General features: G+C 45.4%; 2 protein-coding genes and 1 long non-coding RNA gene across 6 annotated transcripts in view; 1 reads left to right on the plus strand and 2 right to left on the minus strand.

Annotated features, from left to right (window-relative positions):
• LOC142501117 (shieldin complex subunit 2-like) overlaps positions 1 to 2,475 on the minus strand; it is a 60,270-nt gene extending 57,795 nt beyond the window's left edge. For 2 of the 4 annotated variants that reach the window (XM_075610501.1, XM_075610500.1), the window contains exon 1: positions 2,272 to 2,474. The gene's annotated coding sequence lies outside the window, so the exon portion shown is untranslated. Of the gene's footprint in view, positions 1 to 77; positions 129 to 2,271 lie in introns of those variants that run through there. The other 2 variants (XM_075610504.1, XM_075610502.1) reach the window with 2 other exon arrangements.
• Positions 2,476 to 3,706: 1,231 nt separating this feature from the next.
• LOC142501119 (glutamate dehydrogenase, mitochondrial) lies at positions 3,707 to 23,447 on the plus strand. Its single transcript, XM_075610505.1, has 13 exons — positions 3,707 to 4,193; positions 7,885 to 7,965; positions 8,102 to 8,157; positions 9,656 to 9,719; positions 11,292 to 11,386; positions 17,605 to 17,784; positions 18,075 to 18,212; positions 19,159 to 19,296; positions 19,392 to 19,472; positions 19,723 to 19,846; positions 19,933 to 20,024; positions 21,608 to 21,670; positions 21,860 to 23,447. Exons 1-13 carry the CDS (start codon positions 3,809 to 3,811, stop codon positions 21,977 to 21,979), a joined length of 1,617 nt encoding a protein of 538 aa, XP_075466620.1. The 5' UTR covers positions 3,707 to 3,808; the 3' UTR covers positions 21,980 to 23,447.
• Positions 23,448 to 47,035: 23,588 nt separating this feature from the next.
• Positions 47,036 to 51,760, minus strand: LOC142501120 (uncharacterized). Its single transcript, XR_012803414.1, has 3 exons — positions 51,596 to 51,760; positions 47,838 to 47,900; positions 47,036 to 47,237 (listed from the first exon to the last, which is right to left on the minus strand). It is a non-coding gene; the product is annotated as an uncharacterized LOC142501120 (long non-coding RNA).
• Positions 51,761 to 72,089: the final 20,329 nt, after the last annotated feature.

Here is a 72,089-nt window from a genome sequence, read left to right on the forward strand (position 1 = left end):
AAGAAGGGTGGGGGAGCCGTGTTGGTCCTTTCTTCCATGTAGTAACAATGGAGGGAGAGGGAGTGGGGGTATGATACCTTTTACTGGACCAACACGATATGTTACAAGCTTTCCAACCTCTCAGGGTCCTTCATCGGGTGTGGCAGGAATACAGTAACAACATATTATATGCAGTGAAAAGAATCCTAGGATGCAGCGGTGCACAGCAAGTAGAGTAGGGGACCAGCAGTGTAAGGGTTAAAAGTATTTTATCGAAGTGACATGGTAACGGGGACAAACACTCTGACGCGTTTCGGACAAAGTGTCCTTTATCAAAGCTTTCCAACCTCTCAGGGTCCTTCATCGGGTGTGGCAGGAATACAGTAACAACATATTATATGCAATGTTTGTAAGAGGGATATCTGGTTGCAGTGGATGATCAGAGGAAGTGGGAAGATGAGGTAGAAACAGGAAACCTAGTGTGAAAATTAACAGTAGAGACATAAAAGGTTTTTCTATTGAAATGCAAAAGCGGCCTAGACAGTCGGGGGGGGGGGGGGGGTGAGGGGGGGAATGGAAAGTGCTAGTGTGCAGACATGTATATATCTGTGTTATGTATATGCATGTATGTTTAAACACACACACACACACACACACAGTGTATATGTGCATTATATTTATATGTATGTATATGGGGGGACTTCAGAGTCAATCGATGATACTACAGTACTCACATATTCCCAACTTTATAAAGCGCCTGGCACACGGATCACTGCCGCTATTGCTACAGATTGGGATATACGCTTTATAAAGTTGGGAGTATCTCATTAGTATCATCGATTGACCCTGAAGTCCCTTACCCTTTGTGGCAACATATTACATTATTGTGTGTCTATTTTTGTTTTCATTTTGGGTGACTAGCTGCGCTTCCCGATCTTGGGGCAGGATTTGAGCTACTGTCAACATCTCCTGTTTCACATGCTCCGTGAGGGAAAAGTAATTACTACAAATTGGATGCAATAATCCAAGCAACCATTGTGTTGCATACCATGAGGCCCACAGGTTGGATAGCCCAAGGGATATATATCTAGGGTTGCAATGGAAGCATTGCTACACGTCGCAAATTGTGCATGCAATGTCTTGTATATCATGTATACCCTGTTCACTTATGTAACTGTATTTGTAACCATTTGTCTTAACTCTGTGCCCAGGACATACTTGAAAACGAGAGGTAACTCTCAATGTATTACTTCCTGGTAAAATATTTAGAAATAAATAAATAATTGCACCATTGGATTGTGTGTCACTCCTGCCTCAACATATAAATGTGCTTAGCTTCAGTTTTGCTCTACATGCATCAATTAGTGGTTTTGGGAGTGGTTCTGAAGCACTTAGAGGAGAAGTTAGATGGAGATGTATCAAAACGTAAAATGTGGAGATGTAAAACAGAGATGTATCAAAGTTCGCATCAACATAATCGAGCAGGGTTGCATCAATTCAGCCGGCTAGATCTGTGGTGGCTAGATCTGTGGTGGCGTTAACTTTATAGATGCAAGAAGCTGAAATAACATATGGAACAGGAGTAAATTGGTGCAAATGTTTGCTTTGTGAAGATGGAGTAAATTACTCTACTTAAAGCAACAGAACATGGTTTTTTTTTTAATAGATGTGAAGCAGGGGGTCTCCAGAGCTGAACCACGGTAATGTCAGCTCCGCGAACCCCCTGCTTCCCGGGAAATACCTCTGCAGAAGGTGCCAGTAGCAGCTCCGTAGGTTTATAGGCCCTGGTCACGCGGACCAATAGGAAGCCGCAAAGGATGACATCACAGCTTCCTATTGGCTCGTGTGACATTTAAGCTGCCATTGTGTTTACCACACAAAGCCCTGCGGAGGTATCTCAGGAAGCAAGGGGTCCCGGGAGCTGAAATTAACACAGTTCAGCTTCAGAGACCCCCTGCTTCAAAGCTATCAGAAGAAAAAAAAACTAAAGCACGACTGGTGCTATAATACATAACCCCCTCAGTATTGATATCGTGAAAGCAGCAATTAAATTCTTAAGGATACGCCAACGGATTGCTAAATTCGCGGATGGGAATCTACAAATCAGTCCCTGGGTTGCGGAATCAGCAGAGTGTATTTGCAATAATAATAAAAAAAATCCGCAAAGAACGAATCGCCGTATTTGACCTTGATCAGCCGAAATCCGCGGGCCAAAGGAACCAGCGACCCGCTGTGGATCCAAATTCGCCAACAGAATTTGGCTGAGTTCCTGATGGCTTGAAGCGCGCTTACCTCTTCAAGTCTTTAGCTTGAAGTCCCCGCTCACGCGGCACATACGCCCTCCCAAGCTTGGTTCTTGGGGAGACAAGGGAGTTTAACTTTTGAGCTCAGAGCAGAGTCACATGACCCTGCTTTGACCAATGGGGAGAGAGAGGCAGTGTAGGCTGAGCGGAGAGAGGTGGAAGGGGGGAGCGGAGAGAGGTGGAAGGGGGGAGCGGAGAGAGGTGGAAGGGGGGGAGCGGAGAAATGTGGAAGGGGGGGAGCGGAGAGATGTGGAAGGGGGGGGGGGAGCGGAGAGATGTGGAAGGGGGGGGGAGCGGAGAGATGTGGAAGGGGGGGGGAGCGGAGAGATGTGGAAGGGGGGGGGAGCGGAGAGATGTGGAAGGGGGGGGGGGAGCGGAGAGATGTGGAAGGGGGGGGAGCGGAGAGATGTGGAAGGGGGGGGGAGCGGAGAGATGTGGAAGGGGGGGGAGCGGAGAGATATGGAAGGGGGGGGGGGAGCGGAGATAGGTGGAAGGGGGGGAAGTGGAGAGAGGTGGAAGGGGGGGAAGCGGAGAGAGGTGGAAGGGGGGGAAGCGGAGAGAGGGGGAAGCGGAGAGAGGTGGAAGCGGGGGAAGCGGAGAGAGGTGGAACGGGGGGAAGCGGAGAGAGGTGGAAGGGGGGGGAGCGGAGAGAGGTGGAAGGGGAGGGGAGTGGAGAGAGGTGGAACGGGGGAAGCGGAGAGAGGTGGAAGGGGGGGGAGCGGAGAGAGGTGGAAGGGGAGGGGAGAGAGGTGGAAGGGAGGGGGAGCGGAGAGAGGTGGAAGGGGAGCAGAGAGAGGGGTGCGGGGGGGGGAGAGAATGGAGAAAGGAGAGAATGGAGAAAGGAGAGAAAGGGGGGAAGGAGAGAAGGGGGGAATGAGAGGAAGGAGAGAAGGGGGGGAATGAGAGAGGGGTGCAGGGGGAAGGAGAGAAAGGGGGGAGAGGGAATGGAGGGACACACACAGCCCCGATCCAGCCAATGATATGCACCCTCCTTTTTTTGCCACGCCCCCGCTTCTGCACTCAAATTATTACAGGACAGCCTGCACTCATGCTTGGAGAGTTGGTGACGTCACCGCTCCCAATCATGAGCGCGCTCAGCGGCAGCCTATCTTTACCGCACTGGCGTCAGCGTCAGCGTCAGCGTCAGCCTGCCCCCCCCCCCCCCCCCCGGGAGGGGGTGCGCTGCAGGATGTTCGCATTGCATCTCACAGAGAGGGAGGACAGTCATAACCCCCCCTCCCCTCCCAGCCTCGCGCAGGAAGCTCGAAGCAGCGGGGCAGGGCCAGCCAGGCGCGAGGTGTCACGTGGTTATCTGTGGTGCTGCCGTTGCCTCCCGCATTGGCTCGCGCCCCCCCCCTCCCTTTCCCCATCTCCAGTTGCGCGCGCTGGGTCTCGCGCTCACCATATAAAAAGGGGTATCGTCTCGCGCGCTCCTGTCCTTGCTGTAAGTGCAGGAGCGGTAAGGAGTCTCTCCTCCTCACACACTCGCACCTCCTCCCCTCACACCGTATCCCGCGCACCCAGCCATGTACCGTTACCTCGGGGAGCTGCTGTGCCGGGGCGCCCAGGCCTCCTGCGCCGCGGACTCGGCCCTGCCCGCCGCCGCCGCCCCTTTCCTCCGCCGTTACAGCCACGCCGCAGACCGGGAGGACGACCCCAACTTCTTCAAGATGGTGGAAGGTTTCTTCGACCGCGGCGCCGGCATCGTGGAGGACAAGCTGGTGGAGGACCTGCGCACCCGGGAGACGGAGGAGCAGAAGCGGCACCGGGTGAGGGGCATCCTGCGCATCATCAAGCCCTGCAACCACGTGCTGAGCGTCTGCTTCCCCATCAAGCGCGACAACGGCGAGTGGGAGGTGATCGAGGGCTACCGGGCCCAGCACAGCCAGCACCGCACCCCGTGCAAAGGAGGTGAGACCCGGAGCCGCCTCCCCCGGAAACAGCGGGGGGGGGGGAGCTCCCCTGGCAAGCAGGGGTGTCGGTGGTGTGGGGGTGTGTTCGTCCATGTGGTGTTTGTGTATTAGTGGTGTAGTTCAGGGGTACTCCAGTCCTCAAGACACCCACCCCAAAGGTCATGTTTTAACGACATCCCAGCTTCAGCACAAATGGCTCAAAGACTGAGTTTCTGATTGAATCAGCTGTGCTGAAGCGGGGGACTGGTGGAGCCAGCTGTGCTGAAGCTGGGATATCCTGAACCTGTGGAGGGGGTGGATTTTGAGGACTGGAGTTGGCACTCTTGGAGTAGATGTCATAGTGGGTGTGTATGGGGATGCTTTCCTGTCTCGTGTGTGGACGTGTGACTGTCAGTGGTTGGGTGTGTCAGTTGATGTACATGAGAATAGAAGTATCCGCTGGCAGATTTATGTGCGGAGAAATGTACTTTATTGGGTAAATGTGGTGCAGCTTTAAGGTCTCCGAAAGTGTTCAATGTGAAATCACCAACACAATTTAGTGACAGAGCAGCAGGGCTCTTCTACTGGTCCTCCAAAGGGGCCGGATTAGGGAACATTAAGGCTAGAAGGGCCACGGGCTTAATATCATTTTTTTGGATATATTTAAAAAAAACATGTAATATTTTGATATTTTCCAAGCATGTGTAGCATCTGCACCATGTATGTTATTTACTAGTGATTTTTAGTGGGAAATTACTTTGCTCCTGCTAATTTCATAATAGTTGCTTCCGCAGCAGTCTGAGGGCCATATTTAGCCCCTGCCACCAGCTGAAGAGGATAGCAGTGCTGCAGTATGTTGGGCAAGTCTATGTTTTCACTTGGTGTAGGAGTACACAGCTGTCATATTGTAAATGGGGATATACTACTGTCACTGAGGGTCATTTAGTGTACGTGTCTGACATTGTGTAGTGTCAGGGCTTTCTATCTCACCCAAAACTAATTGTCGAACGACACTGCTCAAGAACATTACATTCTAGTCAATCAACTCCTTCCGGACTGTTTCAATTAGAGGGGAATTCTTACGATGGTATTTCTGCATTTCTAAACATGAAATTATACAAATTCCACTATGTTCAGTGGCTCTAAAGACTATACAATATTTGTTCCCTTTAATTGCTGCGTGCAATATTTTTCCTTGTCTGTGCAGTTAAGCCAATGATAGAATGATGTCCCTAATTTCCCTCATCGTTTTAGGACGAAAAGAGCATGTTATTTGACTGCATGCATTTCCAAAATCTCCACTGTTGCTGGCCTTTATCAGCACTGAGGATTAAAGTCATTTGAGACCGGGTCCTGTAAAATCTTACAATGCATTGTAGACCCCTGGTAGCAAAGGGGTTAATGTAGGAATAGTTTAGTGTTTGTCATCCAGGGCACCCACACTCCTGTCAGGCACACAGAAGGTATCTTCTCAATTAAAATCACGCTGCCTCAGGGAGGTATTTGTTCATGGTTAACACCCTTTTAGCTTCCATGTATGCCTGTCCGTGGAGGGTCACTTACAGAGGGCCGGGACAGTCACCGATTTTACGTTCTTTTTTGTTAATACCTGTGTGCTTCTTATGGTGACAGTGTAGGTGTACACGCTGCCTAATAATTCTGTTAGTCTCTTGTTTAATTAATCCAGAATGAGGTTGTTTAAAAGTTTCACATTCTTGGATACTGGGTATATAAACTGCTATTTCGCAAGCGCACGCGGGGGGGGGGGGGGGGGTTTGCAGACAAGCTGAACACGGTTCATAGACGTTTTTTGTTTTGTTTACGCAAGCGCCAAGTGTGGGTGAGCATCCGTGCCCGCGCACGAGCGAGACATCCAAATTTAAATAGCGAGCATTTACCTCGTCAAGCACTGCGCAGTCAGCGTCACAGGGGACTCAGCCTTACCTTTTGTCAATAGTGGTCAATAGATGGTGGCATATGCCATTTAAAGTACACCCAATATATTAAACACAAAAAGGCCTTCGTTTTTCTTTCTCGTGACAGAATTCTCCAATAAAGAAATTGGCCAAGGTTGATTTTAAATTAATGATAGAACTCAATCTCTTATGTTGAAGCGAGTTCTGTTGTATCCTTTGGAAAAATAGAGCACCCAGACCTCTTGTCAGGTATAGTCTATGGATAGTATTTCCTAAATTATAAACAAAATGCTTGTACAGAGCGTGGAAAATGTGAACTGTGAGTACACTACACTGTGCTTGAGTGCTGATTTTTTATTTTTTTTTCAAATTCGCGTAGACAATCCATTTTTTCTTTAAATGGTTTTTTTTTTTTTTTTTTTTTTTAAACCAAGCTTTCTCTGCAGTCCAGGATTTCTTCACATAAAATTATTTATTCATTAATCTTTTATGCACCTTTTTTATTAGGGAACCATACATGCAATTAATGGCGTGATCAGTTCAACAACTAGGGGACAACGTCTCTTCCGGGTTATAATTTGAAGTGCCTTCTTGTTCTGGGTCTGCCAGTCCTTGTGACCTTGGATCAAGTTTCCTTCTTCTATGCAACTGTTGGTTAACATAAATATTCAGAAACTGTCACCTGCCTTTATGCTGTATGGTCTCCAATTCAGATCATGGCATGTATGGGTCTGCTTATGATATTGCAGATTATCAAGTCCTGAATAGGAATGGAACGGCAGAGTTGAGAGCAATATTGAGAATAGTAACTGCAACAGGACTATATAGTCTGAAAGTCGATTCATGATGCAAAAGAAACAGTATAGCTAGTCATGTTTTCACTTATGTAAGCCATCAACGTAATTTTTTTTTTTAAAGAAATGTTTGAACATTTACTTGGTAGGATCTAGAGATTGTTTAAAAAGAAATGGAGGCAGAAATTCTAGCTTTGGCTAATTATAAAGTGATGGCTGATACTAGTTTGCTTCCTTTGGAATAGGGAGTGGTAAGAGAAAAATGCTTCAATTCAGAAAGCTTCAGCTGTTGGAATTGATCCAATGGAAACTCTTAGTGCTGAAAAACTAACAAGTAGTGAGTCATACAGTACTTCAGTACTAACCCTTTTCTGTCTTGGTATGCGTTTGCTGCAAAAATATCACAGGATTGGTGTTTTCTGTAATGTTTTTAATGGCAAGGATTTTAGCAAATGGTATTCGTTTGCATGGTTTCTCAGTTAATGCAGTAGTTATGACTCCCTTTTTTTAGAAAGTAAATTGCAAATACGCAATCAAAAGCTATAACTGGTAAAGCCTTTATAAGGACAATTCTTCTTTGAGTTTCTCATCTAGATCTAGAGCATCATGTGTTTTAATCATTTAGCTGTTTCCAAGGACAAATAGTGTTGTCCATATTGCTCAGGCAGATGAGGAATATGGACAGTACTGCGCTAAAGTTTTCATTTATAAAACCATTGTGGACAGGTGGGGCACAGGGACGTAAAGTCTTGTCTGCTATGAATGTTGTGGTGGTATGAATAGTAACAATTACCACTGTGCTGTAGTTAGGCAGGGTCTTGACAATCCCGTTATGGTAAATTACAGTTGTCTGTAAATCTCAAGACGATCTCAAAAGAAAGCAGCCGGTCTCAGGAGGGTAATAGCATAAAATAAGGGGAAACTTCTCAGATAACATGCAAGCTTTGCTGTGGCAATATCTTACTTTCTCTTTTTTTTTTTTCCTCCCTACTTTTATTAGGTATTCGTTACAGCACAGAAGTTAGCGTTGATGAAGTTAAAGCATTGGCTTCCTTAATGACCTACAAATGTGCAGTAGTTGGTAAGTAGTGCATGCTACTTTATTTAAAGTACAACAGGCAAAATACACACTAGGACGGGAATTAATTTCAAACGTTTACTCTTTGGTTCTTTCTGTATTTGTTCAGACTGACACCATAATCCTTATTCATTTTCAGATGTGCCTTTTGGTGGTGCCAAAGCTGGTGTCAAAATTAACACCAAGAATTATTCCGTAAGTATGCACTATGTTCATTGTTACTTTGTTGCATGAACTCTCAAAGTAATTAGTTGGCAGTACTAAAGTGCTAGTACTAAAAATTGAGATTCTTCATTTGCTTCAAACATTCAATCACATTTTCCTGCTTATGTAATCCTACCCCTCTGTGCCCCAATTCCAATAGTTCCTAAAATGTATTGTAGTATCCTAATAAGCAAGAGAAAGGGTTGTGACACTATTAACTGGCAAATACATACTAGCCATGATGGGAGTAAAGTGCTATTGGATTATGGCTCAATAACTAAAAGTTTTATATGGAAATGCAGTGATCTTACAGAAAAAAGTTAATTACTTTTGGGCAGTGATCTCTTTACGCAATAAGTATGTATGTCTTTATTTATATAGCACCATTAATGTATATAGCGCTTCACATTAGTAATACACGTGACAATCGTATAAATAAGAAATACAAATAACAAATCATGGGAATAAGTGCTTCAGACATAAAAGTAACATTTCGGAAGAGGAGTCCCTGCTCCGGGGAGCTTACAATCTAATTGGTGGGGAGAACGTACAGACAGTGTTCTCAAGCATCCCCAAAGTGCATGGAGAGTTGCACAAACTTTCACAGTATTTTTAGAAGGCTGTCATTTACTGAAAATGGCCAAAAATAGGAAGTTACTGTACATGCTATGACAATGTTGCATTAGAAATATTGCTATTTTAAATAATTGATTTAGAATGTAAAAGCTATGCAGGTTTCTAGAGCAGTGTTTATTTTATTTTTATTTTTTCCACGGGTGTCCCTAAAAGGTTTACTGCAATTTTCTGGTGACTTGAAAAATGTACCAAATACAGAAAAACATTTACAATGTATCTGATCTCAGACGTGCTATTTAAGGGTTGGGGTTCCTTACAATGCACTTTTACTGTGTTCACTATAATAACTCCCCTAGTTTTGTGTAATGTAAAATTAAACTAAACAATTTTAACTCACTAAAACTGTTTTTTTTATTTATTTTTTTTGCTTCTTGAGGACTAATCAAATATACTTCCTACCCAAGCTATGGCCAGCAGTATCACCAAATACCAGTGTGCAACTGTACATTTATGGACTTTCCTACGACTACTTAGCAGACTGTTATTATATAGGTGTGCTGAGTGCATTCAATTTGGGGACTCCACGGTGCCTCATACTCCCTCTGGAGACTCAGACATTTCCTTTCTCTTCCCCCCCCCCTCCCCCGTAATGCATCTGATCTCAGTCACGCTATTACAGGATTTGGGTTCTGCAGAATTTCACAATATAATTATAGGGATCCTTAACTAAACAAAGCTGTAAACTACTGGTCTAGAGTCATTCAAACTGCATAATTAATCAGTTTTTCACATCATTACTGTTTCCTATTAAATACGCTTGGTGTATGCAACATATTTTATTGAAGTTTAATTAAAAAAAAGTAGTTACCTGATAGTTGCTCATGTTTGACAACCTTTTCTGTTTTTAAATTAGGACAGTGAGCTGGAAAAGATAACCCGACGATTTACTATAGAACTTGCAAAGAAGGGCTTTATTGGTGAGTATTTGCTATAAAGGCAAAAATTCTATAGCCCCTTTAGTTTCCATGAATTTAATTATAAAGGTTTACACACTGCTTATTCTTAATGTGTTTATATTGTAATGCAGACATTTTTTATGGAGTGAATAGTTGTACCCTTTTATTTTTTTATTTTTTTTACTAACTCAAGTCGCATTTGTGTTTGCCCCAAAATCCAGATTAAATTTAATTCTTGGATAATTGCATGTACTGTACAGGGCAGTAATTGATGTAAACATTTACATTCTCCTTCCAAATTGAGGCAATAGGCATTTGAGAACATTAATATTTAATGTTGCTGTATACAACATTACACTAATGGCCAGTTATATGCTCCACATGCCAACAAAAACTGGGACCATTTTTTTCCTACAGCAATTTCAACCACCCTCTTAATGCTTTTGCCTACTGAATTGTCAACACACCATTTTTATGGGAAGGGGAATGGGATACACCCTGCCTGAGCAATAGAGCCATTCCAAAATAGATTTGAAAGGAAATCCTGAACTTTTTTGTAATGACTGTGACCTCGCAGTGCATGCAAAATGTTTGATTTTGGCATGTCATGTTTTTTCCAGAGCGGCACATCGATAAAATCTTAAATTCTTGTTGTGTAGCATAACTTTCCATCCCAATGATCCTACTTAAAGCATAGTTCTTCCTATTAGAACCGCGGTGGGCAACTCAGTCCTCAAGGGACACCAAAAGTCTGGTTTCCAGGATAGCCCTCCTTCAGCACAGGTAGCTCAGTTGAAGATTGAGCAACTGTGCTGAAGCAGGGATAGCCTTAACTTGACCTGTTAGTGGCCCTTGAGGACTACAGTTACCCACCCCTGTTCTAGAACAATATTCTGTCTTAAATGTGTAATTACTTCTGTTTGCAATTATATTAACATGGTGCATTGTCATAACATTGCATGTGGTAGTATATAGCATGCCTGTGTCTCTACCAGAAACTCACATCCACCACCAGTTTAAGTTCTTTCAAATCTAAGGCTGTCTCACATTTTAATCTGGTCTGTAACTGTTTCATTCGCCCATAATATATATTTTCTTTAACTGTGCATGCAATGTCTTGTATATAATGTATACCCTGTTAATTTATGCAACTGTATTTGTAACCATGTATTATTTGTCCCAACTCTGTGCCCAGGACATACTTGAAAACGAGAGGTAACTCTCAATGTATTACTTCCTGGTAAAATATTTTATAAATAAATAAATACATTAAATAAATGTGTTCTAAAGGATTCTCTTATTTCTTCACTTAATGCATATAATTCCCGGGTCTGTTTTGTTTGTGTGGGTTAAACAAAGGTCATCCTGTGCAGCTCTTCCCACAGGGGCAAAAACGGGTCAATGTGGAAACAAACTCTTACAGCTTGTTAGAAACCCTGAATTTTTTATTTGTCGCTAATCTATGCACTGAAGGACCAAATGAAAGGCTATAGTTTTGTATCCAATTTACCTGCATCTGCGTTCTTAAGTGACGTATACGACGACTAAGATCATGATTATTAATTTCTGTAAAATCTTTCTTGTGTTCTCAAGGGCCTGGTATAGATGTTCCTGCTCCGGACATGAGCACCGGGGAAAGGGAGATGTCCTGGATAGCAGATACTTATGCCAATACGATTGGATACACGGTAATCATATTAATGCATTAAATTCATATTTTAAAGGAGCAATCCATGCAGGCTATTTTTTTGCATAGGGTCTGAGGAGCTGAGCCACATTAATTTCAGCTTCGAGAGACCCTCTGCTTCCAGAGAAGCTTGCATCCGAATGGGGTGCCAGTATCTCCTGCAAGTTTAAAACTCCCACTTCACGTGGGCCAATAGAAAGCTGCACCGGATGCTGTCATGGCTTCCTATTGGCCCACAGGATGCAGGAGCATTGAGAAGCGGCCATTGGCTTAGCAAAGGAGATGGAGCGGCTACCAACACTCCCTACAGAAGTATCTGCAATCAGGGGGTTACCAGAACCAACATTTATGGCGTTCAGCTCTGGGAACCCCCTGCTTTATTTATTTATAAAATATTTTACCAGGAAGTAATACATTGAGAGTTACCTCTCGTTTTCAGGTATGTCCTGGGCACAGAGTAAAACAAATACATGGTTACAAGTACAGTTGCATAAATGAACAGGGCATACATTATATAAAAAAAATTGCGAGCACAGTTAAAAAAATATATATTATGGGCGAATGAAACAGTTACAGACCAGATTAAAATGTGAGACAGCCTTAGATTTGAAAGAACTTAAACTGGTGGTGGATGTGAGAGTTTCTGGTAGGTTGTTCCAGTTTGGGGTGCACGGTAAGAGAAGGAGGAGCGGCAGGATACTTTGTTGAGCCTTGGGACCATGAACAGTCTTTTGGAGTCTGATCTCAGGTGATAGGTGCTGCATGTGGTGGGGGTGAGGAGCTTGTTCAGATAGCTGGGTAGCTTGCCCATAAAGAATTTAAAGGCAAGACAGGAAAGGTGAACTTTGCGCTTAGACTCTAGTGATGACCTATCTAGTTCTTTGAGCATTTCGCAGTGATGTGTGTTATAGTTGCATTGGAGAACAAAACGACAAATTGAATTGTAGAGGGTATCAAGTTTGCTAAGGTGGGTTTGAGGAGCCGAGCCATATACTATGTCTCCATAGTCAATGTTTGGCATTAGCATCTGCTGTGCGATACGCTTTCTGACCAGGAGACTTATGAAGGATTTGTTCCTGTAAAGTACCCCTAGTTTGGCATAGGTCTTGGTTGTCAGGGTATCAATGTGCATCCCGAATGTTAAGTGGGAGTCAAACCATAAGTAATACACACAAGAAAAACCCGCACAGCTTATGCTAACCACAATGAGGTGCTGACTGGATGGAGACTGATTGTATCATATAGGAGAAAAAAGGACCCAGTCTTCCAGCACTCTATCACAACAAATGTAGAATTGTAATTTTAAAATACTTTATTAATAACCAAGAATAAAAAATAGGGTGTTAAAACGTAATTAAATGATGTATTACAACAGCACTTGACTGTATCCTTCATAACCCACCCGAGGTTAGGTGGGTAGATATAGTAATGAGATCCCTAATAGATATTTGGGATCTGGGCGCTATATGTAATAGCTTCCTAAAAGGTATAGGTAATGGGTCTATTGAGGCTCACTAAGAGGTTTGTCTCAGTATCTGTGTATCAGAGCATGTATTCCGCACTCAATTGATATACTGATAATGTAAGTGTTCTATGGCATACTAAGCAACAGGTTTGACCATATCTGCCCCTGCTTAAAATAGCGCTGCTTGCTTGATAGTCTCTCTAGCGTTAATGGTGCTAGATCTATGGTGGAATCATATTGTGCCCACAAATAAAATAAAGCGCAGGCTAATAAGCAAATAACGGATAAGGTATAATGTAGTTGGCATTAATCATGTGTGTGATTTGTTTACCAAGGACACCTATACTGCAGAAAAATGATTGATGTGAACCACCATATATACTGACGATATCGTTGGATATATGGGTGTGCTCTTAGTCCATAGAGCTAACCTATACTGTCAGTAAAGTCTGGGTGCATCAATATTGAGCTTTTTGGTGCAATGTGATTACCAGTCATATATTAACCATTCTGTTATATTCCACATTAATGCACCTAGCTCACACTCATGGTCCCTGTTCCCAAGGCTGAGTGATGCGGTGCATTGAGGAGGCGGCTAATATTAAAGCAACCTTCAGTGTGTGGTGGCTAGAGCTGGTATCAACACAGGTTGAAGACGCTGTTAAATATACACAGCAGCTGTTTAACTGCTCAAAAAGTAGTCTGCCAGTATTCGGTGAGTACACTGACAAAATGCCAACAATGTCAGCTGATAGGTAAGATGGGTGTATGGGGGGTTGCTGATGGAAGGGAGACCACTGAAAGATCACCCTAACCCCTCTACCCTTAATACCAAATGTATAACTAATGCCTGTTTGTAGAAGGGGGGGGGGGGGCGGTCTACCTGTGAGTCGCAAGGTCCCCTATATCAGCGCTGATCTTGGTTATATCAGCGCTGATATGCTCGAGGGCCTGCCTATCTAGGAGTGAGTGAATAGACCCCTTGAAATAGTAGGATCCCGCTGTGCAAAGACACTGCGATCCTAAGTACACATACACGCCGGGGGAAACCGCAAGTCTGGCAACGCGGATCAATATCCAACAGCTGTTGTGTTTGAATCCACAGGTTTCCCGCGTGTGCAGGAGAGAAAATGCCTGGGCATTTTCTCTCCTGCACACGCGGGAAACCTGTGGATTCAAACACAACAGCTGTTGGATATTGATCCGCGTTGCCAGACTTGCGGTTTCCCCCGGCGTGTATGTGTACTTAGGATCGCAGTGTCTTTGCACAGCGGGATCCTACTATTTCAAGGGGTCTATTCACTCACTCCTAGATAGGCAGGCCCTCGAGCATATCAGCGCTGATATAACCAAGATCAGCGCTGATATAGGGGACCTTGCGACTCACAGGTAGACCGCCCCCCCCCCTTCTACAAACAGGCATTAGTTATACATTTGGTATTAAGGGTAGAGGGGTTAGGGTGATCTTTTAGTGGTCTCCCTTCCATCAGCAACCCCCCATACACCCATCTTACCTATCAGCTGACATTGTTGGCATTTTGTCAGTGTACTCACCGAATACTGGCAGACTACTTTTTGAGCAGTTAAACAGCTGCTGTGTATATTTAACAGCGTCTTCAACCTGTGTTGATACCAGCTCTAGCCACCACACACTGAAGGTTGCTTTAATATTAGCCGCCTCCTCAATGCACCGCATCACTCAGCCTTGGGAACAGGGACCATGAGTGTGAGCTAGGTGCATTAATGTGGAATATATCAGAATGGTTAATATATGACTGGTAATCACATTGCACCAAAAAGCTCAATATTGATGCACCCAGACTTTACTGACAGTATAGGTTAGCTCTATGGACTAAGAGCACACCCATATATCCAACGATATCGTCAGTATATATGGTGGTTCACATCAATCATTTTTCTGCAGTATAGGTGTCCTTGGTAAACAAATCACACACATGATTAATGCCAACTATTATACCTTATCCGTTATTTGCTTATTAGCCTGCGCTTTATTTTATTTGTGGGCACAATATGATTCCACCATAGATCTAGCACCATTAACGCTAGAGAGACTATCAAGCAAGCAGCGCTATTTTAAGCAGGGGCAGATATGGTCAAACCTGTTGCTTAGTATGCCATAGAACACTTACATTATCAGTATATCAATTGAGTGCGGAATACATGCACTGATACACAGATACTGAGACAAACCTCTTAGTGAGCCTCAATAGACCCATTACCTATACCTTTTAGGGAGCTATTACATATAGCGCCCAGATCCCAAATATCTATTAGGGATCTCATTACTATATCTACCCACCTAACCTCGGGTGGGTTATGAAGGATACAGTCAAGTGCTGTTGTAATACATCATTTAATTACGTTTTAACACCCTATTTTTTATTCTTGGTTATTAATAAAGTATTTTAAAATTACAATTCTACATTTGTTGTGATAGAGTGCTGGAAGACTGGGTCCTTTTTTCTCCTATATGATACAGTCAAACCATAAGCCCAGGTATTTAAAACTAGTGACAGGGGTTAGGGTGGTGTTAGCGTTGGTTCTAATCAGGAGCTCAGTCACTGGAAGCTTTACAAATTTAGTCTTGGTCCCAAATACCATTTTTACAGTCTTGTCAGTGTTTAAAATCAGTGTTTTGGGAAATCCAGTTTTCGAGTCTCAAAAAGTCAGACTGAAGTATGTGTTGAAGGTCAGAGAATCTATGGCTGTGTGCATATAGGATTGTGTCGTCTGCATACATGTGTATTGAGGCTTCAATCCCATGTTAAAAAATAAAAAATGGCCAGCTTAGATTGCTACTAAGTTTCTGTTTAATTAGGCAAACATTCGTACGAATTGATACAAAAAAAATCAAAACAAAGACTGACAGTAAATTTGTAGTACTGTCTGACACATTTGGACTACTGATTCATATGGTGCTCATTGTGCTTGTCGGAGCCAAGGAAAAAAGCTCAGCCAGGTTTTTGTTGTCTTTGCAAATGTGTTCTGTATGCCTGTCTTGGTGAGAAATATTCAATGAAGGAGAATCTGCCTCTCAATGGACTTTTTGTTCCTTCTTAAACCATTGATTTTCCCAAGACCTCTCGGCTCCAAAACAAATTACCCTATTAATGGGGGGAAATCCTCCATCTTAATTGCTTAGAACTTCAAGCTGCTTTGCATTTACCCGGAGCATTTCTGCATTTCCTACATTACAAATATTGCTCTTACGTTGCATCTAGCGATCTTGGTTTGAAGTGTTTCTCACAAATGCAGTGAAGTTTTTGTACGGTAGCTGTATTTGTCTGGAGTAGATTCATGTTTGTGTCTGAAGTGTTTTCTAGCACAATGGGATGTGCAGTATCCCATTTTATAAAGCACTTTCAATTGCTAGATTCAGAAATGTTGGCAGACTTGCCAATTCTAGTCTGCCAACTAAAAACCAATGTGTAAGTACCAAGTAGCCAGGTAAAATGTGCTTAATTAAATAGTTAAAAAATAAACTAGTGATACCCAACCTTCTGTCTAAATTAGACCCCTTTACTTCTCTCCACCTCGCCCCCCCCCCCCAATTATATAACACATGTCCTGCCCCCATCCCCTGCTCCGAACAGACTCTTTGGCCCATAAATACTGTGCTCTGTCCTGTTCTCACGGGATTCCCTCCTGGTGAGGGTGGTTGCCCAGGCAGTCTCTTCATGGATGAAAGGGAAGATCTGAGCTCTTTTGTAGATGGTTTTGTTGCAGTGAACAAGACCTAAAATTCTTCTGGCTCTGGATGATATGCCGTCTCTGCAGCAGGTTGAGCTGGGAGACAGAGGACCTAGTGTGTAGCATTTCCTATGCATTTTAAGATTGCATTGGTTTCAGAGTTGAACAGAATTACGACATGTGAGACTTATGAAACGAAACTATTAGTTTAGACTCGCTGTAAAACAGCCTGATTAATCCCAAGTTTGTAATGTCACATGTAGACCATAGGTTTGGGTTCTTCCACTCTGCGGCAGGTAGGATATGTTCTGTGTAATAAGTAAGCAGACTCAATTGCTATAACTGGTTTTTTTCTAACTGCTTATCTTGGATATCCTTGTCATTAGGCCCTTGATATTTTTGCTTATCCAGGCTATTCCAAATGACTTGCAGGCCAGAATTTCAATCACTAGCCAGCTTAATGAGGTTTATGCATACAACTCTTTTGTTAACAATCCTATAAGAAGCTTTTGATTCTTAGACCAGTTATTTGCTGCTGTTGAGCTTCTATCATAATCTTGGCTTGATTTTGAAAATTGAGGAGCTTATATTAATGTCTGTTTTCTGGAGGGGTGTGCGGGTGGATGTGATATATTCGAAAACATTTTTTACAATAATAAACAGTAACATATTGGCTCCGATGTCTTCTGTATACAGACCTGAATGCTAGAACCTATAAAAGTTGCATTTTGAATGTTTAGGGCAAATTCTTCCACTTATAAAATATGTAGGTAGGTCTAAACCAAGGGCGGCCAACTCCAGTCCTCAAGGGCCACCATCAGGTCAGGTTTTAAGGATATCCCTGCATCAGCACCGATAATGCTGTTGAAGACTGTGCACCTGTGCTGAAGCAGGGGTATCCTTAAAACCTGACCTGTTGGTCCTTGAGAATAAGTTGGCCACCCCTTGTCTAAAGTACTTTTTTTTAATTTAAATATAAATATGTTGGGCTGCTATTGGGTTTTTCACAATTACAATAAAAACTTGCTGCTGATATATTGCAGGATATCAATGCCCACGCCTGTGTGACCGGTAAACCCATCAGTCAAGGAGGTATTCACGGACGTATATCTGCCACAGGTCGTGGTGTATTCCATGGCATTGAGAACTTTATCAATGAGGCTTCATACATGAGCCAGCTGGGAATGACGCCTGGATTTGGGGACAAGACTTTTGTAATTCAGGTAACCAATATGTTGGTGTCCTCTACATTGTGCTGCACCATCTCATTCTGTCATATATACATATGTAAATATACGCACGTATACGTATCACTAGAATTCATTCCCTACAGCAACACATGCTATTTAAATCTGTTGTAAGCAACAAGGCATCTCACAGGTTTCTTTTCAGAATTTCTCTCCCTCAAACTTAGTTTGGCTCTGGTAGTTTTAATCACATTCGTCTTTATGCACGCAGATCAGTTTTGCAAGAACCAATTTGTTTTGATATAGAGTTCTTCTCTTCCTATCAGGGGTTTGGTAATGTGGGTCTACACTCCATGCGGTATCTCCACCGTTTTGGTGCTAAATGTGTTGGCATCGGTGAAATTGATGGAACCATCTGGAACCCGGAGGGAATTGACCCTAAAGAGCTTGAAGATTACAAATTGGTAAGTGATGGACTTTTTATGTAATGCTGCCAGTTATTAAACATGAAAATGACTTGCATTTCACTAGGTAATCTAGACAAGTTGTGCCCACTCTTGTCCTCAAGAACCTCCCACCCCCACAAGGTCAGGTTTTCAAGATATCCCTGCTTCAACACAGGTGGCTCAGTCTGTGCTGAAGCAGGGATATCCTGGAAACCTTACCTGTTGGGGTGTCTTGAGGACTAGAGTTGAGCACCACTTGTCTAGACGTTTGCATGGAAATTGTAATGATATTTTTTTCATTGTTCTTGTGCCAACCACAAGGGGGCATTGTTTCCGTATGTGGCTTTACCTCTTGAGTTTTCTTTGCTGTGTTTTTTTTTTTTTTAAGTTTGAAGCGGGGTCTTGGAGCTGTGTGTTTTTTTTAGTTCAGGGGGCCCCCCGATTTCCTGAGATACTTACATTTGACGGGGATGCCGGCTGGGCACAGAATTTCTGTTTAAAGTTCCCAATGTCATCCCTTGCGGCTTATTGGTCGTGTGCTTCAGGGCCTGTAAACAAAGTGAGATAAAGGCATCTTCTGATGTAAGTATCTCGGAGCAGCAGGTGGTCCCCAGAGCTGACATTAACTTTGTTCAGATCCATTGACCCCCTGCTTCACGCACACGGAAGAAATGTTTTTAAACTCAAAGCTCCTTTAAGAATCTTGTATAGTACTGTTGATCATTTCACAACACCATCTTTACTCCAGCAGTATATACTTATTTTCTCGTAAAGTTGAAATCCTTATGTTTTTTGTGATTTTCAAACATTACTAGTTAATGTCTCAATTCTGTTTCAAAGCCGTTCAAATTGTGTTTTAAACCCAAAAAGCATTCCAAGTTGTTGTAAACATCATTAAAGAATCGGGCACATTTAATTTTGCGATGAGGGGGAAAATAATCTCTGCTCTTTGTGCACCAAATAGCAACACGGAACAATTGTTGGGTTCCCGAAGGCTCAGCCCTATGATGGGAACATCCTAGAAGCAGATTGTGACATTCTTATCCCTGCTGCCAGTGAGAAACAGCTAACCAAGTCCAATGCTCACAAGATAAAGGCAAAGGTAACTTGTTGCTGTTAACTGGGCATTGTAAGACATTGAAAGGCCCTACTGTGTTTTGCAATGGTTAGATTTATGCAACGTGTACATTGTTTCAGATTATCGCAGAAGGTGCCAACGGCCCTACAACCCCAGAGGCTGATAAAATCTTCCTTGAGCGAAACATCATGGTCATCCCAGTAAGTAAAACATCTTTTGTTTTGGTTTATTTAATGTTTTGATCCAAATTAATTCTGATACGTATACTGATACTTTTACAATTTTAAAATGCATTGAACAAAAATGGCATTTTACGTAGCTGGGTGTTTGTAGTGCCAATCCTAAAATTACCAACTATTGTGATCAATTAATCTGTCCCCATTATCCTCAGTACATTTAAATGTTTCCCTGCAGTGACGTAAAATGACATTTTCATACTGTATATTGCAGGATCTGTACCTGAATGCAGGGGGTGTAACAGTGTCTTATTTTGAGTGGCTGAAAAACCTCAATCATGTCAGCTATGGCCGCTTAGCCTTCAAATATGAACGGGACTCAAACTACCATTTACTCAGTATGTATTGGTTTACTCTTCAGCAATAGTCCCTCTATCCCGTTATTTTGTAACTTGTTTAATATAATTCCTTTTTGTCCCATTAGTGTCTGTCCAGGAAAGCTTGGAAAGAAAGTTTGGGAAACATGGCGGTGCTATTCCAGTTGTGCCAACAGCGGAGTTCCAGGCTAGAATATCTGTAAGTACAGGGGTTGCACATGGAACAGCAGGCATGGGTGGATGTGGCAAACCTTTGCATGGTAACACACCTCAGCGATCAGTAGGACCTGTTACAAAATAGATAAAAACTTGTTGGAACCAAACAGGCAGCTACAAATATTTGCACTGATCCCTTGTATACTGGAAAAGGTTATTTCCCAATAACCAGAGTTAAAATAAATGTAAGACTGAGAATGTGACCATAATGTTTAATGTACAAATTGAACTATGAATCCTAATTGAGACTTCTGCTTACTCATTACATCACAAATGACATGTAAATGTATGTGAATATGGGATGCTTGTAAATGTATGTGAATATGGGATGCTTGTATGAGGAGTTATTGCATGCAGCAGCGTAAAGTTAATTCCAAATGAAACAATCCATTTTTAGAATAGGGTAGCATTGTAACTTTTATAATAAACAAACAAATGTTATGAAATGTACTTTTACGGGATGATCCAGGCTATCCAAAGCTAATACAACTTAAAGTACAACTTGTATAAATCCGGTGGTGATACTACATTTTCGTGGATGGTAGAAAAAAAGAATAGTTGTGCATTAAATATTAAAGTAGTAGGATGTGGGACCTCGCCTGAAGAGCTTGCAGCCTGAAGTCCACGTCGTGCATACAAAACGTATGTCAATATGAGATCAACAATACACAAGCAAGTGTAAACACTGTATTTAAAAGCACATGAAAGGGTTATTGGTCAGGCACATGCAATCCTTGATTTTATTAATACAAATGCTTTGCTGGCATCAATTATGCCTCACAAGTCTTGGTGTGTCAGGAAAATGAGGCAGTTGCAGAGTTTGTAATTAAAATGTTTCTGTAACTGCACATACTGAATTGACACTTAGAATTAATTCTTTCTTTGCATCATGTTCTTTAGTATTGCTATAACCTCTGTTTTCCATGCAATCATAAAAAGTAGCCAAAAATCTGTTACACAAGGCACTCTGAATTAGAGATTGAAATACTCGGTTATTGACCAGCTAGGGAAATCCGACCCATTTCCAACAATAGATTTGTAAATCCAATCCCAAAATATCCTTGCCAAACACTGATCAAAAAACAATGTGCAGATTGAGATCTCATAAATAAACTTATGTATTGGTGTGACACGTCAATCTGATATACTAACACTTCCAAACCATTTTATTTATAAAATGTTTTACCAGGAAGTAATAACAATATGAAATATTGTTTTTCATATACCAGAGAATTGGGGGGGAGGGGGTGGGGTGGGAAATACCAAGAGACCTGAGTAATATACCTTGTTTTCCCTGCTTTAACTCTAAACATTGTCTTGTCCAAATAAACCACATGTAAGTCTTCAGAGATATTGCACATGCTCAATGTCTGTTTTTAAATGTCCGTGCCTAAATATTTTAGAATTCCTGTGTCCTATTTATAACCAAAGAATGGACTAGTTTGACAGTTAATCTCTTATGAACATTTTATACTGTATCCCCCCCTTTTACATTGTAACAGTAAGCTAGTTACTTAAATCTTGAGTTGTTTAGGATCTTGATTTAAGCTGATTTTTCTTTGGCAGGGTGCATCTGAGAAGGATATTGTCCACTCGGGCTTGGCATACACCATGGAGCGTTCTGCAAGAGTAAGAAACATTTTGCTTCTTTCTGCTAAATGTAAATGTGTAGAATGTATATTATGCAGGCTTTAAAGTACTTCATAGTTTCCCATTGATTGCCTATATCAACAATGTATTTTCATTGTAGGACATTCGTTGCTAAAGTTTTAGTCACTGAAGTTGCCTAATAATTTTTTTGTATTTTTCCCGTTCCAGCAAATTATGCGCACTGCTATGAAGCACAACTTGGGTTTGGACCTGAGAACAGCTGCCTATGTCAATGCCATAGAGAAAGTGTTCAAGGTGTACAATGAGGCTGGCTTGACATTCACATAAAGACCAGGAAATGTGGATCCTGCTGGACATCCATCTTTTGCAATCCTCTTCAGAAAATATTTCATATCATGTAACCACATGACTTATTTTTTTCCACTTTTGCCTCATCATAGAGGACACTAGTTCAAAATGCTTCCGTCCATATCAGTATAGGCCATTTTCCTGTTTTTATTTGTTGAAACTTACACTAAAAGTGTATCTAAACCAAAGTAGCCCAAGATGGGGACGTAGGAAGTATAGGATTAAATACTGATACAGTTGGCCAATAGTTTATCTATTTACACTTATATTAATTCATGGCAAATAAGTGGCTTACTTTAGCTGTCATTCTACTGACCAGAAACGGTTTTGCTATAAGGCCATTTGGGGTGTCACGTATAGTCCATTTTCCTGCCCAAATTATACAATTTCTCTTGAGAGAATGAAGGCTTCAACTATTTTTGTTACAGTTGATTATTCTTTATACATTGCTGCAGTCAGCATCCTTTAAGTTGTATGCTTCCGTTCTATTATTACGTTTGTGCATTCTGTATTTCTGATCACGATTTGGCAGATGCATTTGGCATGTAGCAAAAACTTGTGCCACAATTGTTGTACTGTAACTAGTTTTCCTCTGTTTTGTCAGTTGGATACTATATTACAAGAAATCACATACACTCAATGCACTTGTGTTTGGTACAGTGAGGGACAGGCCTTCTATAGAGTTTCAGGAGAGTCTTTCAATGACTTGTTGCACATTAACCTCTGCAGGCCACATTTTAACCTTTGCTGCCGACACCGAACTTGTTCGAATCATGTTTAACATCAACACTACCAGCTATGATTTAAAATACTGCCTCTAGATGCAATCTAAAAAAAGCTGGCAAATATGTAGATATATTTTAACCACATCATTGTATAAAACATGCTCTCTGTGCAACTTTCCAAAATTACAGTGCTGATTTTGGTTAAAACCTGCGACTAGATTACATTTGTTTCTTCACGGAGGAATAGTTTTAACATGACGTTCATTTTTATATTTTCCATGTGGCCATTCATAATACTTTAAATGTTTTCCGAAGCCATGCAGGCCTCCTGAAAGGGCTCATTCGGGTTCATTTTCTTTTCTTTTTTTTCCCTCCTATAAGTTTGCATCAATTGTTTGAGTCAGACCCCTACAGGTTTTTTGTTTTTGTCCCCCCCATTGGATTCTGAATCTTACAGCCACGTGACCAGTAAACCACTCATCTAAACGCAAAGCTAGTAATATGAAACGTAATCCTCGACATTTTTTTTAACCTCTCCAAGGCCTTGCGTAAAGTATGTTAACAAATGTTTTTTTTTATGACATTCTGCCACTAGTTCCAAATGTTATTTAAGGAACAGCTTAGGACATGTATGAAATATATACTTTACTTTTTTTTTTTTTTTTTTTTCTATGACTTGACAAAATGATCAAAACAGATATTAAAAGTCAACCTTTCCAAGACTGTTTTCCGGTTTGGTTTTTTATTAACATGGCATATTCTGCTAATGCTCTAAAGGTTCTTATTACCAAGCAAAATGTACACTATGATTCAAATAGGAGTGGAATCTAACGGTAGAGTAGGTCACAAAGGTCGCGCCTCTGGGCACCAGGTCGGTCCTGTGCCTAATCTGCAATCAAAATGATGATGAACTGCTTTGCAGACTCCTCGCCACCTGAAGGGTTTGTTTGCTGATCAGGCTCTTGATTGACCTGGAGCCCAGAAGTGTGAACGTTGACTTTCAGGTTGACATTATACGGTGTGCTTGCTTGGGTAATATTCCCCTTTTGCCCTCTTTGAATTTACTGTTAATTTTACCTGGTGGGAATGCCAACAATGGAATGGCGGATTGCACTTTTCGTTTTAAAATCTTTTACGTATGATCCATCAGAAGGTCTATAGCAGGTTTGTGGTTTGCTAACCACAAATAGAAGTCTGAAAATATAAATTTGAAGGGTAATGTCTTGTCCTATGTAACACTTACAAGAGTGTAGGGCCTGGTGGTTTTTAGTAAAACCTTTTTTTGTGTTGAGGTGCAGAGGACATCTAGAAGACTCCACTTGTAGTTATCTACCTATGGCTTGTGTGACTAATTTATGGGACAATGTTATGGTGTTAAAGCAGCAATTCCCACCATAAGCCTGAGTTTCACTCACAATGATGGTATCTTGCCATGATCATGATGTATGTAAAGTTAAATATTGCACATGATTGTCTTAATTTCTAGCTTGTGTGACCATGGTAACCTTTAAACTGCAATAGTGTCTATGGAGAGCTTAATTATAACATTCCAGACACTATCTTTAAAATGCTTATGTATAACTTTATATAGCGCCATCCAGGTACATACTGTAGCGCTTCACAGCAGTAATACACGTGACATAATATATAACACAATGGGAATAAGTGCTTCAGACAGGACTATCAATAGGAAAGGAAGTCCCTGCCCCAAAGAGCTTACAATCTGTGGTAATTAGGGAGAATTTACAGTAGGAGGGTGTTATGGTAAGTGGGTCTGTAAGGGGTCCAGGTCAGTGCATCTGAGGTGTAGTTTCAGCCAGCGGTGCTACCCATATGCTTCGTTAAAGGTGTTTCTAGATGGGTCTTAAAGGTGAAGAGTGAGGGTGCCAGTAGAATATTGAGGGGAAGGACATTTCAGAGGTGGGGCAGTGTGAGGTTTTAGACGGGAGAGGGCTTTAGATACAAAATGGTAGACAGAAGATATCCTTGAGCAGAACGCAAGTCAGGCAGGTGTATAGCGAAACTAGGGCTGAGGGGCAAAAGAGTGTATAGCCTTAAAAGTGATAGTTTAATTGGAAACCCAGAGACTAATTTCAGCAGGAGACACCAAGACATATTTAGATGGGTAAAGCATTTCTAGCAGCTGCATTTAGGATATATTGTAGTTGACAGGTGAGAAGCAGGAAGGCGGGACAATAGAAAATGACAATAGTGACAATAGCAGGTGCTTTCCCTGGCCTTGCGGTTGCTTACCGCACGCGCTGTCAGGGAGCCGTCAGGGGGCGGGGGCGTCACTGGCCGGGGGCGGGCCAGTGACGTCACAGAGCTGGTTCGCCCTCATTGGGCGAACCGCTCACGTGACCGGCCTGTCGCGCCGGCAAGCGGGGGAATTTTAAATACCCCTAAGACCTGCGCTTGCGGAAGCGCAGGTGAGCCCCTACTAAAGCCGCTCTAATTGCGGTTGTAGGGGCTCAGTGCTGAGCGGGAGCGGGCGTCGGCACGCTTCAGCAAGCAAGCGCCAAACATGGCCAAGGCCTTAGTGGTAAAAGGCAGCAGGAAAACATGGTTATAATTTGAGACTGGTAGTGTCAAGCTTGCTGTTGAGTAATGGTATAACTTGTGTGCTTGAAGGAGGCAGGATAAGGTAGCAGTGTAGAGGGAAGAGTTGAAAATGTGTAAGTGTAGGAGCAAGAGCTTTGAGGGAATGGGGTCAAGAGGGAAGGTGCTAGGAAATCAGCAGTGACAACAGAAAAAGGAATCTGAAGGCAGGAGGAGAGTTATGAAGAGCTGTAGGATGGGAGAAGGATACAGAGGTTATGAATAGAAACTACCTTTTTGTTTTGAAATGGTCAGCAACGTCCTCAGGTGAAATGCAGGAAGCATCAGATTTACAAAATCTGCTTTAGAAAGGGCAAGGTGAGATCTGCTTTTAATGCCTATTCCTTTTAAGTTGCTGCATTTAATCGTATCTTCTAAAGCACAGGAAAAAAATTGTGTTTAATGTGGTTAAGGAATTAGCCAAATTAAAACTTAATTGGCATACTGCACTTTCAGAATCTTGAGACACTTTTTTAAAGTACATTAGTGTGAGAAATAATGCAAGGTCTTGCATATTACCGCGCTCCTCCCTATAGATGTTTGCTGCTGGTAAAAAGATTGGCCTTATAGAAAAACAAAGAACGATTCCTGTGCTCCTACCAATTAGGCTAAAAAAAATAGTAATCTCCTGAATAAGGGTTATTTAGTTAAACCCTATATTGGGTTTATGGAGTTATAAGCCTGCAGCCAACATCAAGGCATAACAGAATTGCAGGTACCTACACTGAATATATGTAATTATTGTCCCATGAACTACTAGTGAGAGCCCTGAAGGGGTTAAATAAAGCATATGCTTTTGGGAGTAGTGCAATTAAGGCTGGCTATAGCCAGTATTATAGTTACCTTACTATAGAAGTAAACGGAGGGTGCACAAATTTCCTAGTGTGAAAATACTTAAAGCTGACAGAAATATATGTAAGTTTTTACATTCACCAAATCTGTTCAATAAAGATTGTTTGGACTATGGGAGGGGGAAAAGTATGAGTGTTTAATACCTGTATAATGAATGCGAATTCTGAAATCTATTAAGGCCCACAAGCAATAATAGTTAAAGTACTAGTGTTAATTCTTCAGATCCTGAAATCTCTTGGTGTGTCTGAGGATCATGGCTTATATATATGTAGCGGTCATGTAAAATGCCTACAGTCATCTCTCCTGCTGGCAGTAAGGCCTGGTAAGTGTGGGCATGCCAGCAGTAATTATGGAGGTTTCCCCTCACACCCTGGTGGGGTGCTCTGTGTATGGCTGGGACTGGTCACATGCTCTGACTCCATGGTTAGTGATGTCAGAGATGTGTCAGCCTCAGAAGCTTACATAAGGCACAGCACTGTGTTCCAAAGTTAGTTGCTGTCTAGTTCAAGTTCTGCTGAGAGGAGGAGTCCTGAGTTGCTGAAAGAGTTGAGTCAGTTATGTTGTAATAACTCCATGGGAGGCTGTGTCCAGGGACCTGGCACAGGACAGTGATTCCTGCGGGAATAGTGAATCCCTGATCTAGGTGACATACCTAATTAAAGGGAGCACTGGCGAGATGAGCGGCTGAAGATACTCCTTGTGGAGGGCAGTTGCCCTGCCGTATCAATAAAGATGAGTTCAGCCAGAAACCCTCTCGTGTATCTATCAAGAATGAGTGTACAGAGAGGAGCACCACGGAGGAGTTCCTCGCCAGGATCATCCCCATGCGGACGCAGGGACCCTGGTGAGGTGGAGGCGCTGCACTGGAACTAGGTGAGACTCAGCACACTACCTCAGCTGCCTGTCTGACGGGTCCTCCCCACACACCATCATGCGGGAGACTCAGGAGTCCTGTAGCCAGCAGGTGCACCATATGACATATCCACACTGTAATGGGGTCCGGTTAGACCACAGGGGCCAATGTGAGATTGGGTGGGTCAGGCCGGGCCAGAAATACCGTTACATATATAAAAAAAAAAACATGCCACCCATTTTATCCAGATGGGGAAAAAAACCCCAGAAGTTTCATAAAATCCCAAACGTGCCCAGAAGGGAGGCTGTTCTTTGGTAGCACGGGTGACCTGAAGCATGTGATACAGAGGCCGAATTCTGACTTTAAATCAGATTAACTTATTGAATAAGTCTCTTGCACCACGTACATTTTGTTTAGAATATTTTATTTCCGGGGGACCCTTTTACTAAATTTACTGACAGTTTGGATGGATATGGTATGTGGCCATCTTTAATTGTTTTTTTTTTTTATTTTAAAGAGCTCTAATACAAAGATCTGACAATGAGAATGATACACAAGTGTTATCCTATTCTATAAAGACTACTTCCAAAGGATACATCTCACAAATTTATTAGAGATTTAAGGGATGTAGCATATTCGGGACTGTTGAGAACCAATCCTGGCCTTACCCATTTAACATCAGAGAAGGAAGCGCTTTCATAGAAGTCTCTAGATTCAATCATTATACAAAATGTTGACATGGGTGCTTCCATAGTTATTTGTAAAGTTGACTAACCTAATGAAGCTATTAGACAATTGTCTGTGATTCATAGTGTAGATGATGAGGTAATATCAGACTTAAAGCTGCAGACCAAGCAATATCCTATAGGGTTTTTTTTATACTTTTTTTTAATGTTTTTATTAAATAAGTCAGTTCTGTACTTTGAGAAAATACTTGTAGCATTTTTTTAAACAACTCAAATTAAATTTTTAATGTATTATAATGTAACAAGCATTTTTGTTTCTATAGCAACCATTTACAGTCGCATTCCCCTCTTCTGAAACAGGCTCTGGCACACTCCTTGTTGAGACCTGCCCCCTCTCTAGCAGTGCATCAATTGTATCTAGTGACTTCCTGGTCACAGGATCTTCCCCACAGAACTTTGCATCTTTGGTCCTCTTCTGCTGTACTAACAGCCATTTAGTGAACCCCCGAGCCAAATCTTTGACGATCGATCACAGGAGAATGTATTGATCGGCAACTTGGCTAATTACTTATCATTGTGTGGATTGTATTAATGCAGATATTAAAGGGGGGAAATTCTATAAAAACAAAAACGGCAGTTTGGCCTAACTGCTGCTCTAATTGAAAATGTCCTTAGGTGTAAATCTTGGTGTTTTGAATCTTGATGAACTTCATTATTTTTGTGTAAGTTCTAGTTATACAGTTTGGGTAAATTATGAAAAATAGAGAACTGTCAACTCTGCAAAAAAAGTATTGAAATTCATCAAATGTAAAACCTATTTGGAATCGGGGAAATTCAACACAGGGATTAGCCAGAGTTGAAAACAAACTAGTTGTCCACTTTGCAACAGCAACGAGGTGCGAGATCGCAGCATTATGGAAACAAAAGGAGATTCCTTCATTATCCAAAATTAGGAACAGAATTTGGTTTGTGTGCCAGATGGAAAAATTGACAAGTCTGGTTAATGACACTGGTGGTGATAAGTTCCAGAAAGTCTGGCTACCATGGCTGGCTCAAACAGACATTCCGGGGATGAATATCACCACAGTGCTGCTATGGTTAGTATTAAATGCATTCGCCTCTGATTGGATGTAAGAGCTCTAGAAAAAGTGGGACGAGTGCTTGACTCCAAGGTTGGAGGCACGGTGAGCGCACAGGAGATAGGAAGATTGGATAGTGACGTAAGGCAATGTGAAATTACGATAACACAAAAACTGGACTCTGATGACCTTCTGTCACACCACCCCCCACCACAATACCCTTTGCGGGATATATGTTTATTATTTACTGTATTAAGAATTGTTTCTATATGCTGGCTTCTGATAAGATGTGATATAATCCGTCTATTTGTCTGAAATCAAATAAAATTAAGTTGCAAAAAAAAAAAAAAAAAAAAAAATTCAATGCAAGGGCTGTAAAAACATGTAGCAATATTCTGTTAATTGCTCATTCGAGTACCTCCGGAGACTATGGGGCGCCAAGGGGGGGGAGAAGCAACTTCGAGTCAATCATGAAAATTAGGGATAAGTTGCTTCTTCCCCTCCCCATCATTTCCCCTTCACATGAATGTTATAATACCTGTCTGCGAATGTGTAGGAGATTCGATACACTCAGAAGTGCCAGAGCCTGAAATATGGGTAGAGAGAGCACTATTTTTGTGTGTGTATCTCTCTTGAACAGTGGCACTCCTTACATGGAAAAATGCAACAAAAAAAACATGTGCACGTATAGCAATAATAGACAAAGAACATTCATTACCCAATCCAAGGTGTGGAGGAATGATACAGCACACAGTAGTTAATTGAATAAAAAGTGTATAATTAGGTAATAAAAAGAACACTAACGTTTCGGTCCTGTATAGAGGACTTCCTCAAACCGCCCTTCAAATTACTGGTGGAGCGACACCTGTGCTCAAAAAGGAGCCCACCCCCCATATTTCGGGGTCTGGGCAAATCAATTGTATACAAATTCGCAATGATGTACGGTGGCGGATGGTAGTATTGCATATACGTGTAGTTAGGCGAATGTCAGAGGCCGGCTGCGAAGAAACGCCATATTCGTAGCGAATTCGAATGTTGCCGATAGATTTATCCATCTAATCGCTACCGCAAAAAAAATTCCATGTAGAAACATAATTTGGATCATATTTTTTTTCTATCCTAACTATTTAACGGATCGCAAAGAAGGGTGGGGGGCCGTGTTGGTCTTTTCTTCCATGTAGTAACATAGGAGGGAGACGGAGTAGGGGGTATGATACCTTTTATTGGACCAACAAGTAGTTGATATGTTACAAGCTTTCCAACCTCTGGGTCCTTCATCGGGTATAGTAGACATAGAGAAACACACTATTATATACAATGTGTATGAGTGATAGCTGGTTACATGGGATGTAGACAGGAAGTGTGAAATAAGATGAGTCTGTAGAAGGCTATTCTCTTTTGAAATGCAAAAGCAGCCTAGACAGTAAGGAGACGAGGGAGAGTGTGTGGGACAAGGCAGTGAATGGGAAAAAACATCTATCAAATAAAAACCACTACAGGCGGTCCTCGGTTATCCGACGTAATGCGTTACTCAAAATGGCGTCGGATAGCGAAGCGTCGTAAAGCGAAACCCGTTTTCCCATAGGAACACTGTTTAAATCAAACGTTGCGTTCCTGAAGGCATTTTTAATGCTAAAATACACAGAAAATGTTACTTAAGCAATAAGATATGCAGCACACACATAGATTATGATGTAAACATTATATTTATTGATTCCAGAACTGTAAAATAAAACTATAAAAATAAAACTATACTGTATTTTGTACAGTAATGTACATGAGCAAAAAAAACCCATCAATTATTGGAGGAAGATGATTGGGGGGGATCTTCAACAGACAACGGACTTTTTGGAGGTGATGTAGGTGGACTTGAAGGTTTGGGTCTCTTGAAGAATTTCTTCAATGAAGTCTGGACAGATCCTTTCCTTTTCTGCGTGTAGATCTCTCTATAGCAGCTGATTTGGCTGGACACTCCACGACTGACTGTTGAACTCCGTTCAATGTTAGGGTCATTTTCCTCAAATATGGCCAGTGCGCTATCAATGTGCTTGAATGCCGCAGCCAATATTTTGGTTGACAAAGATTTACGTGGCTGTGCCACTTCAGCAGATTGGTGGGCCTCCTCTTCAGCAATGTTTTGCTCTTCTAATTGCATCAGGTCTTCATTGCTCAACTCGTTAGAATGTGAGGCGAGCAACTCTTCAATATCCTCGGTTTCCACCTCCAAGTTGAGATCTCTGACCATTTGCACAACAGTTTCTGTAACCTCTGCAACAGTCTCTGTAATGCCTTGGACATCTGACACAAAATCAGGGCACAAATTACTCCAAACTCCATTTGGATTGTTTGACCTCATTCCATGCCTCTCCGATGTTTCTTACTGCATGGAGAATGTTGTAACCCTTCCAAAATTCTTTTAAGGTTGGACCTCCTTCCACATCAGTTGCTCTGATGGCCTGGGCAAATGTTCGCCTAAGGTAGTAGGCCTTGAAAGAAGCGATAATGGGTGACGTCACCGTGAATGGAAGGGTAGGAAAAGAGCTCCCGACACCCTCCCCATAAAGATACCAGAATAGCACCCCAGACGGCGCAATTCCCCCCCAAAAAGTGCCCAGTACCCCTCCTAAAGTATCCAGGCATGACGGGGAAGCAACAAAAAAAAACGCAGAACCCCGTTTCTAAATTTTTCCAGCCGACCCAGCGCCTGATGGAGCCGGCCTCAGAATCACAAGATGGCGCCGAGGAGCACGAGCACGCCGCGGAGGCTGCGATGCTCACCCAAACAATCCCAGACTAGCAGGAGCTCAACCCAGCATTTTTTGAGGCTCTTCTCAAAATATGGAGGGGATTCGTTGAAGACCTCGAGAAGGTCCTACGGGACATAAGATCAGACCTCAGCACACTAACCGCGCGAACAGAAGCAGTGGAAGCGCAAATCTCCACGATCGCGGACACCCACTCTAACCTAGAGGACGACATGACCAGAATGGGACATGAGATTGCTGCCCTCAAGAACACTATAGAGGACCACGAGAACAAGGATCATAGGCAGAACCTGCGATTCAGGGGGATCCCTGATGCAGTCTCACCTGAATCCCTCCAGTCGTACCTCAGAAAGATGTTCCTGAAACTTGTCCCCGACCTCACCGAACACGAACTACAGCTGGATAGGGCACACAGGGCCCTCGGTCCCAAATCGCCCGACCCTAACCGCCCCAGATACGTGATAGTGAAATATCATGTCTACACGGCAAAAGAGAAAATCTCTGCGGCTGCGAGGAAAGCAGGGGATGTCAAAATGGACGACTGCACGATCCAAATATTCAGTGACTTATCCCGATCAACAGTCCTGAAGCGATTGGGGATGAAGCCTCTCACAGCCCTCCTCAGGGACCGCGGAATCTCCTACTGCTGGGGCTTCCCCTTTAAACTTATTGTCCCGAGGAACGGTCGATTTTACACCATCTCCGACCCGGAGGATATCAATGACTTCCTCAAAGCTATCGGCATCACCCCCCCAAGAGAGGAAGAAAGAGAGGAGAGTCCCCCCCGAACAGCACGACCTGAATCTGCCGAGACACGCAGAGCCTCAGAAAGACTCGCTAGCCAAAAGACACACTGAGCCGCAAGTCCTGCAATGCAGCTCCAGGCTGGCCCGGGTGCCTCGATGTTCCTGTCAAGCTCCATCCCTGCCTGACACCCACCCCACCCACACTATCTCTCCCTAACAGCACCCCCTAACCCGCTAAAACGAAGGCCCATCAGGGGTGTCCCCCCTCCCTCTCTCTCTCCCCTCCCCCCTCCCCCCCTGACCCTTTCCTCTCCCCCCCACCCCCTCTCCCCACGCTCCCCACCCCTCCCCCAACCGCCTCCTAACTCTCCCCACCCTCCTCCCACCCCTCTCCTTACCTCTCTCCTTCCGTCCCCCTCTGCATCGACACCCGTCACGAACCAGCGGACGCCCGACCTCCATCGCAGACCAGAGGTCCTTCAGGAACGACGGTTGGAAGACAGCGCCGAAGATCCCTCCATCTGCGGGACCTGTACAAGATGAGCCGAGGGCCGCCGCCTGCTACGTCGCCTCCACCGACGGTCCCGCCTCCCCGGCGAGGAGGGGGGCCTTAAAGGGCCAAAACCGCGGAGCTGTCCCAATGAGAAACGACACCCCCCCCCTCCCTCCCCGACGTCGCGACCCCCAACGAAGAGGACTCCGCAGCTCCAGGATTACTACAACGGCAGAGACACAAGCCCAACAAACTTTCCGCGGACGTTTGTCCCCCCCAGTTGCAAGACGTGGAACTCAGGTCGTATAACCACAGCTGTCCTCCCCCCTCCCTCCCCCCCTCCCCCCCTCCCCTCTTCCACACTACCCCCTTGATAGAGATGTTGAGCCCCCCCACCCCCCCGCACCCAACCCCAAACTCGCCACAAGTGGCCCATATATACTCACCACATCAACCCCAGAGATATACCCAAGGGGTCTCCAGAACATTACATACTGTCAGCATCTACTCAAGGGCCCCATCTCAGCCGCAGCAGTCCTGGCCCCCTCCCCACCCTTCCCCAGATGCCCCCTGCTGCCCCGGCCCTGAGAGGTCAACCGGAACTGTTACAAGAACCTCACAAGCCCCTCAGGGGCTTGAGACGCCGAACTATAGCACACACTGACAGGCCTGTTAATCAATGTATATGTTTAAGTTCTACCATCAATGCTCCCTCCCACTTCCCCTCCCCTACCCCCCCCCAACCCCCCTCCCCTACCCCCCCCATCCCCCCCTCCCCTATACTCCCCCCCCCCCCGCCGGGTTACATTGAAGATGTAGAATACAGACGTTGAGCAATGTTTTGAATTTGTTTGTACAAAACCACAGTTTAACATGGTGTAAACCAAAATGTCCCTCCCTCCCCCCCCCCCTTTACTCCCCCCTCCCCCCCACCCCCCTCCCTTCTAGAGTGTATGAAAGACGTGGAAAACAAATATGGACCACCACACTGAAACCCAATTTGTCTATTCACAGTCTAACATGTTGTACAATTATTCTGTAATAGCTGAAAACCGTTATGAAACCGATCCAGAAGCGCCCCCCCTCATCCCCCCCCCTCCTCCCCAGAATAACCCCTCCTCCCCCCCTCTCCACCCCCCTCCCCCCCAGGCGTCCCCCAAACTTATCGTCAACAGACGCTGTACAGCAATGAAGATGTAGCAAATGAATGTTGTTCAAAATGTTGATAGTCCATACGCAAAACAGCAGCTTAATAGGTTATTTAACTAACTGATGGGAGATAGGACCGGCAAGGTGGTTGCTGAAAGAACGCCACTCTCACACGAACGCCCCAACCCCCCCCCCCCCCCAAGTTATGCCGCAGTTGGGAATATCAGTTGCTCTCTTGAGCTCAATCCCATCCCCCCCCCAGTTAAGCTAAACAGGGAGGGTGTCGGACCTCCCAACCTGGAAGTGCCCCATGATTGGTGCCCCGGAAGGATCTCCAGGGGATCTAATCCCCATTTCCTTGACACAATGGTGCCAAAGGAAAATACAATCGGGCTCCCCGAAAGCCCACCTCTTTCTCTCCTTATGTGTGTGTTCCCCCCCCTACCCCGCCCCACCCAACTCCCTTCCACCCTACCCCTCTCTGACTCCCCACATCAGCATGGACCGTAAAGCAGATAACAAATCCATCAGCCCTACCCCTAGCAGGGAACCAGCCCCCCCCCCCCCTGTCATGGGAAAATTACGGGGCGCAGATCACCCAACCCTGGGAGAAAACCACCTCCATAATGTCGTCAATTAAAATTACCTCCCTCAATGTTAAGGGCCTCAACTCAGTCAAGAAACGTAAACTAGCGCTACAGGAACTCAAAAAAACCAAGAGCGACATTATCTGTATTCAAGAGACCCATTTCAATTCTAATGACCCCCCCAACACATTCAAACAGGCCTTCTCCCAGGCTTTCTATGCTTCCTCCCCCGTTAAGAAAAGGGGAGTCGCCATTCTGATAAAAAATAATGTCCCATTTGCCCCCACTAATATATCCCGAGACCCAGAGGGAGGCTATCTACTCATACAGGGATCCCTATCAGGAATCCCCATTTCCATAATCAATATTTACGCCCCCAACGAAAATCAGGTACAATTTATTCAGGATCTCTTGGAATCCCTGGACCAATCTATACTCGCCTCATTACTAGTAGTCGGGGACTTCAATATGGTTCTGTCGCCAGAGCAGGACAAATCTAGCTTGCCCTCCGCTCAACACACAGCCCAGACCCAGCAAAAGGCGAAAAGGTTCAGAGAGATCTTACAGAACTTTTCCCTCACGGATATTTGGAGGGCCCAGCACGTAGGCCAGAGGGACAACACGTTCTTCTCGGCCCCACATCAATCCTACTCGCGGATCGACTATTTGCTAGGCACCACAAATGTTCTCCAGGCGGCCTCCCACTCCAATATAGGCCCGATTACATGGTCTGACCACGCCCCGGTCAATTTGACCCTCTCTCTTCCTTTTGTAAATAACTCCTCCTATAATTGGAAACTAAATGACTCCCTCCTTAACGACCCACAAATTGTAAAATCAATCAAGCACAAATTAACCTCATTCTTTGAATTAAACAAAGGGTCGGTCTCCGCAGCATCAACGCTGTGGGAAGCCCACAAAGCAACAATCAGAGGCGACCTAATTTCCCTAGCATCCTATAAGAAAAAATCTAAACTAAAAGCACAAAAGGCGCTAACTGACAAAATAATTACCCTCGAACAACAACACATAAAGACCCCCTCCAAAAGGTTACTCAGAACGCTTGACAAAACAAGAACTGAGCTAAAACAATCCCAATTAGAAGAGGTAGAGAGAGCGCTTAAATGGACCAATCAGAGGTTTTATGATAGGGGCAATAAGGCCGACAACCTCCTAGCGTCAAAACTAAGAGGCATAAAAGCAAGAGCCCAAATCACAAGAATCCGCACTAAAGGCGGCCACACTACTTATGTGGAAAAAGAAATCGCCCAAGAATTTGCAAACTACTACACGGAGCTTTATAATCTCCACCCCCCCCAACCAAGACCCAGCAGATGTAGACTCTGCCTCGCAATTTCTGGCGAGATGCAATCTACCCTCTCTTACTGACGAAGAACTCAAAGTCCTGAACCATAAAATCACTCAGGAGGAACTGGCGCAAGCCATAAGCACCCTTAAGATAGCCAAAACTCCTGGCCGTGACGGCTTTTCAAACGCTTATTATAAAAAATTTAGATTGTCTCTTTCCCCCTTTCTACTTGATATGTTCAACTCCTTCCTAGAAGGAGACCCGATCCCGGGCACAATTTCCGCTGCCAACTTAGCTATTATTCATAAGGAAGGAAGGGACCCGCTGCAATGCGGTAACTACAGACCTCTACTACAAGAACTACAAACTACAGATCCTCGCAAACAGGTTAAACCCTATTCTCCCCAGACTAATTCATATAGACCAAGTGGGTTTCGTGTCAGGAAGACAGGCCTCTGACAACACCCGTAAAATTATCAATATCATCGAACACGTGCATCTCAATAAACTCCAGGCCATGATTCTTAGTCTAGCCCTACATTAATTAAAGAAGCAAAATCTAAAGTTGACTTGCTAGATAGGAAACTTTTAATTAAACCAACTGTGAATGAAACGAAAAAGACAGAGCTGGATTTTACAACAAGTTTTATGACTCAATACAACAAAGATGCACACAAAATTAAAAATGCCCTGAAAAAACATTGGCACATTTTACAAAATGATCCCATTTTGGGCAGTGCACTACCTGCAATACCAAACGTTCTATTCACTAAAGCAAGCAATTTAAAGCAGAAATTAGCACCAAGTATCCTGAAGAACAAAAAGGAACACACACATAAAAATAATTGGCTAAAACTCCCAAAAGGTTTTTTTACATGTGGTAACTGCAAGATTTGTGACTTTTGCAGCAAAGAGGCTAAAGACATTTTTAAATCTAATACCACCAATGAGGTTTTTAACATAAAACAATTCATAAATTGCAATTCAGCATTTGTCATTTATTTGCTGGAATGCAGTTGTGGTCTTCAATATGTAGGTCAAACCACCCGTGCCCTGAAAGTGAGAGCCCTGGAACACATGAGCAATATAAGACGTATGATGGACACACATAGTGTCCCAAAACACTTTACCCGTTTCCATGGATCTAACACAAAAGATCTAACTATAAGAGGGATTGAACAAGTCCCTTTAAATTGGAGAGGCGGTGACAGAACCAAAGAACTAATTAAAAGAGAGACATTCTGGATTCACCGGCTCAAGACATTAACTCCAGATGGATTGAATTCAGATATAGAAATCAGTGTTTTTATATAAATAACATGCGCTCTTATACACAGATCATATTTTAAAAAACATTTTTTAATATAAATACAATGAGTTATGAATTTTAAGATATAAATGTTATATTTGGTTGTTTTTTACAATTGGTTACTTTGGGATATTCAAAATAGCTTTAAAACATCATTTGAAGATTTATGCAAATCTGTAATTTATATTAATTTATATGTATATTTTTATATGTTTATGTATTTATATTTGATGCACTAATTTGTGTTTTTCTACTTTTGTCTCCCACACCACTATATTCAATTTAAATGCATATCATTGCTGAGTGGTATATATGCATTACAAGCACACAATGTAAGGAATAAACCCTTTGGTGAAAGAGTCAGTCAATCACACATCCCTTCATTATAGAGTTAGTTCTTCTATGTATTAGTTAGTTTTTCTATGTATTAGTCAGTTTTTTAGTTAGAGCAGCAGCTATTTATAATGTATATTAGGATTTTAAGATATTTGTATTAAATAAAACGATGTCATTTTATATGTATTTCATTTTACATGTATTTCAATGTGATATACATGGATATTAGTATGCACGGTTAGTCCCGTCCACTAGCCAATCACAGAGCACTTTTTCAGCCAATGGGAAGTGGAGAATTAACCATCCATCCAATCAGAGCCAAGTAGGGGCATATATACATGGCCCAAGAAGCTTACACTTCAGATCAGACTCCTGACGAAGCTGCCACGCCAGCGAAACGCGTTGAGTGAACCTGCAGCAGTTCAGAAGTGTGCCAGACTAGCCCCAGAACCCATGAGGATCCATTCTGTGTTCGCCGACGAAACCGGAAGTGACGCGACGTGCCGAACCGAAAGTGACGCGACGCGACCTCGGGAGTGGGGTGGATGGAGTACACCTATGCTGCGCATCAATTGTTATGTGTCTAAGCACATGTTGATCATGTAAGTGCAATACTAATTGCCTTTTCAATATATCCATAGTGAACATACAGTGTTGCACTAGAATTGTCTTTATTTCCATTTCCATTGAGGGTCCGTCCTGCTATCATCTGGGAGTGTGTACAAGCAAGACCCCCCTGCACATTGCTGAATCTACCCACTACATCTATTGCCAAATACAGGCTGTAATACCACTGGGATAATGTGAGTTCCCATTCATGATTCCTGCTCAGATTGCTGTATTCATTTAGACATATTGCCCTATTTTGATATTCTTTCCCTTACATGTTTATGGTGATACCTGCGCTCCCCACAAGTTTCTCCACACTAAACCCTATTCTCCCCAGACTAATTCATATAGACCAAGTGGGTTTCGTGTCAGGAAGACAGGCATCTGACAACACCCGTAAAATTATCAATATCATCGACCACGTGCATCTCAATAAACTCCAGGCCATGATTCTTAGTCTAGACGCCGAGAAGGCCTTTGACCGGATCAAATGGTCCTTCCTAGATCAAACAATGATCAAATTTGGTTTCTCAGGCCCGTTCCTCGAGGGTGTCCGAGCATTATACCAGAACCCCACTGCCTATCTAAAACTACCAGGAGGACAATCCAGCCCGATCCACATAAGAAACGGAACCAGGCAGGGTTGCCCCCTATCCCCACTGCTTTTCGCAATCTCAATAGAACCACTAGCAGCCCAAGTCAGAGCTGACCCAGATATCACAGGCATAAACATAGCCGACAAACACTATAAAATATCCCTTTTCGTGGACGACGTCATTCTGACCCTAGCTGATCCACATATCTCCCTCCCCAACCTGCAGAAACTGCTGCATCAATTTAGCCAGGTCTCAGATTATAAGATAAATATGGACAAATCCGAAGCACTGAATATATCCCTCCCAGAGCCCACATGGAGACTTCTCCAATCAAACTACAAATATAAGTGGAACTCCACCCACATAAAATACCTAGGGATAAAAATTACTAGAATGTACTCCTCGCTGTACAAAACTAACTACCCCCCTCTATTTAGCCAAATTAAAAGAGACCTAGAAGCTTGGAACACATACCAGATTTCCTGGTTTGGCAGGATCGTCTCCGCTAAAATGAACATCCTTCCCCGCCTGTTGTATTATTTCCAAACCCTCCCAGTTCCAATCCCCCTAGCCGAATTAAGAAATATAAAAACGCAAATTCTGTGTTTCATATGGAAACAACGAAAACCTAGAGTCCCGAGGTCAGTGCTCATGGCCGCAAAGACAAGAGGTGGACTGGGGGTGCCTGACGTGATCAGATACTACCACGCGGCCCAACTCAGGCAGGCAGTGGTTTGGAACAACCCTCCGAGCTCGGCCTGCTGGCTGGAAATAGAGGCTCGTCACGCATCCCCTGTCCCCCTCCCAGTACTACTATGGTCCCCAGAGCACAAGGAAAAACCTCCTCAGAAATTTGAGCTCAGAGCAATGAAATGCACGTGGTCTATTTGGTCCAAAAATAGAGGGAAATACGGCCTAACTTCACCCCCCTCCCAACTCACCCCCATACTTGGGAACCCTGAATTCCCTCCTGGGTGCCCCCAAGCTCAGATCGGTCTATTCCAGGACCTAGACATAGCATGGTTGCGGATCTGCTAGAGAATGACGAAGCTCTGTCCTTCCAGGAGCTCAAAAATAAATTGTCAGCCCCCCATCTCCCCATATTTGCATTTCTACAGATAAGGCATTTCCTTAGAGCTCTATCCCCGACCTCAAAATTCCCCCCCCTGACCAAATTTGAGTCCCTCTGTCAAGTAAGAGAGTATTAGAAAGGGCTAATCACAGCAATCTACAGCATAATAGAGAACTCTCTCCCCCCACTCACCCATACTTATATGCAAAAATGGTGCATAGACCTCGGCATACCACTAGATCTTGAGGACTGGGAGGACATCTGGGACACAGTCCCTAAAACTTCAATTTGCTCCGTTACAAAAGAAAATATATACAAAATACTATTTCAATGGTACCTGACCCCGAGTAGATTGAGCCAGATCTTCCCCGGTGCAATTGACCTGTGCTGGAGAGGATGTGGACAAAAGGGCGACATGGCTCACATTTGGTGGACATGTCCTGAGATCCAGCAGTTCTGGACTAGAATTCAAAGACTCCTGGATGAAACCCTGGGCCTGGAGGTTCCCCTGGACGCCCTGACATACGTGCTGGGCAAACCAATAGAGGATCTCCCAGCCCCCGCGGCCAGGCTGACTTCCGCTATACTTACGGCGGCGAGATGCTCGGTGGCGGCGGCCTGGAAGCAACTAAAAGCGCCCTCAAGGACGACTGTAGTGAATAGAATAAATACAGTAATGTCTATGGAAAAATTAACGGCCATGCTAAAACAAAAAATGCCACAATTCTATAACACATGGTAGCCCTGGATTAGCCCAGGAACCCTTCCCCCCGACTAGGTCCTAACGAATAGCCTACCAACTAAAGAGGCGGATAGAGAGGAGTGCAAACCCATTACCCCCCCTCCCCCCCTCATTTCCCCCCTCTTCTGTCGTCCCCATCTATCGCCCCGCCCTGAGTTCCCCCTTCTTTTCATACTAAAAAACACGAAAAAACGATTTATTGAGACCCCTGACTCGCCTCACAGTCAAGTTCAGCTTCCCTCATTCCTAAATGTATCATATTGATTGTAACCTCTGTCTGTAATTTTTATATGTGTCTCCAATAAAGGAAAAAAGATTTAAAAAAAAAAAAAATACAAGTATTTTATCATCGTAAAAAAAAAAAAAAAAAGAAAGAAGCGATAACCTCCTGGTCGATCGGCTGTATCAGTGAGGTGGTGTTTGGGGGCATGAACACCACCATAACGTTTGGATGATGGTCATCCAGGTACACGGGATGGCCAGGAGCATTGTCCAGGAGCAGCAATGCTTTAAAATCAAGGTTCTGGTTTATGCAATATAATTGCACAACTGGGATAAATTGATGCTGGAACCAGTCCTCAAAAAGGCTCCCTGTTACCCTTGCCATACGGTTGGACTTCCAAATCACTGGAAGTGTGCTCTTTGCATAACCCTTGAATGCCCTAGGGTTTTCTACATGATAAACAAGCAAAGGTTTTAGCTTGAAATCACCTGCAGCATTTAATCCAAGCAGAAGAGTCAGCCTGTCCTTTGCAACTTTAAAACCAGGCATAGATTTTTCCTCTTTTGCAATGTAGCTTTTACTGGGCATTTTCTTCCAGTAGAGTCCAGTCTCATCAACATTGAACACTTAACGTTCACAATAGCCACCGTCCTCTACAATTTTGGCCAATGTAACAGGGAAGGTTTTAGCTGCCGCCTCATCAGCACTAGCAGCTTCACCGGTCACTTTAATGTTATGCAAGTTTGCCCTCTCTTTAAACCGCATAAACCAGCCCTTACTTTCAGTGAACGTTTCCTCAGTGGTCCCTTCTCCATGCTGTTGCTTAATGTCCTCATACAGACTCAAAGCCTTGGCCTGAATTAAGGCTAAACTAATAGGCACATGACGCTGGGATTGATCTTCCAGCCATATGATGAGGAGTTTTTCTACCTCAGCAATATGCCCAGCACGTTGCCTTATTGTTGTACCTTGCATAGGTGCTGAGCCCTTGATCTGTTCCAAGATTCTTGCCTTATCTTTTATTATTGTCACAATAGTTGTGCGAGGTATATCCAAGGCACGTCCAATTTCTGTGTTTGCCTCTCCTTTCTCAGAGCGCTTCATTATGTTTTGTTTGGTCTCCAAAGTAATAGATTTTCTAATCCTTTTTGGAGTAACAGTACTTTGCTTTTTGCTTTTATCAGACATGGTTAGGGCCTAAAATACACCACTAAACCTTCACACAGACGGTTCAGAATGATTTCCCTAACCTGCAGCCTTCTGATTGGGCAATTGTACCAATTTTGTAAAGCGTCGTAAGAGCGTCGGATAAGCCGTTCGGGCGTCGCAAAACGGGCCATAGGGATGCATTGACTAGCGTCGGATAAGCCGTTCGTCGTAAAACGAAATGTTGTAAAACGAGGACCGCCTGTATAACGCTTTTCTGTCTGGTGATCTATATAAAGAATGTTGTCAGGGAATAGTGGATATGTGCATACATATGTTGCACAAATATACAATATATACACATGTAGCCCTTTTTCTGATGCTTCCCAAAGAGATTACTGGTCACAGTATACAACCTGCGGCCCCAGGAGATCTGAGCCTCCGCTAGCTGGGAGCCTGGGGTAACACTTATACACTTAGCGCAGCGCCTCCACTTACCCAGGATCCCCGTGATGTAAGATTCCCCTGGGCAAGAAACATACAACACCTTATGATTGTAACTGGTTTTACTATAATAATGCACGGTAGCAATAACACAACATATACACTTATACTCTAACGGTATAACCTTAGTGGCTCGCCCACTCATCAGGAGTAACGTCTCCGTCCCCTCACCGCGTGCCCCACACACCGTGTCCATGTATAGTAATATTGGTATATGCTCAGTTCTTTAGCCACTCTCTCAGTGTCCCTAAAGAGTTACGCCTAAGGCGGGATCAGCGCCTGTTGACCAGTGTTGGTGCACTTGATGTTATAGTACCTTCCGGTCACGGCGGTGACCGGCAACAACTTCGCAAAGGGTCAGACGAATCAGCGGCCTGCCTCCTGGGTCTCAATGTCCAGCCGTCTGGTCCCACACGAGTCGCCACAACCGCAACTCTGCACCTTCGTCCCTTGCTGTCTACACAGTAAGGGGTGATGCTCGCTACCATTATAGGGCATCCCTGCAGCACAGCAACCTATGGTGACTTCAGGGAATACTCCTAGGGCCAGCGGGGTAGAACTGTCCTATGCAGGCGGGTCACTGACCCCCTGCACCCACACTACCTCTCCCTTCACCTCCTGGATCCCTTCTCACTAGCTTCTCCCTAGCCTGCAGCAACCCACTGCACTCACTCGGTACCTGCAGCAAACGCACTGCACTCAACCTGGTACCTGCAGCTACACTGCACACACACACTGTGCCTTCTTGTCAGCGCTCACAGCACTGACAGCTGTGCCACTGACAAGACTGCACACTCACCCACACCTAAGGGCAGGGTCCCTAACCTAGGGGCCGTCCCTCAGTACCTACCCACTACCCTGGTGGGGCTTGGGGCCTTCCTGGGATCTGGGGATACCTTACCTGGTGTAGGAGCCATTTGCTCCCTACACCCTTCCTGCTCCCAGCTCCAACTGCCTTGCTCCAAAGCCCGCGAAATGTATCAATCTGCCTGTCTGAGAATCCTGGGCCCTCATTGGCCACTTGGGGACACCTGGGGTAGTTGGCCCTAAGCCTCATGGGAGTTGTAGTCCCGTGGAGGCTGCTTTTGGCTTGGGGCCGCGTGCACGATTCTCCTGCGCATGCGCGACTTAGTACTGGCTCCTGTGAGCCTTCTGCGCAGGCGCGAGCACTTGTAATGGCGGACCCCGCTAGCCGGGTGCGCCGCCGGGACTCCGGGGACTCGGAGCGCTCCCTGCTCCGGCCCCCACCTTTGCGCCGTGCCGGCGGGTGCGTCGCTGCCTCCGGCGGCACCCGCGATCTCTCAGCACGCTACAGAGGGGGTCTCTGGGCCCAAAAAGAGACCGGGACTACACACAGATATAGGAGTGCAGTTTGTGAGAAGTGCAAATGAAATACTTGTATTACCAATATTGAAGGACCGAATAATAAGAGGTCTTAATTAATATACACACAAAATGTAAAGTGACTAAACATACGTGAATATATATATTAAACAAACCCTCTGACGGAACTGCAGCTCTGAAGAAAGGTCGTTTTCAAACAACACAAAGAAATGCAGCAAGAAAACAAAGCACAAGACCATTAGAGCATGTGTAATGGACACAAAAATACAAAAAACAACCTGTTTTAACACTGGTTGTGTTTCAGGTATTTGTGTGTGTGTCCATTACACATGCTCTAATGGTCTTGTGCTTTGTTTTCTTGACACCCTCCCCCCCCCCAACCACCACCAACCGCAGTGAGGATGTCTTCAGCGCCCAGCAGCAGCTCGGCAAACTCACCCAGCTCAGACGGCGGCTCCGATCACAACCTCCCCACCCCCTGTGACTCTCGGTGAGACTGGAACTGCAGGAGGTGCAGAGGCAGCGCAACAAGATCACGGAAAGCAACGTATCACATGATCCAATGAATGATGCTGACAACCGTAGCGCAGCTCCCATAGTGCTGAGCATAAAGGTGTGGTCTGGTGCACATTTAATATTTTTTTCCCCAAAAAAATATTTTATTAAATCAAGGGTACATCTTAGAATCAAGGAAATATGATATATATATATATATATATATATATATATATATATATATATATATATATACAGTGTTCGACAAACCTATACATTTGCTCGCCCCGGGCGAGTGGATTTAACCCCCGGGCGAGTAAATATTGGCCCAAGCAGCACACGTTTGGTACTAGGTGGCGAGTAGATTTTTTTGTGTGGCGAGTAGATTTTTTGGTGATTTGTCAACCACATATATATATATATATATATATATATATATATATATATATATATATATATATATATATATATATACCACATACATATATACTAGGATATAGATCACAAATATACTCATTCTCATGATGCAGTTAATATTATGGGAATCTCTACCTTTAACATCTAGTTTTAGGAGCTTAAAATACTGTAGCTGTGGATAAAAAGCTACCTACGAGCTGGTCAACCTGTGACTAACAGTACATCGCTATTTCTGATTGGCCAGAAGCGAAATGCTTCCCGGGAGACACGTAGGAAGGGGGCATTGGATGGGCGTGTTTAAAACCTTGGTTCTGCACATGAGAACCTAAAGTGTTATATATTCCCCTAACCATGGCCTCCGTTCTGCCCATCACCTACACCTCTTCTCTCTCCCTCCCCTCACACATCTACAGGACTGCATTTCTTCTTATCTTGTTACCTGTTATTTATATTATTTGTTATTTATATGATTACCATGTGTATGACTACTGTGAAGCGCTATGTACATGAATGGCACTATATAAATAAAGACATACAATACAATACAATCTTGTATATCATTCTGTTCATTGCATGTCATTTCCTCATGGTGCCACCAGGCGGACTATATTGGCCCTATATAAATGGTAATAATGCTGTATTATGCTCATTTATACCCATTTCAGTTCTGAGTGACAGTAACATGAAGTTTAAAATAGTTCCCCCCATTTCTGCAATATGCTACTGTTTTTTTTATTTTGGAGGGGGGGGAGTGGTTGCTAATTGTTTTTCTAACCTAATTGTGTAACATTGTATAGCCTTTGCAGCTTAAGGCTGCGTCCACTCTGCCGCTGACCGCACTCATGCTTGAGAGCGGTGACATCACCAACTCTACAGGCATGAGCGCTCGGCTGTCCGGCATATTTTTTTTCTGAGCGGGGGGCCGGGGGCGTGCTCGAGCTGTGACTGGCGCTGATTGGTTGAGGCGGTCATGTGACCCTTCAGCATGCCTGGAAGACAAATTCATCTGTCTCGTCTAGCGCCCGCGAGCGTATGGGCACGGGCGTGAGCATGGCCGGACACATTGAGTTTCATATAACTCAACGCGCCAAGCATAGTCAGCAGCAGCAGCGTGGACGCAGCCTAAAAATACTTTGTTCTGGGCTGTGGGAATTCTTTTAAAGCAGAGGCAGGTAGCTCCAGTCCTCGAGGGCCACCAACAGGTCAGGTTTTCAGGATATCCCTGCTTCAGCACAAGTGTGCTGAAGCAAGGATAACCTGAAAACCTGTACTGTTGGTGGTCTTCGAGGACTGGTGTTGCCGACCCCTGCTTTAAAAGCATTGTACGGTACTTTGCCAGTATTAGGAGCATAAAGGTGATTCAGGTTCAAGATAACTTTACACATAGTTTCTAAAAACAGCGCTGGAATTTAACTTCAGGTGCAGTTTTGCTTTAACATGTTCTGGCCACACCTTGAAATCTTGCCAAGATGCAAGTACAGTATACAGTATACAGCCACCACCCAAATATCTGGTCTCGTACGGTTACTAGTAAATACAACATGTACTTAACAAAGTACACTCTCCAAAAGGGGGCAGGGTGCAGTTGATGAGACACACCACTTGTCTAATTGGCCACGCCAATTTATATTGAATTGCTAATTATTCTGACAGCATGCTGCAGTTTAACGTGAGATCTTTACAGTGCTAGGAATTCCAGACAGCTGATACAAAGGTCTTGTACTTTCCCATCTTTAGTGCATTCGTGAATCACTTGCAATCTTTACTACTATATATTACTTTGCCCCAATTGGTTGGAGTTCTGTCTAAATATATTTCTCCACAAACTTGGATAAATTCTACCATTCTCTTCGGACGGCCCCATAGTAATACGTTAAATAATAGTTATCCTTTTAAAGCTAAATATGAATGTTTGGTCCTATCTGCCCTCGTACAAACGAACGACTCCGGTTTAAAATATTATTGTTCAGCGGTAGTATTGAGGCACATATTTTAATGAGTTATGGTAAGCTCACCCAGTACATATAGCACATGGGTGGCCAACTCCAGTCCTCAAGGGCCACCAACAGGTCAGGTTCTAAGGATATCCCTGCTTCAGCACAGGTGGTGCATTCATTGTCCGAGCCACTGATGTCAGCCACCTGTGCTGAAGCAGGGATATCCTTAAAACGTAGCCTATTAGTGGCCCTTGAGGACTGAAGTTGGCCACCCCTGATATAATACGGTGTAGTGTTTTATCATCTTTTACTAGAGTGTCGTTGGAGTGACCAAATATGCCAAACAAAAACATCAGCGTACATTCAAGGTCGCTATGAAAACTTTCGTTCCCACACACCGGTTTGGTATTTATGCTGGATTGGGATAACAGATGCTATAAAACAAAACATGCTATGACCGAAATAAAAGGGATATTTTAGTTTATTTGCACCGCAAAAAAATTTATTTCAGGTTTTGTACGTTCTTAGATTAATTAAAATAAACGCTTTGGTGATTATTTCAGAACGTTCTGCAGCTTATTTCCATCCACCGGGAAGTTTATCCTTCACCTGCCCAGACACCTGGTCACATGTTTTCTGAGCAGTTTGGCATCCTTGGTCGATAGCTGTTAAACAACAAAAGGAAAGAGTGTCATTATTAGACTGTGCTAGGCCTTCTGTGTACAGTATGTCGGGAGTCAAAGTACAAATAGTGTGTAACATGCTGTATATTGTAATGATGCCGCCTGCAATCTATAGCTGCCAGCACCTCATTTACTTGAATCCCACTGCACAATTTAATTAACACATAGATGCACACGCATTAAGGGACTGACGCACCGTCTAAAACAGATTTGCTTATACGTGCAATGATATACACATACATTGGCACAGATGTGTGATAGCATGCTGTAAGCCAGGGGTGCTCAACTCCAGTCATCATGCCCTCCCTCCACAGGTCTGTTTTTCAGAATATCCCTGCTTCAGCACAGCTGGCTCAATCAGTCCCTGCTTCAGCGCAGGTGGCTCAATCAGAGGCTCAGTCGAAGACTGAGTCTCTGATTGAGCCACCTGTGCTGAAGCTGGGATATCCTGAAAGCCTGACCTGTTGGGGGGGCGGGGTTGAGGACTGGTTGAGCACCCCTGCTGTAAGATAGGGAAACTGTAAACCTGTGCTGTGTTGCCCATGTTTACGCTGCAACACAGATTTGCCATATCTTACTTACCCTGCTGTCCTGCATCTGTCACTTTGGTGACGCAGTCCTGGACCACCTGTTCACCTTGCTTTGCTGAAATAAGAAATACCATTATTATGTTTCTGGAACTGTTAGCATTATACAGCATAAAGTAAAACATAAGTGCGGGCAAGTAACGAGTTCTGTATATTTCAGTATTTCTGATGTATTCTCTCGGCTCCATATATTTGATGGGAAAAATATGATGTCATCTACTGAGAGATTCGGGTCATTTCCTCGTAGTACTTGGAGATGTTGCTTAAACTGAACCATTAGAAACTAGATGTGAGACAGTCACCCTGTTAGTTACTGAGTGTCCGTGAAAGCACCAGAGACAATGAGGATGATTAGGTACACACGGCTCCTCTCATATTCTTGTCTGACCGTCTCACGCCTGACAGAAGATAGCTGAACTAGGAATGCAGCACTCACATGGTCTTGTGAATTTTCAGGGAAATTTATTATTTATACGATCCGCATCTATAGGGTCACTCCTGACACACCCGTGATAATTACATTCTTAAAGGTGCACCAGCTTTTAGTGAACCTTAACTGTATACAGTGCTCACACTGATGGTGCTACTGCCTTCTGTGTCTGTAAGTTCCCCACACTTACCACTTAGATTGTAAGCTCTTGGGTGCAGGGACTCCTTTTCCTATTGTTTTATGTCTGAAGCGCGAATTCCCACTGTGTTATATTATTATGTCACGTGTATTGTAATGCGCTTTGTACCTGAATGGCGCTATATAAATAAAGATATACATAAAACTACCAGCTATATATTAAGCACTAATGTTGAGGGCTAGGGATAAATGTATTGTAACTCAAATATATTCCCAAACCTGAGGCACACCTGTTGATAATTGTGTCCCTTGCGTACTATAAAGTAGCCTGTATTTTGTTCCGTGTATATACAGTGCACCGGGCCGGACTTGGACCTTCTGAGGCTTTTGGCCGTCAATTTAAGAGACCCCGGAAATTAGAAATAGATTTATTACTCTGACTGAAGGGACCATTGAAAATATAAACCTGACACTGAAATGACTGAAGGCGTTATACTAGCGTTGTTATACACAGAGACGACGACGTACAGATAAAATCCAGTGTGTGCACATCACATTCATTTTAATATTAAAACATTTCCTTCGGGATTTTTGGAGAGCAAAGTCAGTGATGATTTCTTCAGAGGATAAGCCACGAAGTTTGTCACTTTCGATGCACGTGATGCTTACAGCCATATTTGATACGAAAGTAGTCATATTTATGGAGAATCTTCTTTTCCCCAAATCTTTATTTATCGTCTGATTTTAAAACTTGAAATTAATTCATTTTTTAATCTATTTTTGAGGACCCTCATATTGTGCGGCCCTAACTCAGGGGAGGGCAACTCCAGACCTCAAGGGCCACCAACAGTTCAGGTTTTTAGGATATCCCTGCTTCAGCACAGGTGACTCAATTAGTGATTGAGCCACCTGTGCCTACGCAGGGATATCTCTCTGCTTCAGCACATATCTCTGCTTCAGCACATATCTCTGCTTCAATCACTGATTGAGACACTTGTGCTGAAGCAGGGAATCCCAAAAACATGACCTGTTGGTGGCCCTTGAGGTTTGGAGTTGCCCTCCCCTGCCCTAAGCTGTAGCTTAGTTAGTTGATGCCTAAATCCGGCACTGCCAGTATGTACATAGTACAAAACCAGAATGTTCCCTGCCCGAATAACAATCCTGAACCAACAATATTTTTAGAAAGCCTCACCCCGACTTTGATGCTCCGTGATAAAGAGATTGCACACACCCAGAAACAACATTCGGGAGACGCATGGATTGGTTACCACTGCTCTGTTATATTGCTGCAGGGTGTTGGATGTAGAAGCTGGATATGAAATTAAATTGGCTTCACAAACCATACACACAATGCTCGGAAATGTAATATCATGAGTGCTTCTGGCCCGTGAATACATGATCAAGGTGAATCTCTTTGTCCTCTACAAAAGATAAATATTATCCGCCCAGGTGCGTCTCTGAGCAACAAAATGGAAATAGGGCATTGCTGTGATCTGATAAAAGGGATTTATTCTTCTGACATGGAAATTGAGTTGTTTTAGGTTCTCTTATGTTGTGAAAAAGATTTGAGGTCAACATATTGTAGTCTAAAGGAGGAGTGATCCACGCCTGTTCTCAAGACCCCTCCCCCCACCCCAACAGGTCAGGTTTTCAGGATGCCCAGCTTCAGCACAGGTGGCTCAATCAGTCCCTGCTTCAGCACAGTCATCGACTGAGCCTCTGATTGAGCCACCTGTGCTAAACTGGGATATCCTGAAAACCTGACCTGTTGGGGTGGGAGGATATGAGGACTGGAGTTGAGCACCCCGGCCTAAAGTGATTTTTTTAGCTATCATTATGCCCCGTGTATTGCTAGCAGGGTTGTATTGCGGTGTACAGTAATATTAGTATAGTACAGCAATGATAAAGTATACCTACCAATACATTCATTTTAAACCATAAGCCCATCATGGTGACATTGCCCAACAATAAGCCTTTTGCTATCTGCCACCTTTAATTATAGAAGGGCAGGCGAGGTGTGATATTTTAACACTTTACAAGTTACGTTGCCGTTTGGAAGTTTTTCAGGCTGCAATGTATTCTGGTTCCATACATACAGTATATGAAAGATGACAATGAAATGAGTGGGCATACCTGCCTTAATTCCTCCGTTTATTATATTGTTCCTTGAGAATGACGTACCCCACCTAATGTATTTCTTTGGATTTAGCTAACTATATTGTGAGTAAAATAAAAATGAACAGGGATCATATTGGAAGGGGAATGAGCGGTTGGTATTTTTAAAATATCTCCATAGAGTTTGAGTCTTAAAAGCTCAGGTACACTGCAGTGCATAGTTCTGTAGTTTTCTGTAGTTCTCATTCCACAACCTACAAACAATCTTTCTAAGCCAGGGGTGGCCAACTCCAGTCTTCAAGAGCCACTAACAGACCAGGTTTTAGGGATATCCCTGCTTCAGCACAGGTGGCTCAATCAGTGGCTCAGTCTGATTGAGCCACGTGTGCTGAAGCAGATATAATGAAAACCTGACCGGTTGGTTGCCCTTCAGGACTGCAGTTGGCCAGACCTGTTCTAAACCTTAACAGCTGAAGAAATACGGTTAAAATACAATGATATATAGATCATTTAAGATTTATGTAACATAAACAAAGTGCATAAAGTTCACTAAAAAGTCAAAGATATCAAATGGACGCTAGCAGTGCACTGGCACTTGATTATACAGTAGTACAGGAGTGGAAAACTCCAATTCTCAAAGGTCATCAACAGGTCAGGTTTTAACGATATCTCTGCTTCAGCACATGGCTCAGTGGCTCAGCTAACGACTGAACCACTGATTGAGACACCTGTGCTGAAGCAGGGATATCCTTAAAACCTGGCCTGTTGGTGGCCCTAGAGGACTGGAGTTGGCCACCCCTGCTGTGGCACAATATTTTTAACCCCCTTCTCTGCCACAAGGTACATCGCTATCTGGTAGCAAAGGGGTTAGGCAATTCTCTAAATTCTCTTAGAGACTTTTTTTGGTACATCATAATAACGAACAAGGGGTGATCACACGTAAAATAGGCTGCTATAAACAGAAGTCACATCTTAAGTTCGGAAATAAGAAGGTAAATATGCTCAGTACTACTAAATCGATACTACGCAGGTGTATCGATACTGTACATTGCTTGGGAAGCTCGCCTTACCTGTATCCTGTGCTTTTTGTTGAGCTTGGTGCTGGAGATCAGAGAAGCCTTTGCCAAAGCCAGACATGGTTGGTATTGTGGTATCTGGTATGGGAGATGATAGAACAGGGAATACTAGTCTATGCTATAGCTTTGCCGTTGCAACTTGCACTCCTATATAAAGCAGGAGCCCCTCCCAGTAACAGCTGGGCAAAACATTTTCCATAGCTACTGCTTATGGTGTGCGGTGCCTGGATGATATTGCTAATTACAATGTAAGGTGAAGAGTAACACTGTCATCTGTATTTTCCCCAGGGGCAAAAAACAGCAAGTCTGCAGTATTTTTCCACATCGTCCAAACGTAAAGTTTGTTGTGGTTTTGATAATAATCTGGTTAACATCTTTATTTTGGCACGTGTTAAAAACGGTTATTCACAGCTGACAATAACAATATTCCAGCCCGCGCACACCTCTTCTGTACCCTTCTAACGCTCCCTAACACAGAGAGGGAAATGTGACTAGAGATGGCGGAGCGGTCCACATACGTTCCTCAAAATTGCCATTCAAAATCCGTTCCGCGGTATAAAATCCGCCGACAGATTGTTACAGTTTCAATCCACGCGGATTAATCCAAAACCGCCATTGGATACAATCCATCTGCTGATTGTCAGTGTTAAAAATAAATAAAATCCGCACAAGGCGAATCGCCGTTTTTGAAAATGATCCGCGGAAATCCACGGCCCAAAGGAACCGTCCAATCCGAGGTGGATCCAAAACCACCAAAAAATATTCCCATCTTTAATTGTGGCTAGAAAGGTTATACATTCCCTCCCAAGTATAGGACAGAGATATAGCCAACATATAATTCCCAGAATCTCGAGTGTGCCGTTTATTCGCCATGTGACGCAGCTGTCACAGTGTGAGGTGACGAGGACGACTACTTTTTTTTTTTTTACGATCCACTGTACCATTTAAAAAAAAAATGTTTTTACACTTTTTATTGAAATAAAAATTGATTTATTTTCGGACACATCTCTCCTTTTCTGCTTTCTGTCTAAATCTTTCTAAGATTTGGTGCAAATAGCTTTTTTCCAATGTTCTGTGAAATGCCGAAGTTTTATTGTCGTCAGGCTCAGTACCACCAATTATTTTAAGCCACTTTGACCACTGGGCTGGTTATTTAGAGACGGGAATGGGCTGTAGATGAATATTGTGTCTTATCTGCTTTTAAACCCTTTTTTTAACATTTAAAAAAAAAAAACCTCACCTAACCTCTGAAAACAGAGGAAAAACAGGAGATAGCCCTAAGTCTGAACATCAGAGAGAACTTTGGTGCAGTATCTTGAATAAACGTACATGAGACTGTTTTTCCATATAAATGAAAAGTCCACATTCAATTAGGGTAACTTTGTGATCCCAAATGGTAAGTACTGTAGAACTCCTCCTGATTGAAGTGACGTGTTGTAACATTACAGTATATTCAATGTAAATGATGGGAATAAATAAGAGACAAAGTACCACACCTCCCCCGCCCCCCATGGGGAGAGACCTTCAGATAGTATGTCTCTGTCCCTCAGAGTTTTGTTTGATACAGAAGGACTTTCATCATGTTTCTATATCCGTTATGTTTCATTGTGGGCTAGGTAGTAACCTCGTCCATAAATCAAATCATATATATATATATATAGCACATAGTGTGTAGAAATAAATTCACTAATAATCTATTATGATAGACTTAACTGACTGATGGAATGCACTAGCGCACACACACACACACACACACACACACACACACACACACACACACACACACACACACACACACACACACACACACACACACACACACACACACACACACTTTTTTTGTTCTAAATGGCTAAGGGTTTTTTCCATTTTTTCAAAAGACATAGCATGTTAATTAATCTTTGTAATAATGGGTTACACACTATACATGATCTAATAAAAAGTATCCTACCACCTACTCCCTCCTTTGTTACTACACTATACATAATAGAGAATGTATTGCTCAGAGATTGTGATGCAAGACAAGTTACTCATATGTCACTTGCATTCATTTATCTAATTAGAAGACAAATACATCCACCCTTCCTACAAGTTAGTCAGTGGGGGTATTGGAGTTTGGGTGTCTATATCTTTATCTATCCACTTAGAACTCTTACTAGTGTTATATATGTAGTCAGGGACATAGCAACAAGACGCTGCGCAGTATCATCGGCCTGTGGTCTGGGACTAGACCATCCCACAGATAGAGACTCTCTTCATGGTGGGACCCTCCAGCTGGATACCACCCCACGTGGAGGCGGATGCCATCGCTGACAGCGACAGTGTGGGACAGAAGGGCCCTTTCTTTAGTCAGCGGTTCCAGGTGCTGGAGCACCTGGCAGGTATCAGCAAGTCACCAAGTGCACCAACTCTACACTCTCACGGTGGGCAGCGCTGTCTCACACACTTTGGGGTGGGTTGACTCCTGTGGACACCAGGGTGGTTAGGTGCCCAGGGCACCTCAGTAGCTTGGGGAAGACCCTACCAAGGGGTGGACAAATACGTGGAACTGTGGGGTACAGTGTGGGGCTAAGGCCGTGCGAGGCCTGTGTTGTATGCGTTATAGTAGTCTAAGTTGCCTGCAGTCAACATGTTATTATATACGTCTGTGCGTAATTATTGGGTCCTGTGAAGGTTATCTGACGCTGTCAGGATCCCTCACAGGTGGAGGCGCTGTCACCGGATGATCCTGGGGTGTACCTGGCTCCCAGCAGCGGAGGTTCAAGCCTCCTGTGAGCCACAGGTAAAGCAGCACATACACTCAGTCATTGCCACATCTTCCAGAACGTGGGGGAAATAGCGCTACATATACAAATAACTTATGTTGCCAGCAGGGTTTTTGAAATATGTGCGACCTGATTACATTGTCCTCGGTGACCAGGTTCTGTTTTAGACTGTTAGTATGCGTGTTTGCCATCAATGTGTAAACCATAAGATGTGTGATAAATTCCTGACCATGTCATCAGTGACGCCCGAGACACAGGTCATTCTGATCCCGAGGACGGGGTCCTCAGGTGCAAGAGCACGACTTAAATAACGGTAACAGCATGGAGGGTTTTACTCTTTGATAAAGCTCAAGTAGGGCGCCAAACGCGCTAGTGTTTTTTACCCTTCTGTCTTTTGCTATGTGCCAATACATTCAGTTTATAGCCCTATCAGTTATCCAGCCCATAGCGTTTCATTGTGCTGTGCCCCACCACCTCTCATCAAACTGCTGTGTTAGGCCTCGTTCAGGGTGCCAGCTGCAGGAGTGGGAGGGAGGGCGGGAGTGCGGCAGTGCAGCAGTTTGCTGGGCGATCTGTGTTTATCCCCCAGCAGACTTTTCAGCGTTGAGGAGGGGGCGGGGTTACACACGGCAGGTAAAGTATCGAGGTTGCAGTCATGAAATCATTCTCAAGAATGATTTCATTGGCTGCCTAGGTCCCTGTGATGCTGCTGCAGCTCCAAAAACCGACATTTTCGTTTCTTGAAACTGTAGCCAGCTTCAACTCCTGGCTTCGGAGACAGGGCAGTTGCTACCCTGACAACCAGTATTCAAATTGAATACTTTGTTTCTCACGGCAGCACGCACGGCAGCACGCCCTCCCTCCGAAGCCTGCACCCTGAACGAGGCCTTAACCTCTGAAAGCATTATAAAGGGGGAGGGGAGGGAATCACTGGGTTTTATGTCCTATTGGAAGTAGCCATTTAAATTACATGTGTAGGCAAAGATACATTTAGATCTTGAAGCATCGCACGGAGATGTCAGAGCTGCCCTCTACTAGACTCCTCCTTTGCTAAGGAACCCTATAGTTGTTACAAAGGAGGGAGAGGGAGTAGGGGGTGTGATACCTTTTGTTGGATCAACAAGTAGTTGATATGTTACAAGCTTTCCAACCTCTCGGGGCCTTCATGGGGTCTGGCAGAAACAGAGAATATTATATACAGTGTTTGTAAGAGGCATATCTGGCCGCAATGAATGTTGAGAGGAAGTGGGATATTAAGATAATTTGGATGCTGGCACGCGGGTGTGAAAATTAACAGTGGAGGCATAAAAGGCTAATCTCTATGGAAATGTAAAAGCAGCCTAGGGAATAAAGTAGACAAGGCGCACTCACATATCTACATGTACAGTATGCATACGCACATGACCATAAACATACACATTCTATATACATATGTACATATATACACACACGTACATACATTGTTGTATACACACACACACACACACGTTGAATACATACACACACAAGTACATACATTGTTGTACACACACACACACACACACACGTACATACATTGTTACACACACACACATGCACACACACGTACATACATTGTTACGCACACACACGTACATACATTGTTGTACACACACACGTTGTATACATACACACACACAAGTGCATACATTGTTGTACACACACACACACACACACACACATACACAAGTACATACATTGTTGTATACATACAAGTACATGCATATATACACACAAGTACATTTGCATGTCATGTCGCTCATTTGCATGTCATTTTCCAGAATCCCTTGCTGCAGTGGGAGCACTGTATGCAGGATGATAATGGTTGAAAGGCAGGGTTGCAGACCTGTCTAAGACATGTGAATGTGCTCACAAGTGATATTCTTTATTGGCTATATGCTAACAGTAGAGGTTTTTTGTTGCCTTTTTTACCCACCATAACTTAAAATGTGATATGGTAAACCTACCCAGCTTAGAAATATTTAAAAGCAAGTATAAACCAACCTTACACTGATGATACCCATCAAGGTTGAAACATATCTGTGAGTGGTCTGTACTTGCTTTGCTAGTCCCATGTTGTGCTTAAAAGCTGTGTGAACGGCGATGCATCAGCTTAAATGGGCTCCATGTGAATGGATATTCCAGGCAAAAGGTGACAAATTGTGTGCTCATTTGCATGTAATTTCCCAGAATCCCTTGCTGCAGTGGGAGCACTGTATGCTAGGTGATAATGGTTGAAAGGCAGGGTTGCAGACCTGTCTAAGGCATGTGTATGTGCGCACAAGTGATATTCTTTATTGGCCACAAGTACATACATACATATATATATATATACACACACACGTACATACATTGTTGTAAACATACACACGCACGTAGATTGTTGTATACATATATACACACACACAAGTACATACACACACACAAGTACATACAAGTACATACATTGTCACACACACCCCGTCTTGAGAAAGGATCCTTGGACAGACAATTGTTTTTTTCAAAACAGCTGAGGTTATTGCTATAATCTTTTTTTAATTCTAGCTCAGGGGTTCTCAACTGCAGTGCCCAAGCACCCCCCCCCCCCCCCCCACATGAGATCTCTGATTGAGCCACCTGTGCTCAAGCTTGAATATCCTGGAAACTTGATCTGTTGGGGAGGAAGGGGGGGGCGGGGGGGCGGGGTGTCTTGGGGACTGGAATTGAGCACCACTATATGTATAGGTACATTGTGTATATCTATATATAATAATTATATATTAAGTGTATGCATGCATTTGTGCAAAATACTGTACTAGACCTTCCAGCTCTTCTTACTTTAACCACTTCTCTGCCACAGAATTGACAGTGACAGCAGCTTGATGGCGGTGCCGTCGCACTGAGCCCTGCGGTTACAGAGGCCCCGAGCTCTTCCCCACAACAATAAAGCCGATTGCCGAGGGAGAGCGCAGGGCCTCTGTAACTGTCTCCTACCTGTCCGGTGGCATCTCCTCCCTCAGCGTCCCATTAGCATGGCACCGCGGTGAAAAATGCCATCGCATTGTCATGGCAACGTGACATCACATGGCGTCGCTTTGCCAGGACAATGTGATGTCACAGTGCCATGACGCCACGTTGTCTGAAGAGGAGACGCCACGCCGGACCAGGTAAGAGGCACCGTGAAAGCCCCGGCACCGAGCCCCTTAAAATAACAAGCTAGCCCTGACTTGTTATGTTAATATCTATCTAAAGATTCTTTTAGCTGCTGGTGTCTCTGATGAGTGGTCAGTGAAACGCGTCAGGAACAGCAGAAGTCAAACTGTCCGCAGGGTAGAAAATTTAGTAGAATCATTTTCAACCTGTCACCCATTACGGGTGTGATTACATTTCATAAAGCATTTTTCTCCCAATTGGACACACAGCACTTTACAATTATAGTGTAGAACATGCTCTGCTATACATAGAATGTAATAGACACTCCCTAACCTGGTGAGCTTACAATCTAGTGCCGGGGGCAGAGAGAGAAAGTGACTTGTCACAGGGAGCTGACACCAGGATTTGCACCAGGCTCCTTTACTCACAGAACCAATGTCTCCTTCAATCCTTTATTGTGTTACATAAATCACTATTTAGTCACATTTATACTGCGCAGGAAATTATATTTTTCTGCTATGGCAAAAATAATTTAAAAAAGAGGCTGAATTTCGTCTCGTTGATAGCTGCTTCAACAAGAAGTTTGGACTTTCTGCTGACCCCACCACACTCCTCCATATCTTTACTCATCCGCTAGCCCTTTAGATCAACATGGCTCTCCCAAGGGATATGTTTTACTGTGTGTTAATAGCTGGGTTTATAATTGGAATATGCAAATATAAATACCACATTGGTATGTCTCAGACAGGTCTGCAGCCCTGCCTTTCCCCCCTATCTCTTAGCACAGGGGTGCGCAAACTGGGGGGCGTGGGATTTTGTTGGGGGGGGGGGGCGCGGCGGTTGCCGTGGCCCCGCACTCTTCCCCGAGGCATTTCAGTTAAATGTCGGGAGTCCGTGTGAGGCCTCTGCAACCTCAACTTACCGGGGTTCTGTAGTCTTCTAGACGCGTCGCCATGGCAGCGCGACGTCAAATAACGCCGCGGGGTCATGTGACGTACGCATCGCCATGGTAACGCACGTCAAATGACGCTGCGGGGTCACATGACGTGACATCATATGACCCACAGCGTCATTTGACGCCAGGGTCACAGAGAAGGGGGGTCAAGAGCGCTGGGGCTGTCACACGGGGGGGCGCAGTTCCAAAACTTTGCGCACCCCTGTCTTAGCATACACTGCTTCCACTGCCGCCAGGGATTCTGGGTAATGACATGCAAATGAGCATAGTGTGTCACTTATCTTTTGGTCCATTTTAACACGGAACCCTATAACTTCTGCCTGTCGCATTACCCAGCGTTTCAGCGCAGCGTTGGTTACAGACATGGATGCGGACCTATTTGAGACATGCGCGTGTGCTCACAAGTGGTATTTTTATTTCCTGCACAGTACAGCGTTTGTCACTTTTTTCTTTAAATCCCCCATAACTTTTAAATATATAAGTATTGTCTTTCATTTCTCATTGTAGTGTTGAGAATGTTGCATTTATATATTATTCATAAATAATAATTATGACTATTACAAGCTTTGTATACATTTGATTATGCCGACTGTGCCAACATTGTATTGTATACATCTGTGTGTATTCTGGAAGCTAGAGGATCACGTGGTTATGTCTTAGCTCAGATAGTGCCAACTCGCCCTCTTTCCTAAGCACGACAAGATCTGTTTCTTTTCTTGGTTTGATTGAGGGAAAACAGGATAAGGTACAGTCTCTTGTGTAGAGGTGTAGGTGTCTCTGTGTGTGCTCAGTGATCAAGGGAGGTGAAAAGATTCTCCTTCAGCACCATTACAGGGTTTACAGAGAGGTACTCACGAATCCAGGGAAAATGGTGGAAAGGATGAAGCAGTGTATGCTGGGTGTAAGATAGTCTGGGGACAGACCATCTGTGGGCAGAACCGAGAGGGAGACAGCAGACTAACCCATTTGGGAGAAAGGCTGGGGCTGCCATGGCAACTCACAGGAGTGCCTGGAGAAGCTGCAACATGTAGCAAAATGTAGCATCTTAATGCAGCAAACTGCTGGGAAGGGGGAAATGGCTCTGTATTATCACACAAGCATTGGAGTTGCATGTAGAACCAAATACATACAGCTGCCACTAAGCATGCTGACAAGCAGGGCTGCAAGGACAAGGGGGGGGTGAGACAGAAATGCAGACAGGGGTATTCCTGTTCCATGACACTCCCCGTCTGGTATCTGTAGATACCACTATATGGTAGGCTATGTGGAACATATGTGCAATGCATACAACATAACAACATAATAATGCAAAGTCCATGTCCACATAACGAGGTGATACCGGCCGGCACCACTGGTGTTGAAATCCCTTGGCAAAGTCTTTTAGCAAAGGATATTGGATGGATGAACCGCTCCAGGTTTGCTGGTTTCACCACAATGTCTTTCTGTGAAAGTCTCTGGCACTGTTTCCTTTCGACTTTGTGAGAGAACAGTCCCTTTGACTCTGTATCTTTCTCTACAGAGTGCATCACCTCGTGGATGTGCCAGTCATGGTAGTTTGTCATCCCATCACCTGGCGTTTGGCGGGAGGAGATGGCTTTAGGTTCCTTGCGGAAGCGGATTAATGTCCCTGAAAGACTGATCGTCAAGTCTTGTCCAGTGAGGAGGGTGTCGTTCAGGGAGACTCCCTGGAGTTGAGCGCTAGGGTTGAACACTACCCGGATTTGATCGGGTTCCTGAGGGTGGTAGGCCCCAGGTGATTGGAGGTACCGACATTCTCCACCTTTCTTCATTAGAAGTGCTGGCTTTGCGTGGCCGGTAAGGAATATCTTTTGGGTGAAGGCCACAAAGTTGCTTTTGATCTCCGGCTCCCTTTGTGGGTTGTGGCGGAGCGAGGTGAACCTAGAGATGGCATGTTCTCCATTGTTTGGGAAGCGCCTCCTTGGTGAACGGAATGGTAGCGGAGTCACCCGACTGCTTAGTACGTCTTTAGAGAGCTCCTTGGCTGTTAACTTCGGGAATCCTCTATCTTCCCTTGATGGTGTTTGCTTGTCATCGTTCTTTGTTGTCTGGAACGCTATGCACCGTAGTTCATCGGTACATTTCTCTTGCACGAGAACATCTCCGCGTAGTTTGGTGAAACGCTTTTGTGTTTCTTTGTTGACTGCCATCGGGAGGTTGTTTTCTCCCTGGACATGACGAAGAACAGTCTCTTTTGTCCTTGTAAGTCCTTTTGGGAAATGTCTCTGCAACTGTCCCCTCTTACGTGTTTGAACGAACAGTCCTTTTGACACTGTGGCTTCGCCTGTGGGGCGCAATCTTTTGCGGCTGTGCCAGCCGTGGCAATCGGTTGCTCTGTTGCTTGATACTCTGTGGAGAGGAACAACTGTACGTCTTAATTGTGCCCTTGCTCGCGGGAGTATTGTCTGATTGTTTGTTGTTTTTAGGACGACCCCTTTGTCGGTCACCTTTGGGAGGTTACTCTCTTCCTTCGGTGGAATCGACTCATCATCCTTGGCTGTCTGGACTGCTGAGCATCCTAAGCCATTGTCGTATCCCATCGGCGTGAGGATGTCTTTGTTGGTCTCAGGGGTATGACCTTGTCTTTCCTCTTTACTTGGCCCTTCGGTCACTTGGAGATGGCCAAGACATGGTTCAGAGAGAGATGTGTGTCCACATTCTGTCACCTCTGTTCTGCGGGCATCAACGTAGTCTTGCCCGTGCTCTTTGTTAGTGCACGAGTTGCCCACTATCACCCATCCTAGGTCGAGTCTTTGGGCGTATGGCGCGTTGTGGGGTCCGTTATGCTGTTTACGGACTTTATGTACCCTCATGATGTCCCTACCGAGCAGCAGCAGGATCTTGGCGTCTTGTTCCACCGGCCGGATGTGGTTGGCTATTCCTTTGAGGTGGGGGTAATGGAGTGCCACGTCTGGTGTGGGTATCTCGTCCCTGTTTGTGGCCATGTGGTTGCACTCGATGAGTGTGGGAAGGGGTATGTTCACTTTGCCGTCTATTGAGCATATGGTGTAGCCATTCACTCTTCTCCCTGTGGTCTCCATTTGCCCTGCGCACGTTCTGAGAGTGTAAGGAGAAGCACCATCTTGTATGTTAAACATGTCGAAGAACTCTGACCTGACCAGTGATCGGTTGCTCTGGTCGTCGAGGATTGCGTACTTCCGAATAGCCTTCTCAGGTTGTCCCTGGGGGTGCACTGCGACAAGGCATATTTTGGAGCAGGACATTTTGTCACCTTCTTTTCCGCAAACTTCAGTGCGCTGAGATGTGACGGATGTTGATTCTAGTTCTTCTTTCTCCCCGCCATGCTCCTCTATGGAGGATGGGTTCTTGAGTTGGTGGAGTGTCATCGCCTCTGGGTGTAATGCTGTCACGTGCTTGTCACTCTCGCACACTGTGCATTTGATCTCTTCCTTACAGTCCCTGGCTAGGTGAGTCGTGGAACCGCAGCACTTGAAGCAAACTCCGAATTCTCCAAGTAACCTCTTGCGTTCCTCTAAGGACTTCATCCTGAACCCAAAGCACTTGTTGAGTGGGTGTGGCTTCTTGTGTATGGGACATTCCCTGTTTGGGTCCCTTGGTTCCTTGTCTCCGGCGACCGACTGATCGGGAGTAGTTTGGGTCGTGGGAGGCACGTCCGTCCTGCGGGCCGAGATGGGTGTTTGGGGGTTACCATATCTCGTCGCTGGTCTCTCGTTCTTCAGGCTGCTCGCACTGTATGTGGTTTGCGCACCTAAGAAGAAACTGGGATCGTTTCTTGTCCTTGCCGCTTCGCGGATGAAGCTCACGAAGAATGAGAATGGGGTGAAGACAACCTGCTTCTCCCTTTTGTATTTGGAACCTTGTGAAAGCCACCTTTCTTGGAGGTTGAAGGGTAGCTTCTCCAGGATGGGTCTCACTCCACGAGCTGAATCTAGGGCGTTGAGACCTATTAAGGAATGGTCTTTCCTTGCGAACTCCAGTTCTTGCAGCAGGTCTCCAAGATCTCGTAACTTCGAGTAGTCTTTATTCGTGATCTTGGGGAAGCTCTCGATTCTTTTGAAGAGTGAATCCTCGACTGCTTCGGAGCTGCCATAGGACTCTTCTAGCCTTTCCCACACTAGGTCAAGACCTACTTGGGGTTGATGCGCGTTTGCCGTCCGAAGTCTCTGCACTTGCTCCCTGGATACGTTCCCCAGGAACTTGACTAACAGGTTGAGCTCTTCCCTTGCTGAGAAGTCCAAGCTGTCGATTGCGTCTTTGAACGTGAACTTCCACGTCCGGTAGTTCTCAGGGCGGTCGTCGAAGCTGATGAGTCCTGCGTGCACCAAGTCGCGCCAGATCATGTACTTGGCTATGTCTGTCAGACCTGAGACATTGGCGCGTTTGTCCCATTCTGAGGTAGTTGCTGGGACGGTCTGTGCGGTCGCCTCTTCCTTGGCGTGGACGCGTGATGGCTGCTGGCTAGTGTGAGGGACTGTTTTCTCCCGCGTGGGTGTACCTGGATGGCGAGCCCGTTGTGGTGCATCCGTGTGCGCGCTGGCGTGTGGATCACTGTTGTGGCTGTGGTTATCCCAGGCCGCATGTGCCATTGCAGGAACGGCATCTTCTCCTCGTGGGCCTAGCAGGTCTTCGGTATCTGTGGAGTCGCTCCATCCGTGTTGAGATGGTGCGCTGGTGTTCACACTGAAGAGGCTCCTTACATAGTCTTCAGTGCGTCGGGCTGGATCCTCTGAGGCAATCCGTCTGTACGGTTGCTCCCCGCCGTCCTGTTGCGCGGCTGCTTCTAGGACTTCGGCTTGGGCTATAGCGGCGGCGGCTTCCTTCTCTTGGTTAAGTGCCTCTAGTTCCGCATCAAATTCGGCCTTCCTACGCGCAGTGGTTGCGGCAGTAGCGGCGGTGTTAGCAGCGGCTGTCTGTTCTTCCTCTTCTATGCACGCTCTTCCTGCTCTTATGGCTGCTTCTCTGCGACTATATTCGGCCCTGGCACGTGCAGCCTCTGCGGTGGCTCGCGCCTTGGTAGCGCTCGCGCTTGCGCTGGACACGTTGGATTGCGCTGATTTTGCAGACCTTGATGAGTGCCTTGATGTGCTGGAGCGCTGCGACGCGGTCTCCAGGAGGAGCTCTTTTCTCACGCTTGCGCGTCTGTGATAGCGGTCCGCACGCGGCTGTCACGTGTAAGGTCAATGTCGTTTTGTAAGTCTCTTTCTTGCAGGCTTTCGCTGGTGTTGGCCCTGGTCAGGTAAGAAATGTATGCTTCTGACAGTTCTTGATAACGCGAGTAATCGGTCCTTAATTGCGTTATTGCCTGCTCGAGCTGTTGCGCATAGTTGCCAACGCTACTAACGTTGCGTATTCCCAGTGTGGTTGTGCTCCAGGCCAACTCTAATTTAGCGCGTTGTGCTTCAATGTCAATCTCATATTTTTCGCGGGCCTTTTGTGTCAGTGTGACTGTCTGTTTGGTCTCTGTGTCTGAGAGATCGCTTTCCTGCGTGATGTCTGGTGAGGCTCTGAGTTCTGCCATGCTGTAGGTGTGTGTAGGCCTTTTGCCAGTGCGTGTGGCGTGCGGTCTTTTACCTTGTCAGCGGTGGGCGTCTGTCTCAGATGATGCCGAGCGGTGTCCTGCAGCGTGCAGTGTAGGGGTAGCTGTACTCACAGGTGTCCGTTGGCTCCTCACTGTGGGGCTGAGCAGCGGGTGGACTCAGACAGAGAAAAAGGCAGTTAGGAATTGTGAGAGAAGCACTGTTTGTTGCAAGGCTGCTGTGCAGTTTGAGCTACTGGTTGTCTGTGAAAGCTGCAGACTGTGTGCAGTTGCAGAGGCTGCTCTGTGTTAGCTGTGTAAGCAGCAGGCTGCTTGCAGTTTTGAGCTACTGGAGCTTCCTTTGTGTGGTGTAGAGGTTGCTCTGTATAGCTGTGTAAGCTGCTTGCTTGTACTGCTGTAGAGGCCACTCTGTATAATGGAGTCTGGAGTAGCAGCTCCTGTAAGTGTCTGTAAGGCACACGATTATCTTTTCACTATTCTGGAAGCTAGAGGATCACGTGGTTATGTCTTAGCTCAGATAGTGCCAACTCGCCCTCTTTCCTAAGCACGACAAGATCTGTTTCTTTTCTTGGTTTGATTGAGGGAAAACAGGATAAGGTACAGTCTCTTGTGTAGAGGTGTAGGTGTCTCTGTGTGTGCTCAGTGATCAAGGGAGGTGAAAAGATTCTCCTTCAGCACCATTACAGGGTTTACAGAGAGGTACTCACGAATCCAGGGAAAATGGTGGAAAGGATGAAGCAGTGTATGCTGGGTGTAAGATAGTCTGGGGACAGACCATCTGTGGGCAGAACCGAGGGGGAGACAGCAGACTAACCCATTTGGGAGAAAGGCTGGGGCTGCCATGGCAACTCACAGGAGTGCCTGGAGAAGCTGCAACATGTAGCAAAATGTAGCATCTTAATGCAGCAAACTGCTGGGAAGGGGGAAATGGCTCTGTATTATCACACAAGCATTGGAGTTGCATGTAGAACCAAATACATACAGCTGCCACTAAGCATGCTGACAAGCAGGGCTGCAAGGACAAGGGGGGGGGGGGGGGTGAGACAGAAATGCAGACAGGGGTATTCCTGTTCCATGACAGTGTGTGTGTGGTGTCAAATTGTGTTTGTCCTGGTGACTGCTCCACAAACATTGTGTATATTTGTAAGTCAACAAGATTGTCATTCTAAGCTGAGGGTGTGGGTAGGGATGGGCAGGGATGGGCAGGGATCACAATGTCGTTCTTGGGTTTGTTCCACAGACGATTAAATATGTATCTTGTCTTTTTTGACTCCATCACTATTGTTTCACTGTCAGGTCAACTTTTTGAATGTATTATTCTACGTACTTCTGGAAACGTTATAATAGTAGCAACCCTTATTATGCTCTGTGTTCCTTGTTCTATCACATGAAAGATGAATGAGCAATAGATATATCAGAGGCTTGGACAATGACATAATTAATGCATAGGACAGCCTCCAGGTAGAGCAAGTAGGGCAAATACAACAATAGCATTGCAAAATAGAGGGGAAGACACAGGGCAACATTACAGGTCAAAACCAGTGAATCAAACCAAACAGCAAGTAGGATCTGCAGCATTACAGCCGCAATCTGCACTGCACAATTATTTATTTACATTGTCTGACCTGGATATTATCCATGGGCTGGCCCATCGCTGCGTTACCCCCTGTAACTCCCCAGGACAGGAGATGTTATTCACCTCCTACGTACAGTACCAGCATTTCTGTTAACTTCGAATTGCAGAAGATAGGAAGTAATGGTAACCCAGTACGGAAGGTCTCTACGAGCTTTTCTGTGCAGGTGGCTTTACCACATGTAAAAAACCAGGAAAGGAAATGACTTGTGAGCACATTCACGTCTCAGACCGTTTAGTAGAAGTTTCTGTAGGTTTACTAGAGTAAAACTATCAGTTTGGTTTAGTGTGTCTCTTACTGTCTGCTTTTGAAGTACATGAAACAGCACAGTAAAAATACAGAGTCCAGCATGCACTGCCCCCAAATAAAAAACACAGTAACAAATGAACAGCCATGGTAATAAATATGGAAGTGTGAACAGAATATTTAACATTTAAAGGGCATAACCATGAATCTGATTATTATTTGAACTTGGTTTGAAGTACAGAGTATACACAGTCACAGACCCGCGCTGACGCTCGACAGTGAGCCCCTGCAGCCGCAATGAGAGCGGCTTTAGCAGGGGCTTCCGCACGCCTGCGTGACCTCCAAAGCAACCAATGAGGAGAGGTGAGTGGAGCAGGGGGAGAGATGTGGACGGAAGCGGGGTGAGTTGTTGCATTGGGGGGGAGGAGTGTCCCAAGGGGACGGGGGAGAGACTGCCTGCCAGCGGGGTGGGTGAGTTTATGCTCGGGGGGGGTTGGAGGGGGGAAGTGTCCCAAGTACCGCCTCTCACCCCGCGCCCCGCTTCCCGTCCGCCTCGCAAGCGCGCTCACTGCCTCGCCGACAAGGCCAGGCAATAGCTCCTGCTTGCGCTGGCCAGGCACAGCGTGAGCGCGCCTCAGCATGAGAGGCAGGAGTATGGACGCGGCCTGCTCACCAATTATAGGAAGATTATAGTCAGAGTAAACCCCCCATGGTGCATAGAGAAGTAGGTATACATATATACAAGGTCCGGATAACACCCAGGAAAGAATTTTGAGCATTAGCGCTCCAGGACTCTCTTTTTTTCCGATAGTATTAGTATTAACCATTTAGTTAGTACTAGCTGAGAGACCCGGCGTTTCCCGGGAGTACTATTTCCCGCTCCCTCCTCTCTCTCCACTCCCCCTGTCTGTTTCTCCGCTCCCCCCTCTCTGTTTGTGTCCCCCCCCCTCGCGCAGCTCCGTTCCCCCCCCTACAGTGTTCCACACACACACACACTGTCCCCCCCACACACTGTCATCCCACACACACACACACACACTGTTCCCCCCCCCCACACACACACACTGTCCCCCCCCCCACACACACACTGCCCCCCCACACACACTGTCCCCCCCCACACACACACTGTCCCTTCCCCCCCCCACACATACACACTGTCCCCCCCCACACACACACTGTCCCCCCCCACACACACATTTCCCCCCCCCCACACACACACACTGTCCCCCCCCACACACACACTGTGCCCCCCCCCCCACATACACACTGCCTCCCCACACACACTGTCGTTCCCCCCACACACACTGTCCCCCCACCCACACACACACACTGTCGGTCCACCCCACCCCCCACACACACATACTGTGTCCCCCCCTCCCCTTTTACAGGACCACAAAGCCCCCTCCCCTCTTCCAGGACTCACAGCACCACTCCTCTCTCCCGCGCTCCTCCGATTGTTGCGCGCCTAGCCCTTCTCTGCTCTCCCTCCTCCCGTCCGAAGAGCGCTGCGCATGCGCCCTCTCTCTGCACCTGTGAGCGCGGGAAGCTTGCAGCAGGGAAGGTGCGGGGCCTGACCGGCTGAGGGGGGAGAGTGAAGGCCACCAGGAGGGCGGAAGGTGAGCTGCGGTCTGGCTGAGGGGGGAGAGTGACGGCCACCAGGAGGGGGGAAGGTGAGCTGCGGTCAGGCTGAGGGGGAAGAGTGACGGCCACCAGGAGGGGGGAGGGTGAGCTTGGGGGGGGAAGGGTGTTGGTCAGAGGCGCACGCGGTCACGGTGTGAGGAGAGTGTGCGTGTGTGTCTCCTGGCTCCTCCCTGCCTGGCCCGCAGGCCAATGAGCTGTCCAGCAGACATACACACACAAACATTATTTGAGACTTACATATATAGATAGTGGACATGATGGCATGCATAATGTCTTCATGGCCACTACATTTACCAAGGGATTTGTTACATCTTTAAATATTATTCATGCCAGGTATATTTAATTTAATAACAATGTGATTAGAACATTTTCTTGCCGTTTTTTTCTGTTTTCACCATTTTTATAAGTTGCCCCCCCCCCCCACCTACCCCCAAAAAAGTGTTCTTTTTTTATCGAAGGGTTTCACATTTTTAAGGGGGAAGAGGTCTGACGTGCGGCTAAAGTAGAACTATTGGAGTTTATTGAATAGGAAGGGCACAGAGAAAACAGGATAAAATGATGTCCCTAGATACTGGATTTGATACATCTTAACTCATGGTACAGTGCTCTATAAAAGCAGTATTTCCTTTGTACATTTATGATAAGCCCAATGTTCAAATCAGCAATTACATTTATTTTATGCAGATGTAGCCAGGTCCCCCCTCGCGCACTCACCCCCTCCTTCCCCGTTGCGAGCGCGCGGTGTGGGTGTGCGGTCGGTTGCCATGACGCGATCGGGCGGTTACTATGGTGCGGTCGGGCGGTTGCCGGGGATGCGATCGGGCCGGTTGCCGAGGCCGCGATCGCGTTGCTGGGGTCCCCGGCGGCCGGTGAGCAGGGCGCCGCCATGCTAGGGCTGTTGCGCATGCGCAGTGGCAGTGCACAGCGCGGGAGGCCCCAGATAGCTCGCGCATGCGCGAGATGAGTCTGCCAGCCCCCAGGGTGCATAGGGGCAGAGACACCTGACTCCAGGGAGCCAATAGGGCTGAGGGATTTGCCTGGGAAGAGATAGATACATTTCGCGGGGTTTTGCAGCCACGCAGGCAGTCAGGATCCGGACCAGCTAGGGGTAATAGGTGGATGCAGGGGTCAGTGACCCTCTGCATTAGGCCAGTAGCCCCCAAGGTCCCAGTTAGGTCCTGAGCCACCTAGTAGCTTGTGGAGCTTAGGGACAGGCCCTAGATAGGGACACTGCCCCATTAATTGGTTGCTTAGCCAGGGACACAGTGCTGAATCCGTGCGGCCCTGCGAGGTGGGTTCTGGGCTCAGAACCCCACCAACGACCCTGGGACTAAGGTGATATTATCCGCACTGGAATTCACCCAACGCGGTGTGGAGGACAACGTCGGATCGGGCGGATCTCCAGTGATATCGCTGTACCCGTGGCTGGAGCCCGGGCAGGTAACCTGCAACTCACGTGCACCAACCAGGCCTATCACCAGACATAGTGGCTGCGCAGTCACACATACACATGCACAGTGGTATTTGACTTTGGGTGTGCGAGACATTTGGGTGGGGGTTACTGGACACGGGGTGGGATCACTCTGTGGGAGGTTAGCGTCCGCCGTGACGCCTAGAGGTGGTAGCGTCCGCCGAGACGCCTAGAGGTGGTAGCGTCCGCCGTGGCGCAGAGTGGTTAGCGCCCGCCGTGGCGCAGAGTGGTTAGCGTCCGCCGTGGCGCATAGTGGTTAGCGTCCTGTGAGACGCCATGTGTGGCTCCTCTAGAGAGGAGTCATGGTTATGTTGATGTGTTATGCTATGCAGTAAAGGCAGTCCTGTTTTATATTTGCTCGCTTTGTGTGGTTGTTTCCTGTGAGGGTCTCCTCCCACTCCGTTGGTATCCCTCCCAGGTGGAGGCGTTGCACCCAGAGATGTATAACATGCATGTACCGAGAAGATGTTGTAAGTGATCACCCCTAGTATAATTACCCCAGGTTCCCCGTGGCGGAAGCTCAGCCCTCCTGTGAGCCAACAGGTAATGCACCACACCTGAGTAACCTTGTATGTTCCTACACCTCCACAGTATTATCTGCGAGTGGGTGGGGGAAAACCCGTTACACAAGTGATGTTTTTGGTCTTGATATAGAAACCTGTTGGAATTACACATGACATTGTTCAAATGGGACACTTCCATGTAACAACTTGCAGACCATGACATCTAGTGGATGTGTTGTGTATTGCAAGGGACCTGTGTATATGAAAGGGTTGATGCAGCTTTAGGCCTGGGACATAGTGCAGTAGAAAAAAGGGGAAGGGTCCTCAGGCGCGTTGTCCTGCTTGTGGCTCCAGGACGTATAAAGCGTAGGAAATAAAAAAGAGAGAGGGGGACCACAGTGAGAAAACAATTCAATAAACATATATATCTCACTTCTTCATTCAGGGGGGTAGACAGTAAACATTCAATGTGGGAGGAGACACACACATCAGGTGTCTAGTCTTGATTAGATGACTTCTCCTCTATAGGGGGTGGGATGGATTGAGGGTGAGGGGATCCCTCCTGGTATCTTCCTTAAAGGCTTTATGCGCCGCCCCTCCTTTGTGACGCTAAACCAAATAATGGAGACCACACAATGTTGGAAGAAAAGGTCACAGCTTTATTTTAACAACCGCTGTTAAAATCCTACCAGCCTGCCCGCCAGCCAAGTATGCTCCATGCAAAATGGGGGGTAGGGGGAGATCCCTGCCGACAGCCAGCAATTGGCCCGCTCCCTCCCCCAGCCCGTATCATGTGCATGGGGGGGGGAGATCCCTGCCGACAGCCAGCAATTGGCCCGCTCCCTCCCCCCGCCCGTATCATGTGCATGGGAGGGAGATCCCTGCCGACAGCCAGCAATTGGCCCGCTCCCTCCCTCCGCCCAAAAGCACTGTAAAATGGGAGGGGGAGATCCTCATTCAGCCGATGTTGGGCTGCTTCCCTCCCCCTCCCGCCCCTAGGGTCAGCTTAGGCCCAGCCCTAAAGCTGGCGCCCAGCCTTTTACCAGCGTTGATTGGGCATAGGCCGGCCCGGCCCTACAGCCGGCGCCTCCAGCCTGCCGCGCTGTTCTAGGGGCTCCAGCTGAGGGACAGACCCTAAAGTCCTCGCCCTTTCTCCGTCTCGTGAGCTTGGCTGGCGCGGCAGCTCCGCTGTGACGAGGAGACAAACTGCTCCTGTGTGATACAAATCATGTTAATATAACATTTCAACAGCTCAATACAATAGCAAAACATTGGGGATGGGTGGGTGGGAATTCCGTTAGCTCTGTCTCTCTCCCCTGGGGCCCCACTCTTTATACCCTCTCCCCCCTCCCCCTGCATGGGAGGGGACAAGCAGCCTTCCCACTCCGTGTGGGAAGGGGGAGGGGGGTTAGCCGACCCCCCCCTACCAGCTCTCGCCAATCAGGACGTCGCAGCCCTTAAGGAGCCTACGACCCCATGCTGGGGCCTCTGCCTCTTCATAAAGGCTTTATGCGCCGCCCCTCCTTTGTGACGCTAAACCAAATAATGGAGACCACACAATGTTGGAAGAAAAGGTCACAGCTTTATTTTAATATCCGCTGTTAAAATCCTACCAGCCTGCCCGCCAGCCAAGTATGCTCCATGCAAAATGGGGGGTAGGGGGAGATCCCTGCCGACAGCCAGCAATTGGCCCGCTCCCTCCCCCAGCCCATATCATGTGCATGGGGGGGGAGATCCCTGCCGACAGCCAGCAATTGGCCTGCTCCCTCCCCCCGCCCGTATCATGTGCATGGGAGGGAGATCCCTGCCGACAGCCAGCAATTGGCCCGCTCCCTCCCTCCGCCCAAAAGCACTGTAAAATGGGAGGGGGAGATCCTCATTCAGCCGATGTTGGGCTGCTTCCCTCCCCCTCCCGCCCCTAGGGTCAGCTTAGGCCCAGCCCTAAAGCTGGCGCCCAGCCTTTTACCAGCGTTGATTGGGCATAGGCCGGCCCGGCCCTACAGCCGGCGCCTCCAGCCTGCCGCGCTGTTCTAGGGGCTCCAGCTGAGGGACAGACCCTAAAGTCCTCGCCCTTTCTCCGTCTCGTGAGCTTGGCTGGCGCGCCAGCTCCGCCACCCGGAGGCCCCTCTGCCGGGCACTGGCTATACCCTGGGGCCGACACGCCCACCCAAAGCTGCGACCTCTGATCTTAATTCATCCCGCAAAAAACCCTTGATGTTACTTAAGAACACCTCCAACCCCTTTGGTGATAGATGCACGCAGTCCCTTCTGTGCCAGCTGCACTCCTTGGTGTCAGTCCCTCTGCGCTTTAAGAGTTTTACCGCCGCTAGAGGATGAATTTTGCCCATGGCCTTATTAACCTTCCTCCTAGCTTTCTCTTTCCGTGGCCCTTTTAAAATTTGCTTTGGACTAATTACAGACCAAATGATTAAAACCTCACTCCACAGCGCCTTCAAGCGGGCGCATTCCTGCTGTAACCGATAAATCAACTCTAGTGTTTTGGTGTTGGCTGGATCATTCCCCACGAGGTGTAGCAAACTAACATCCGGTTTCACCTGAAATTCTGCTCACTCCTTGTCCAGAGCCT

The sequence above is a fragment of the Ascaphus truei genome, chromosome 8 (assembly GCF_040206685.1).
Source record: "Ascaphus truei isolate aAscTru1 chromosome 8, aAscTru1.hap1, whole genome shotgun sequence".
NCBI classification, from domain to species: Eukaryota; Metazoa; Chordata; class Amphibia; order Anura; family Ascaphidae; genus Ascaphus; species Ascaphus truei.

What these genes read in the sequence shown, in the direction of transcription:
- LOC142501119 (XM_075610505.1), top strand. Translation starts at nt 3,809, where the DNA reads ATGTACCGTTACCTCGGGGAGCTGCTGTGCCGGGGCGCCCAGGCCTCC. An exon ending in CCGCACCCCGTGCAAAGGAG is followed by an intron (nt 4,194 to 7,884) that starts GTGAGACCCGGA and finishes TACTTTTATTAG; the next exon opens with GTATTCGTTACAGCACAGAA. An exon ending in TTAACACCAAGAATTATTCC is followed by an intron (nt 8,158 to 9,655) that starts GTAAGTATGCAC and finishes TTTTTAAATTAG; the next exon opens with GACAGTGAGCTGGAAAAGAT.